The sequence below is a fragment of the Pristiophorus japonicus genome, chromosome 15, assembly GCF_044704955.1.
Source record: "Pristiophorus japonicus isolate sPriJap1 chromosome 15, sPriJap1.hap1, whole genome shotgun sequence".
NCBI classification, from domain to species: Eukaryota; Metazoa; Chordata; class Chondrichthyes; family Pristiophoridae; genus Pristiophorus; species Pristiophorus japonicus.
Window position 1 is genome coordinate 101,349,138 of NC_091991.1, and position 71,727 is coordinate 101,420,864.

General features: G+C 50.8%; 1 protein-coding gene and 1 long non-coding RNA gene across 2 annotated transcripts; one reads left to right on the plus strand and one right to left on the minus strand.

Moving 5' to 3' along the window:
- Positions 1 to 5,267: 5,267 nt before the first annotated feature.
- LOC139225823 (uncharacterized) lies at positions 5,268 to 35,345 on the minus strand. Its single transcript, XR_011587164.1, has 3 exons — positions 35,265 to 35,345; positions 6,395 to 6,556; positions 5,268 to 6,108 (listed from the first exon to the last, which is right to left on the minus strand). It is a non-coding gene; the product is annotated as an uncharacterized lncRNA (long non-coding RNA).
- Positions 35,346 to 35,651: 306 nt separating this feature from the next.
- Positions 35,652 to 36,126, plus strand: LOC139225824 (histone H2A type 1-like). Its single transcript, XM_070856671.1, has one exon. The coding sequence runs from the start codon at positions 35,660 to 35,662 to the stop codon at positions 36,032 to 36,034; it is 375 nt and encodes a 124-aa protein (XP_070712772.1). The 5' UTR covers positions 35,652 to 35,659; the 3' UTR covers positions 36,035 to 36,126.
- The last annotated feature ends 35,601 nt before the right edge of the window (positions 36,127 to 71,727 follow it).

Genomic DNA, 71,727 nt, shown 5'->3' on the forward strand with positions numbered 1-71,727 from the left:
AGAGCATGCAGAAAAGAAGCGCAGGCAGCAGAAGGAGCGTGCAGCAAACCAGACTCCCCACCCACCCTTTCCTTCAATGACTGTTTGTCCCACCCGAGAGAGACTGTAATTCCTGTATTTGAATGTACAGTCACCTGAGAACTCACTTTGAGTGGAAGCAAGTCTTCCTCAATTTCGAGGGACTGCCTATGATGATGATGTGCTGGAAAAAGGTGCAGTGCTGCCCTGATGCTGTGTAGCTAAGCAAAGTAGCCTAAACAGTCTAATAAACAGACTAATCTAAGGTAAGCTCAGTTTACATATAACAGCTCAATAAAACATAGAAATGTACTTTTAAGATTCTAGCATCAGCTTTCCTCAGCTGATTGTTCTAAGTTCCATTACCCTTCTTTTATAATGGCTTAAGTTCGATGGACAGTTCTTAGGGCAGAAATCACTATTAAGGACAGAAGCTGTCATTCTGGTCTAAACCCATTATTTACATAGCTACTTAATAGCTAGTGTAGGTGCATCTTGCACCCTTTCTCATATCCTGCATAATTTGGGGCAGAATTTAAATGATATGTAGCACCAACTGATCATCTCCCCTGGCCAAATTCTGACTTCCCAAATTTTACCCATGATCTTTCATTCTAGTTGGAGCTGCCACCTTGCCGCCTCATCCAATGCCTGTGAGGCTTGGTATTAATTGACAACATTGTGCCCTTAGCACCCTGCAGAGTTAGGAATTCCTGACTTGGTGTGGTTGGATTTCCTGGGGTGAATTTCCACCAGGCTTCTTTGCCCTGTCTGCAGTTATCTTCGATGGAAGAGTCACAGAAACTGCTGGAAACTCACCAATGTGAGAGACGTGAAACCACAGGGAAGTCCACCTCCTTAGGTCTATTGTGGTCTTCTATGCAGGTGTGTTTTATCAACCCTAAGCAAATGTGGCTAATCACAGTGTCATGCTTTAGGTAAAAGCATCTAATTTGGTGGCTGTCGGAACAGACTTGCTGCACCTCTATGGAGGCACCGTTTTTTTTTTAAATGCAGATAATGGGCTCAATTTTCCCCAATGCCATTTTTTGGCATATTGCCAGAGTTACACCCATTTATCTTTGGCACCGACTACTCCAAACAAATAAGTAGCAAGTGTCCCGGTAGCCTGTCCTTTAGCTTTGGGGGCTGGAGCCTAATGTCTGTGCCAAAAAAACGATGCCCCCACCTTCTGCGCATGTGCTGGAAAAAAATGAGGTTTTTGACATGACTGCTGTGGACACGCATGCCTAGTACAGATCCCGGTCTGCATTCGGCCATTTTTAAAGAGCCAGTTGTTTGTGAGAACTTTCATTCTCATTGGAAAAATCAGAGCTGCAATACAATATGCAACGCGGCTCAAGGACCAAGAATTTCTTACAGGATGAAATGGAAGCACTGGTTACTGTGATTGAAGCGAGATGGCATGAGCTAGACACCAGCAGAGGTCACATAAAAGTTTCACCAAAAGAAATGAAGAACTGCTGGAATCAACTTGCAGAAAATTACTGTGCAATGGTGACCACCCCGAGGTCTGGAGGCCAGTGCAAAAAGTGGCAGGACCTTGGTCAAGTAGTTAGTGTAAGAAATATTTTCATTTATTTCATTGCAATTTTAAATGTGGCCAGCTGTATGTCCCACCCAAAAGAAAAACACCATCTCTAAAAAGTTATATTTTCATCTTTGTAGAGGAAGGTGTCACATAAGAGAGAACTCGAACAGGAGGCCTGGCAAATCTGCACCCACCGACACCCTTGGAAGAGAGGGTCGCTGATTTGATGGGTCCTGCCTGGAGAAAAGCAACCACCACTGCACAAGCTGGGCCCACACTCGAGGGAGAGGATAAATCCTGCAAATTCCACATTCTGGCTTTGCTAAAAGTTAAGTATTGCACTGCGTAGCCACGCTTTGGTTCATGGGGATGTCTCCATCAGCTAAGCTTTGGTTGATGCAATGTGCTATCATTCATTGTGTTCCATCAAATCAGCCTGCTGCCTGCACTATATGAGCCTACTCATTCCACCCATCCTACCCCCTCCTCTGCTGCTAACCATTTATCTGTTCTGTTATATTTTGCAGAACTTGAGGCCAATCCTGATGATGCAGAAGTTCCAGATGCAGATGAGTCTGAACAGAACATCTTCCAATCCCACCTTCCGGACCAAGAGCATGGGGGTGAGGGGCTGGGGGAGGTGATGGATGAAGCCCTCACTGTTGTACTCACTCTGGAGGAGGTGCAGTTGCCGCCCATTGAGGTGCACAGCCCCTTTCCTGAGTGGTATGAGTGTTGCTGGGAGATTCCATGGTTTCCCACAGTCAGAGACTGGGGATTCCAGTGGAATACAGGTTTAACTCCATTCACATTCTCAATACACTGACGCTATCTGTCCATTCACATTCCCAATACAGTGATGGTCTTGCAGGCCGGGACCGTCTGTTCCATCAGCAGGGAGCAGCGTGCGGCGGCATACCACTGCAGGTACCAGAGTGCGCTGCTGCTGGAGAGTGGAGGCTGCAAAGCCAGGTCGCTGATTGCAGTGTGGGTAGGCACAGCAGGAGGGGGTGAAGGAGTGGCAAGAGTTTGTAGAGGGAAGTGTGACCGGGGCCCAGGAGAGGCGAGAGTTTGGGGCCCAAGAGAGACGAGGGCCCAGGAGCAGTATGGGCCAGCCCACACTGCGACATGTGTGCGCTAGATCCGAGCAGCAGAGCTGGTCTCCAGTCGTCTTGGGTATTCCTTGCCACTGGACCAAGATGCAACTCTGTCAAGCCCTTGTGATGGTTGATGTGCCAAGGCCACCACACATTAAAAACAATCCACGCACAGGCATCTTCCATCCTTCAAGACATACTTCAGGATCTGGATTATTAGGTCCTTCATTGAAATACCTGTGAACTCATCTCTTTTTGGCGTGAAAGCAAGTCATCCTCACTTCAAGGCACTGCCCATGATGATGATATTGAAGGTCCTGTCCATTCACTTTCCCAATACATTGACGGTTTAATTCCATTGATGGTTGCTGTCCATTCACTTTTCCAATACATTGGGCTAGATTTTCTATGTTTTTTTGCCCGCTTAACGTCCATTTTACTGCTGAAATGAATTTTACCCATCTATCACCTATTTAGCCACAAAATGGAAACTGACAGGCATTTTTCAGAAACTTATCGGCGAGCGTTACTTTCCCCATGTGCGTAATGCCAGGAAAAAATAATACCGCCTGCCCACTTTTTTTGGGCGCAATCATCAGAATGGACGAAATCAACACCCATAATATCGCCCAGCGTTACTTTCTGCCGGAATTATCGCCGAGATTCAATAATACAGCCTGCCCAATGTTTTGTCGTAAAGAGCACATTTGGCGAAACTAACACCCTGGAGATCGCCCACCATCACTTTCACCACCTCGCCCACATATCGCCCACAATATCGCTCGCCCAAAATACCGCCCCCAAAAAGTGGAACTGTTTTGAACAAAAGTCAGCGGTGAGGCTGCCATTTTTAAAATCGCAAGTCGTTTCATTCAAAAGGCCGCTTCAACTTTGGGGGAAGTTTGGATTGACTCGAGTTCTTCTCAGGTGAAGTGACCATCTCAACAGACATCTTTTCAGACTCTGGACTATTGGAGGTTTTCTCAAGGTGTATTTTAGTGAGGAAATTATTGCTTCTGATCAATCGCAATTATACTTTCATTGCAATGGGGCCAGCCATTTCTCAGCCTGCATCAATTAATATGCAGATGCTGCAGAGTGCAGCTGGCCCAATGTGTGATGCACATGATTATGTGCCCAATTTAAGATGTGCAAGAATGAAGAGGTGGGCCAGACCATACACACTCCGCACGTACAGGGATAAAGAGGTTTTACCTCAACGTGTCCGACTACACCTGCCTTCGGAGACTGCATTTCCACAAGGTGGTGATCAATGAAATATGTGAGCTCATCAGGTTAGATATGTAGCCTGCAATCAGGACATCAGTGTCGGTCGAGGTCAAGGTCACCGCGGCACTGTCTTTCTATGCGTCCGGTTCCTTTCGGGCATCCGCAGTCGAGATTTCCCCTCTGTCTCACCATGCCACCCATCACTGCATTGGACAGGTCACAGAGGCACTGTATGCACGAAGGATGGACTTTATCAGCTTCCCCATGACCACGGAGGCTCAGATTGACAGGGCTGGAGCATTCTACCGCATTGCTAAGTTCCCCAGGGTGCAGGGAGAAATACAGTGCACTCACATCGCCTTCTCAGGACCTGAAGCTTTTTCGTAACAGAAAAGGATTTCACTCCCTGAAGGTCCAACTAGTTGTCGACCACAACCAGATCATACTGGCAGTGAATTCCAAATGTCGGGGCAGCTTCGATGAGGCTCACATCCTGCGTGAGAGCGCTGTCTCTGACATCTTTTAGAGTCAGCCACAAGGACAATGCTGGATGCTTGGTGATAACTGATATGGCCTAGCCACCTGGCTGATGGCCTCCCTGCGTTACACCCACACTGAGGCCGAGAAGAGATACAACCAGAGCCACAGAGACACACGCAATGTGGTCCACAAAACAATAACTGTGCTTAAGCAGCGTTTCAGATGTTTGAACCACTCAGGAGGGGAGCTACAATAAAACCCAGAGCAAATTGGTAAATTCGTGATTGTGTGCTCCATGCTGCATAACCTGGCTATCAGGAGGGGTCAAGAATTGCCAGAACAGACTGATACTCCACCTCAGGAGAGAGAGGAAGAGGAAGAGGACGACAAGGGGCAGGATGCTGACCTAGGGCCAGACAATCAGGCTGGCTATGCAACCTTGCCCACAACCCCCTCCAGACCACAGGAAAAGGCCAATGGTGGCTACATAGCTGCAAGACTCTTACGTCAGGAGCTGCTATCTGAACGATTTGCCTGAAAGAATGTTGCTGTGAGTGACAACGCTGACACACTGCTGTGTGTGTGCAGCTCAGACATCAATGGTGCCGATCACTTTGGTGCCAGTTAAAGTTTACATTTTATTTAACGCTTTCATGTTAAGGAATCACCAGTTTGCAATGGAACAGCTATGTGAGACAATGCACAACAAGGTTATGTACAATAAAAAAAAATTATATCAACATTGATTTGAAATCATAAGTATAACAGGCATAAACACCAAACCCCTGCCCACACCCCACTTTTTCCACAATTGACACAAATCAAATGTTCAACATGTCCAGCAACACAGAATACAAATGCAAAGCAGGAGGGTGCTCCCTCCCCCCATATATTACAACAAATTGCATACACCCAGATGGAGATATAACACAGCCATCACCTGCGGACATGCACCTCACTTTCCTTCCCCCCTCCTCGCCCCACGGCGTCTGGCCGAGGAGCTCCTCAGGTGGTGCCTCATTGGTGGGGGGGGGGGGGGAGGCGGGGGGGATGAAGACAGAGCCCGTGGTTGCATGGGTACGGGAGCAGGGAGTGCCGAGAGAGGAACATTCTCTGATGCAGAAGCAGGATCTTGGTCCTTCCTCTCATCTGTCATTCGCAGTGATGGTGCGGAACCTAGGAGTGGAGTGCCCCGCTCTGGGACCACTGAGAGGCCTGTGCCAGCAGTGTTCCTGGCTACTGCATCCAGGGCCTCTGTCATCTGCGGAACATACTCGGTCATGGTGGCCAGCTGTCGGGATATGCCCCCCTAAACTTCGATGAGCTGGTCACCAATGTCTACAGTCCTCCTGGACAAATGTACCATCTGTCTGCTCTCATGAGGCGCTCGTGGACCAGACCTGCTGTGCCTATGAAGCCTCCGTGGGGTCAGCACCATCCTGGGGACAAATGCGGCGCCCTGTGACGAGGAGCTTGGGGACGGTACCTCCAGAGTGGAGGCGGGAATGACCAGAGGAGCACTAAATGGCCTTGGAATGGAATGGCTTCTGGAGCAGGTTTATCGAAGTCCGTGCTCTCATCTGTAGAGAACGGACACAACTGGATCTGTAGAGAATTGACGGGCGAGAATCGGAGCTCCTCAGCACCAGATGTAGGATCGTCTAGAGTCGGGCCCTGCGCCCCCACCTTCTGGCCTCTGTGATCTTGCCTGGGGCCGCACTGCTGGCTGAGCTGCAAAACACAAATGAGGTTATTAGAGGAGAAGGGTGTGCTAGGGTCACAAGGCGAGTCCAGCACTACACACAGCATATGCACAACAAAAGCACCACCGCTATTAAAATCATCACAGACATCACATTTCATGACCATCAACATATTTGCATTACAATGATTTTCATTAGGCCACCATTATTTTTAGGACAATTTTAGAAATCATCTATCATATATGATTGTTCGGGTATGAGTGGGTGTGACATCTATTGACTTTACATCACGCAATGGTGTAAACTTTACTCACATGGCATCACTTCAGGGTCTGCAGATGCTTCCTTGGCTGTCCGGGGGTGCTTCCCCATGATTGCGAGCACCCGCTCCTCCATCTCAGTGATGTCGCTGTGGACTGGTGCCCCCCACCCCCACCCGCTCACCTCTGCACGGACCTCATCGTCGATAGCTTCTTCTGTAAAAGGTGATAGGACGACATGGCATGAGATCATTGCGTGATATCATTGCTAGGTACTGTCACAGAAACTGATAGAACAGATAACTGACAGATGTAATCATGATTATTATGATAATTATCATTCTTTACCTAAAGACATACACCATGACCGCAGGCTTTGAGTACAACATTCCCGGTAAAAGTGAAAGACCTCACATCTGCTGATAGTCACTCATGACTCTTACGTATTTATATAATTTGATTCGTAAGTACATATAAATAAATGTAATACTTACACTTGTGGATCCCACAAGGTCATTCCATCGTTTGCGGCATTGGTTGCCCCCACACACCTCGTTGGTCACCAACGAGACCGTCTCTGCTATCTCAGTCCATATCGTCTGGTAGGCCTTTGGAGTGGGCTTCCCACGCCCTCCGTGTCAAATCACCCCAGTGTAACTCAACCTCCTGCAGGAGGGAGGCATTTACCTCGTCCGAGAACTTCCTTGCTCTTTTGCGCCCTCCAACGTGCTCCTCTCCCAGCTCACTGCTCTCGAGCTTTTAAATCCTGTGTTTCTTGAACTAATTCCGTTTCTGTAGCTCCTAATTTCCCTGTTTCTATAGCTCCCAATCCCCCTGTTTCTATAGCTCCCAATCCCCCTGTTTCTGGAGATCCCAATCCCCCTGTTTCTGGAGATCTTAATTCTCCCTTTTCAAGGGTTAGCTCCCCGGTTTATGGAGCGAAGTTGCCTGTTTCTGGAGGTAATTCCCCAGTTTCTGGAACTCCTAATTAACTATTTCTGGGGCTTTACATCTCATGTTTCTGAAGGTAATTCCTATGTTTGTGGAACTAATACCCCTGTTTCTGGATATAATTCACATGTTTGTGGAGATAAAATTCTCCTCTGTCTACACTCTTAATTCCACTGTTTCTCAAGGTCCCAATTCTCCAGCTTCTGGAGCTCCTAATTGCCCATTCTAGACCTAGTTCCACTGTTTCTGGAGGTAATCTCCCCATTTCTGGAGCTCCTAATTCCTCCTGTTTCCAGAGCTAATTCCTCTGTTTCTGGAGTTCCTATTCCCCAGTTTCTGGGACTATAAATTCCCCTTTTTCTGCACGAATTTCACTGTTTCTGGAGCTCTGAATTCAATTGTTTTTGGAGGCCCTAAATGCACTATTTCTGGACTAATTCTCCTGTTTCTGGAGCTAATTTCCCTATTTCTGGAGCTCTCACTTCTTTTGTTTTGTTTCTGGAGCTCTGAATTCTCCTATTACTGGGACTAATTCTCCAGTTTCTGGAGGTAATCCCTGTGTTTCTGGAGCGCCTACTTTTCCTGTTTCAGGAGCTCCTTATTCCTCTATTTTTGGAGCTCATAATTCTATTGTTTCTGGAGTTAATTCGTTCATTTCTGAATATCCTAATTCCACTGTTCCTGGTGCCCCTATCTTCAGTGTAACTGGATCAAATACCACTATTTCAGAAGCTTTTGGTTTTCCTGTTTCTTCAGTTCCTAATTCTCCTTTCTCAGGTGATAGTTCCCTAGTTTCTGGAGCGAATCTTCAGTTTCTGGTGCTAATTCCCATGAGTTCCTAATTCCCCTTTTGCTGGAGCTAATTCCCCAGTTTCTGGACCAAATTCCTCTGTTTCTGGAGCTCCTAATTCCCCAGTTTCTGGACCAAATTCCTCTGTTTCTGGAGCTCCTAATTCCCCTGTTGCTGGAGCTAATTCCCCAGTTTCTGGACCAAATTCCTCTGTTTCTGGAGCTCCTAATTCCCCTGTTGCTGGAGCTAATTCCCCAGTTTCTGGACCAAATTCCTCTGTTTCTGGTGTTCCTAATTCCCCTGTTGCTGGAGCTAATTCCCCAGTTTCTGGACCAAATTCCTCTGTTTCTGGAGCTCCTAATTCCCGTTGCTGGAGCTGGTTGCTCGGTTTCTGGAGCACCAAATTCCTCAGTTTTTGTGACACAAAATTCCCGTGTTTCTGGAGCTAATGTCCCTGTTTCTAGAACCCTTAATTTTATTGTTTCTGGAGCTCCTAATTCCTCTGCTTCTGGAGCTTTCTCTTAACTCCACTATTCCGGGTGATCTCTCCTAATTCCTGAATTTGGAGCTCCTAATTCTCGTGTTTTTGGCGATCCCTAATTCCCCTGCTTCTGGAGCTCTCTCTCAATTCCACCGATTCTGGAAATCTGGGGTCAGCGGTAAGAGAGGGGACAGGGAATGGAGTCAGTGAGTGGCATCAGAGAGTGGGGTCAGGGGTCAGAGAGGGGGATCAGTGGCCAGCGATTAGGATCAGTGACTGGGTTCAGTGAGTTGGGTCAGGGGTCAGAGAGTGGGGTCAGAGTTGTGTAAGGGTTCAATTACAGGGTTAGGTGTCAGTGAGTGGGGTAAAGGATCAGGGAAAGGGGTCAGGGATCCATGAGTGGGGTCCAGGGTCAGACAGTAGTTCAGTGAGTGGGACAGGTGTCAGGGATCGGGATCAGGACTCAGTGAGGCGGTTCATGGGTCAGTGAGGTTAATGAAGTGATATCAGGAGTCAGTGAGTGGGGTCAATGATCGGTTCATGGGTCAGTGAGTGGAGTTAATGAGCGACATCAGGGGTCAGTTAGTGGGGTCAATGACCGGTTCAGGGGTCAGTGAGTGGGGTTAATGAGTGACATCAGGGGTCAGTGAGTGGGGTCAATGACCGGTTCAGGGGTCAGTGAGTGGGGTCAGAAAGTAGTCCACGTTCATTTTTCCCTCTAGTTTCTAGAGCTCCTAATTCCCCTAATTCTGGTGCCAATGCCCCTGTTTCTGGAGCTCCTAATTCTTCAGTTCCTGGAATTCCTAATTCCCCAGTTCCTCGAATGCCAATTTAGCTGTTTCTGGAGCTAATTTCCTGTTTCAAGTGCTCTTAATTCCATTGTTTCTGGAGCTCTTAATTTCCCTGTTTCTGGAGCTCGAAATTCTCCTATTTCTGGATCTTATAATTCTGTTGTTTCTGGAAATAATGTCCCTGTTTCTGGAAATCCTAATTTCCCTGAGTCTTGAACTAATTTCCCTGCTTCTAAAGTTAATTACCCTGTTGCTGGAGCCCTACTTCCGTTTCTGGATATGCTGATTCCTGTTTCTGGGGAGCTCATAATGCCCATGTTTCTGGAGCTAATTCGAGTGTTTCCAGAGCTCCTAATTCCACTGTTTCAGGAGCTGCAGTACAGAGGGACCTGGGGGTCCTTGTCCATGAAACACAAAAAGTACAGCAATTAATCCCGAAGATAATGGAAATGTTGGCCTTTATTGCAAGGGGGATGGAGTAGAAAAGCAGGGAAGTCCTGCTACAACTGTACAGGAAATTGGTGAGACCACACCTAGAGTACTGCATACAGTTTTAATCTACGTATTTAAGGAGGGATATCTTGCATTGGAGGAAGTTCAGAGAGGCTTCACTAGTTTGATTCCTGAGATGAAGGGGCTGACTTATGAAGATAGGTTGAGCAGGTTGGGCCTAAACTCATGGAAGTTTAGAAGAATGAGAGGTTGTCTTATTGAAACATATGATACTGAGGGAACTTGACAAGGTAGATGCAGGGAGGATGATTCCACTCGTGGTTGAAACTAGAACTAGAGTGCATAGTTTAACAATAAGGGGTCGCCGAATTAAAACTGAGATGAGGAGAAATTTCTTCTCAGAGTGTCGTAAATCTGTGGAATTCTCTTCCCCAGAGGCTGGGTCATTGAATATATTTAAGGTGGAGATAGCCAGATTTTTAAACGATAAGGGAGTGAAGGGTTATGGGGAGCGGGCAGGGAAGTGGAGCCTTGCCCAAGGTCTGATCAGCCATGATCTTATTTAATAGCAGAGCAGATTTGAGCGGCAAATGCTTACTCCTGCTATTTCTTATGTCAGCATAGCTTAATATTGGTATATGCTTGTTTGAACCGTGAATGGTTCGTGAAGGGAGAATGATTTTCTGTAATCCGACTGAGAGAAAATGAAGGGTGAAGTATGGATGCATAATCAGCATTATTTTTACAACTCGCCCTTTTCCTGTTGACTAATTGGTCAAATATCCAGAATATTAAACCAGTTATAGGGGTAATCAATATCAGCAGAAAGAAACCCCAACTTGTCAGAATGGACACGATTCAGTCTGGGGTAACAGCAGAATCCAAATCCTGCAGTCACTTGTGAACTCGCTGGTGTTTCAGGATGGTGAATGACCAAGTGAATCCCTTCCCACACTCAGAGCAGCTGAATGGTCTCTCCCCAGTGTGAACTCGCTGGTGAGTTAGAAGGCTGGATAAGAGTAGGTGAAACAGCGCCGATGAACTTCCAGCGCAGACGGGTAATTGAATCCCCTCCCACAGTCCCCACATTCCCACGGTTTGTCCGTGGTGCGGGTGTCCTTGTGTCTCTCCAGATTTCACGATGAGTTGAAGCCTGGTCCACACACAGAACACACGTACGGTTTCTCCCCGCTGTCAATTCTGCGATGTTTTGTCAGGCTGCATAACTGGTTAAAGCTCTTTCCACAGTCAGTGCACTGGAACACTCTCACTCGGGTGTGTGTGTCTCGGTGCTTTTCCAGTCACACTGATATTTTAAATCTATCCCCACAGGCACAACAGACAAACATTTCCTCCTGCTACATTAAAAGGCCGATAATATTCTGGCTGGGTTCAGTTCTACACTCACTAGTTCCCCTTCCCTGAAAGTGCTGACTCTGGCTGGGTTCAGTTCTACACTCACTGGTTCCCCTCCCCTGAAGGTCTGACTCTGGCTGCGTTCAGTTCTACACTCACTGGTTCCCCTCCCCTGAAGGTGCTGACTCTGGCTGGGTTCAGTTCTACATCCACTAATTCCCATGTTTCTCCTAAGTCTAAAGTTCCTTATTCAATTGTTCCCGGAGCTCCTAATTCATGTCTTTGTGGTGCTCTCATTTCCTGGTTTATGGAACTGCCAGTTCCCCTCTCTATTGTGTTCAAAATTCACCTGTTTAAGGAGCTCATAATTCCTCTGATTCTTGAGCTAACACCACAGTTTCGGGTGATCTCTCCGAATTCCTGATTTTGATGCTCCTAATTCACTTGTTTTTTTTGGTGATCCTTATTCCCCCATTGTCACAACTCCTAATTCCCCTGCTTCTGGAGGTCTCTCCTAATTCTGCCAATTCTGGAGATCTGGGGTCAAGGGTAAGAGTGTGGGGTCAGGGGTCAGGGAGATGGATGAGTGAGGGGCGTCAGGGGTAAATGATTGAGGTAAGTAAGTGGGGTCAGTGAGTGGATTCAGAGGACAGTGAGTGGGGTCAGTCCATTGGTTCAGGGATCAGTGAGTGGGATCAAGGGTCAGAACGTGGGTTAGAGAATGGGGTCAGGATTCAATGAATGGGGTCAGGGGTCAGACAGTGCAGGTCGAGGTCAGAGAGTGGGGTCAGGGGTCAGTGAATAGGGTCAGAGTGGGGTCATGGGTCAGAGTCAGTGAATTAGGTCAGAGTTTGGGGTCGGGATCAGTAATTGCGGTCAGGTGTCAGAGAGTGGATTCAGTGGTCAGTGAGTTGGCCCTCACATTCCATCACACGTTGCTCCACTCCCTCCATCAATTCCCCCAGCACACACTGCCCCTTCCCCTCCAACAATCTTCCACAACATACACCTCCCATCCCCCTCCAAAAATATCCATCGCTCACTGCCCCTCCCGCTCCATCAATCCAGCAATCACACTGCCCCTCCCCCTCCCCTCCATCAACCGCTAATGTATGTAAACACGCTTATACACTCGCTTACATTGGACTAGTAAGAAGGGAATAGCGAAGCCTGATGGGTAATGAACCATCCGTGGTGTGAACCTTAGTACAGATTTAAATTCTGAATAAGCAAATCCACCAAGGGCAACAGTCTGGAACATAGACTGTAAATAGTATCTGATTCTCATGAAAAACTGTATTAGACTAGTTCTCTCGGGAAGAGATAAGGAAGCCAGTATTTTGGAACAGTTACTTCACACATCATAGGGACTATGGCAAAGTTCATATCACTGAACAACATGATTGACATGTGATGAGAGATGGACAGGTAGGAACGAACCACTCTGAGCTAGTCTGATGAGAATCAACAAATCAATGTAACCTTCGCTGATAGCAGTAGACCAATCGATCATTTTGTAGGAGGATAGCACCCCTCGAAAAACTGTATAATTGTAATTGAAACCTCTTGTACTTTGAAGTGTTCATTGGAACATTTCCCGAGCATGTTCGAATAATAATAAAACCGGTGAACCGAAGTTTTCGTCTGAATGAATCCGTGGTTGCTATACAGAGGACAGGTGTCGACTCCTTATATCAGGGAGTCCACCGCGAGGAAGAGAAGTCTTCCTTTTACCCCAACATGTGAGCAGGGTGCAGACACTCCGACCTGGAAGATGTGGCATCTGACAATGGCAGTGAGTATGTTTTTTGTACCACCTGCAGCATTGACGGGGAAGGAGGTAATCTGTACAAAGAACTAAGAGGAGTTAATCGGTATAACAAAGTTATAATGAACCACGGAAGGATGAAATCCAAGGCAGGGGGATAGGTGTACTGCCTGAACAAGAAGGAATACAACCAAAAGGGGGGGTGGGACCCCAGGATGTTTAGGAAAAACTGGCCAGTGGGATAAAAAGAAGACCAAGGGGGTTCTCTGCGAAATGGACCAAAAGGCTACCGGGTATAAATGCTAGCAGGAAAGACGAAAAATAAGTTGCTGAAAAAAAAATAGGATAAGCTGTATTGAATGAAAATTTGGTGTGAATGTCTGTCTTTAAGTGAAAGTGTTGTGTGGAAGCTTTCTTGACTGTTGAATAAGTTGCTGGAAAACCATAGTATAAGCTGTATTGAATTCACAAAGGATGACTTGTTTATCAAAAGATAAAACTTGTAACCTTGAAGCGAGAAAAAATAAACAATTGAACGTTTAATTGTTGAATTGCAAATTGCGAATTTACGTAGTTTAAATTAACAAATTCACGAAGACACAAGCCCTCTGTGTAAAATGTTTGTTAGATACAAAAACTAATTTGAAGAAAGGAGAAAATGGAAAAAGACGTAACTTACTGGAGGCGAAGAGATATTGGCCATGAAAAAGATATTGATTTAATTGGAGGGTCTGTCCACAGTGAAATTTCGTTTTTGTTTCAAAGTTGTATATTGGAAGAGAGATAAAAGACATTGTTGATAATGATTTTAAATTATGAGAAAGTTTCACTTCAGCAAGGAGATTTAAATTTCGGGTTTGAAAACTTTTAAAATGGATGCCGTATTCTGATATCAGGAAAGGTTTAAAAAAAAGAATTACGTAAAGTCATGTAATGATGTCAGGCCTTCTTACAAACCCTTCTTACAAACCTGCAAAGGAGTTAACCCTTCCCACTGACAGCTGTTTTATTTAGCTCACCAAACAACTTTAGCACCGTTGCATGGAATTTAATACTGGACTTTATTAATTTGGGTTTCTTAATTAGACGTGAATTTTTTCCCACATGCCAGAAGGAAAATAAAATTGTAACGGTTATAAAGAATTTAAAAAAAATGTGTAATCTTTAATATGGAAAGAGTGAAGTAATATATCTAGAATACATCATAACACAAGGGAAGAGGCAGATGCCTGAGGTCAGAAAGGAAGCAATTCGATCAATGCCCAGGCCAGGAACCATGAAAGGGGTCGGGCAGGTGCTAGGGCTATTCAACTACTGCAGAAATTTTATCCCCGAATATGCCGAGATGGCCCAACCTATACAGAACCTGGTCAAAGGGGGGAAACCCTCCCAAGATCAATAAACGGCATTTGTAAAGTTAAAACGAGCTCTCACAAGTGCTCCAGCCCTGAGATTACCCAACCAGAATCTATACCCACCACAGCAAAGATCATTACATGGGGACAGGCATAGGCCAGTGGCATTGTAATGCCAGGACACGTACCCAGCATATCTTAGTAGAAATGCTAAAAATGGTATCCGACTCGCGAAGGGCTAGGTGGGGACCAATGCTCTTACTCCCCATCGGGACGGTAACAATAAAGACAATTTAACAACCCTGCAGGGTGGATCATTACGCAGGGAGAGGAGCATCCGCGTAGCCCGACAGGAGAAGACGAGGGAAATAGTCAGGCTTGAGGAGGCAGACGTGGATCTATATGTAGATGGGTCTTGGTGCTGTATCAACGGGTCACCATGGACGGGATGGGCCGTGGTAGATAGCAGCGGACAGGTTAGAAGGGAAGGATGGCAAGAGGCTGAATTGGTGGCTCTCACCAAGGCTCCGAGGCTCGCAAAGGGAAAACGAGTAAACATCTATACAGTCGGTATGCTTTTGGAGTAGTGCATGATTATATGATAGCCTGGAGTAGACGGGGATACATGACATCAGGAGGAGGGCCAATTAAACGTGAGGCTTGTTAAGAAATTAGTGGAAGCCTCCCTCCTACCCCAGGAGTGTGCGATGAGCAGACAAGGGGTGGGGGGGAGCGATGGAGACTGGCCGGGGAAGCCCAGGTTGGAACATGTACAATCGGGCCCGAGGAAGTAAACATGCTTAAGGTACAGGGAGAAGCCGCTCCACAGGAAAAGGACAGGTGGAAACAGAGAGGGGCTTCAACAAGGGTTCGAAGGGATATGGAGGAAAGACGGGAATGTGATGGCCCTGAAATGCATCCGGGGAACCTACTAAATTTATACCACAGGTATTTCCATACAGGTAGAACCAACATGATAAGCTCGATGTCCAGATGCTGGTGGTGGAAGGTAATGGGTAGAGAAAATACACTGAAGAAGGTGCGTGATATGCGCAAAATACAACCCAGGGAGGAAAGTAAAGGTCAGAATGGGACATCAGCCCCGGCAAGAAGGACCCTGGGAAAACTTAAGATAGATTTTACTGGACCGTTACCCAGCAATAAGGGGAAGACATACTGCCTAGTTATAATACCCCGATGGGGAATGCCACTAGAGCTGGACTCAGATCAAAATACACACTTCACAGTGCAGGTGATGAAACAGGCTTGAGCTTTCCTAGGGATCGGGCAAAAATATCCCATATCATCCAGAATCATTAGGATTGGTGGAACGAATGAAAAGAACCCTAAAAGCGGCTCAAGCCAAGGCAATGAGACTGCCTAAAGTCTTGGTTACAGGAAGTGAAGACGTAGGAATATATAAAGACAGGATTCGGAGGTTTGTAATGGAACTAAAGGCACAGACTAGAGATCAGCAAGTAATCAAGGACTTCGAGAATGACACGAAGGAACAGAAGGTCCAAATATCACAAAGGGACTAGTCAGGTGATGGTGAGGATGGTAAGGGACATGTGCGCCGGCGTAGTTATAAAGGATATTGGCAAGTGGAAACACTGGACCCAGTTGAAAAAGCATGGTCACTAACTAACCAGTGATGACCAGGAAATATTGTTTCTTTGCAGGACTCTAGTGCACGTGGGAACAACATGGGGTAATGCAGCCTCATATCAAGGACAACAGGCTGAGGGATGGCGAGACCTGTATTCAGGGACTCGGGCGACATTAGTTGTGATAAAGAATCAAAAACGCTGATAGTGATGGACAGAGCAATAGTAGACTTAAATAACAGGCATAAAACAACGTAATGAGGAAGCGAAACAACATTGGGAATGGGCCAGTAATACGGGACCAATAATTAGTGGGAATAAGACCATGGTGTGTTTTATAATCAGGAGGGACAGAGATACTGCACCCGGGGGAAGTGGGTGCAGGTTTCACTCAACATCTATGAATGGTGGTGGAGAGATATCTCCAGAGATAGACCCACCATCACGGCCCCACCCACTACATTAGTAACAGTGAGCACTACCAGGGCTCCGACCACCACACCCCCAACGTGTCCAACTATGAACGCTGGGGCAAAAGGGGGATTGATAAGGCAGACCAAGGATAAGATACACTTCGGGGTATGTCAGCAAATAATCACTGTATTCCTAAATTTAACAGACTTAACCATCCCCAACTTCTGCGGGTCAAACACTATAAGCATGTTAAAAAAAAAACGTGACCCTGCGGGCACTTGAAGACCCTGAATCGAAAACCATGAAGTTTAATGTGGAAAGAGGGTCGGGTAAAAAACAGGACCGGGGAAAAAGAAATGGTAGGCGTGGGATATGCAGCGGGATATGCGATGGTAAACACTATCGACCTGCACACGATAGATGATGGGATCAACGCCCCAACATGAACCTGACCGGGATTGTTGGATAGGGATGAGGATAATGAAAGGGTACAGGCACAACTGGGGAATGGCACGGAAAGGAAATTATTACAAATGCCCACACATTGCGAGACCATGCCAGAACCATAAATCTGATAAATAGAGCGGAAAGAAACTTGAGCAGAATCATACAGACAGAAATCGTATGCGCAGGGTACGGAACATGGTTACTCAATGGTATACAACATAACCTGGAGCAACTCCAAAATGGAAAGGTGCCGGATTGGAGAACACTTAATGTATTTAAGCTGGACCTTGGACAAAAACATGACTCATGCCTGTGAGGTGTGGAGGAACAGTCATGCTTGGGTCCCAAAGAGCAGATGTGTAACTGGACATTTAAATAGAATAGGTTTTGTATTATCTATACCACAATATGATGTGACAAAGGGAGATCCTCTATACCAAACAAACAATCTAGGATATACGAAATCAAACTCGCGTGCGGTACCATGACAATCCAGATATGTAATTGAAGAAGAACAACAGTACTAAGAGCCTCAGCATAAATGACTTAAAAAAATAAACAAGTTGTTTTATGTCGAGATCCACGATGAATGATCAAAGATGACTGTCGAGATGACCAAGTGGACAGGTGCACCTTGAGTATCACCCCCCCCCCCCAGTACAGGACTACGAAACTACTGTTTAATGTGCAAAATTAAGGCACATGGCATTGGGGGTAATGTATTGACGTGGATAGAGAACTGGTTGGCAGACAGGAAGCAAAGAGTGGGAATAAGCCGGTCCTTTTCAGAATGGCAGGCAGTGACTAGTGGGGTACCGGAAGGTTTAGTGCTGGGACCCCAGCTATTTACAATATCTATTAATGATTTCGGCGAAGGAATTGAATGTAATTTCTTCGAGTTTGCAGATGACACTAAGCTGGGTGGCAGTGTGAGCTGTAAGGAGGATGCTAAGAGGCTGCAGGGTGATTGGACAGGTTAGGTGAGTGGGCAAATGCATGGCAGATGCAGTATAATGTGGATAAATGTGAGATTATTCACTTTGGTGGAAAAAACAGGAAAGCAGATTATTATCTGAATGGTGACAAATTAGTAAAAGGGGAGGTGCAACGAAACCTGGGTGTGATGGTACATCAGTCATTGAAAGTAGGCATGCAGGTACAGCAGGCAGTGAAGAAAGCAAATGGCATGTTGACCTTCATAGCAAGAGGATTAGGGAGTATAGGAACAGGGAGGTGTTACTGCAGCTATACAGGGCCTTGATGAGACCACACCTTGAGTATTGTGTGCAGTTTTGGTCTCCTAATCGGAGAAAGGACATTCTTGCTATGAAGGGAATGCAGCGAAGGTTCACCAGACTGATTCCTGGGATGGCAGGACTGATATATAAAGAAAGACTGGATCGACTAGGCTTATATTCACTGGAATTTAGAAGAATGAGGGGGGATCTCATAGAAGCATATAAAATTCTGACGGGATTGGACAGGTTAGATGCCGGAAAAATGTTCCCGATGTTGGGGAAGTCCAGAACAGGGGTCACTGTCTAAGGATAAGGGGTAAGCCATCTAAGACCGAGATGAGGAGAAACTTTTTCACCCAGAGAATAGCAAACCTGTGGAATTCTCTACCGAAGAAAGTTGTTGAGTCCAGTTCGTTCGATATATTCAAAAGAGAGTTAGATGTGGCCCTTATTGCTAAAGGGATCAGGGGATATGGAGAGAAGGCAGGAGTGGGGTACTGAAGTTGCTTAGTGGTGCAGGCTCGAAGGGCCGAATAGCCTGCTCCTGCACCTATTTTCTATGCTTCTATGTTTCCCGCTGCTCCACGAGGAAATGGGGAATGGTGTGTGAGCATCACGGCGATTGAGATGACGGTCATAAATACCTCATGCGCCATGAATACTGACTTCTGCTATACCACGCTTGACAAAACACACATAAATGGATACATTATAAACTCTGAACTGAAAGAAGAAACCATCAATGGGACAATGATAGACAATATCTCAGAAGGGTATGAGAAGGCCATCGGACCGCAAGGAAAACCGATACTCAAACTGAATGAGGAATAAACTCGATTGAATAGAAGAAACAGAGGATACTCCAGGTGGGGCAGAATTCGACAAGATAGAGAAGACCCCAGGTGGAGGAAAGATAGAGGAAACAGAGGATAGCCGAGGCAGGGCAGAATTCGAAGACTGAGAAAATGGAATGCTGGACCAATGTGCAAGTGCATCCGTGTATACGGATAGTTTCACATGTACTGGTTGTAGTCAAAGGGATCATCTTGGTCATATTACTATTGTTAGCCTGAAAAAAGTGTGACTTATGTAAGAGGCAGGCCCCAGCCCGTACAATAGTTAAAACATTAAATAAAGGGAATATAGACAGTCCGGCAGAAAGGACTTAACTAGTATAACCTTGATGAGAAAACAGGTGGGTCCTGCAGTTCAGAAAGTAGCGCTGCCCAAGCGAAAGGCCAACCCTGGAAGCTCACCCATGGGGAAGTAATTGGGAAATGGCTTATATTGGGCATATAGCCAAGGGCCATTAGTGGGGATTTAAAGGGGATAAAAAATGGTCACTAGAATGGAGATACTGAAGATAGTGAATTGATTTGATATATAAAATGGTCCAGATTAAGAGGGCTTATCAGTATTAGGAGGTTCTGAGGAATCAGGAGTTCCTCTGTCTTATGGTATGGATTGTAATATTGACCAGTTATGTATAACCCACTAATGTATGTAAACACACTTATACACTCGCTTACATTGGGCTAGTAAGAAGGGAATAGTGAAGCCTGATGGGTAATGAACCATCCGTGGTGTGAACCTTAGTATAGATTTACATTCTGAATAAGCAAATCCACCAAGGGCAACAGTCTGGAACATAGACTGTAAACAGTATCTGATTCTCATGAAAAACTGTATTAGACTAGTTCCCTCGGGAAGAGATAAGGAAGCCAGTATTTTGGAAGAGAGTTACTTCACACGTAATAGGGACTATGGCAAAGTTCATATCACTGAACAACATGATTGACATGTGATGAGAAATGGACAGGTAGGAACGAACCACTTTGAGCTAGTCTGATAAGAGTCAACAAATCAATGTAACTCTGCTGATAGCAGTAGACCAATCAATGGTTTTGTAGGAGGGTAGCACCCCTCAAAAAACTGTATAATTGTAATTGAAACCTCTTGTACTTTGAAGTGTTTATCGGAATATTTCCCGAGCATGTTCGGATAATAATAAAACCGGTGAACCGAAGTTTTCGTCTGAATGAATCCGTGGTTGCTATACAGAGGACAGGTGTCGACTCCTTATATCAGGGAGTCCATCACGAGGAAGAGAAGTGTTCCTTTTACCCCAAAACCCACCCTCTATCCATGCTAATATGTTACCCCTAACCCCGTAAGCTTTTATCTTGTGCAGTCAGCTGTTGTGTGGCACCTTATCGAATGCCTTCAGGAAATCCAAATACACAACATCTACTGGTTCCCCCTTATCCACTCTGCTCGTTACATCCTCAAAGAACTCCAGAAAATTTGTCAAACATGATTTCCCTTTCATAAAACCATGCTGACTTTGCTTCTCTGTATTATTCTTTTCCAAATGTCCCACTACTGCTTCCTTAATAATGGACTCCAGCTTTTTCCCAACAGATGTTAGGCTAACTACTCTATAGTTTCCTCTTTTCTGTCTCCTTCCTTTTTTAAATAGGGATGTAACATTTGTGGTTTTCCAAACAGCTGTGATCTCTCCACAATCCAAGGAGTTTTGGTACATCTCAACCAATGCATCCACTATCTCTGCAGCTACTTCTTTTAAGACCCTCGGATGCAGGCCATCAGGTCCAGGGCAATGTCCACCTTTGGTCACATTATTTTACTGAATACTTTTTCTTTAATTCCCCCTTCCCGAGAGCCCCTAGGTTATCTATTATTGCGATGTATTTAGTATCTTCTACTGTGAAGACAGATACAAAATATCAGAATGGTTTTATTCAAATACTGAAAGCTGCAACAAATGGAGCTAAAGTTTGTTAAATAATTGATGATAAAATGAATTGAATCTGCAGGTTGGTTTTGGATTTCTCTGGGACATGATGTACTTTGAAATACCGCTGGTGCCCAGTAGATGACGCTGTCCCTACAATTAATTCGGACTGATTGGAGCGTGACTGCCCCCGGAACAGGAAGAATGAGGGTAGCTCAGGGTCAGACTCTGAACTTACGGCACCCCACAGGGGCATCACACACTGCCCCCTCCCTTAGGCAGCTCAGGAACATCACACACTGCCCCCTCCCTGGGGCAGCTCAGGGTCAGACACTGAACATACTGCATACTATAGGGGATGCACGAACTGCCTTGTCTCTGGGGGAGTCACTGCTGGAGGGTCCGCAGAGAGAAAGGGAACTTCCCCAAACAGCCCGAGAAGTCACAGAGACCACGTGGGACCTCACGGATCCTGGAGAAGCCCCCAGACCCCAGAGCTTTGGCCCACAGACCTGGGACACTGGGTCACTGGGTCTCCGCACGGGGGGAGCGATCCGTCTGCCCCCCAGACCCCCCATGTTAGCTCCACTGTCACTGTGAGCTGCAGGGAGTTACATTTACCCACAGCAGCTCTCCTCCCCTGAAGATGCTGACTCTGGCTAGGTGCAGAAATACAGAGCAATCGTCTTCAATTCCCAGCACACACTCAGGAAACATGCCCCACTTACCGGGCACTGTACAGGACTGGAGCAGACAACACTTCCCTCAATTGTCCTGGTCCCAGACTGACCCAGAACCAGACCCCCCCCCTCACCCTCCCCTGTCCCAGACTGAACCAGAACCCCCTCACTCTCCCCTGTCCCGACTTCCTATAAGTTTGTGGTATGGTGCCGCACAAGGGGCTGCTCTATCAGCTCAAAGCCTAGAACATGAGAACATAAGAATTTGGAGCAGGAGTCGGCCATTTGGTCCCTCGAGCCTTGCTCCGCCGTTCAATAAGATCATGACTGATCTGATCATGGACTCAGCTCCACTTCCTGCCCGCTCCCCATAACCGTTTACTCCCTTATCGCTCAAAAATCTGTCCATCTCCACCTTAAATATATTCAATGACCCAGCCTCCACAACTCTCTAGGGCAGAGAATTCCACAGATTTATAACCCTCCGAGAGAGGAAATTCCTCCTCATCTGTTTTAAATGGGCGGCCTTTATTCTGACACTATGTTCCCTAGTTCTAGTTTCCTCTATGAGTGGAAATATCCTCTCTGCATCCACCTTGTCGAGACCCCCTCATTACCTTATATGTTTCGATAAAATCACCTCTCATCCTTCTGAACTCCAATGGGTACACACCCAACCTACTCAACCTATCTTCATAAGTCAATCCCCTCATCTCCGCAATCAACCTCGTAAACCTTCTCTGAACTGCCTCCAAAGCAAGTATATCCTTCCTTAAATATGGAAACCAAAACTGCATGCAGTACTCTAGCTGTGGCCTCACCAATACCCTGTACAGTTGTAGCAGGACTTCTCTGATTTTATACTCCATCCCCCTTGCAATAAAGGCCAACATTCCATTTACCTTCCTGATCACTTGCTGTATCTGCATACTAACCTTTTATGTTTCATGCTCAAGGACCCCCAGGTTCCTCTGTACTGCAGCATTTTGCAATTTTTCTCCATTTAAATAATAATTTGCTTTACTACTTTTTCTGCCAAAGTGGATAACCTCATATTTTCCCACATTATACTCCATTTGCCAAAAATTTTGCCCACTCACTTAGCCTGTCTATATTCCTTTGCAAATTTCTTGTGTCCTCCTCACAATTTGCTTTTTCACCCATCTTTGTATCATCAGCAAACTTGGCTACATTACACTCGGTCCCTTCATCCAAGTCATTAATATAGATTGTAAATAGTTCAGGCCCCAGGACCGATCCCTGCGGCACCCCACTAGTTACTGTTTGCCAACCGGAAAATTACCCATTTATCCAGACTCTCTGTTTTGGGTGAGTTAGCCAATCATCTATCCATGCTAATATGTTACCCAAACCCCGTGAGCATTTATCTTGTGCAGCCTCTTATGTGGCACCTTATCGAATGCCTTCTGGAAATTCTGCTCCACAATTCAATAGGATCATGGCCGAACAGCCAAAAATCCAGATGGTGCTACTGACAAAGAAATCCAATGCTGGGCTCAGCAAGAACAAGTAAAATGGACAAGATTCAAAGAGCAAGTTTTTATTTAAATGGAGAAAGATTGCAAAGTGCTGCAGTACAGCGGAACCTGGGGGTACTTGTGCATGAAACACAAAAGGTTAGTATACAAGTACAGCAAGTGAACAGGAAGGCCAATGGAATCTTGGCCTTTATTGCAAAGGGGATGGAGTATAAAAGTAGGGAAGTTGTACAGGGTATTTGGTGAGGCCACACCTGAAATACTGCATGCAGTTTTGGTTTCCATATTTACGAAAGGACATACTTGCTTTGGAGGCAGTTGAGAGAAGGTTCACTAGATTGATTCCGGGGATGAGGAGGTTGACTTATGAGGAAAGGTTGATTGGTTGGGCCTCTACTCATTGGAATTCAGAAGAATGAGAGGTGATCTTATCAAGACGTACAAGATTATGAGGGGGATTGAGAAGGTGGATGCAGAGAGGATGTTTCCACTGATGGGGGAGACTAGAACTAGAGGGCATGATCTTTGAATAAGGGGCTGCCCATTTAAAACTGAGATGAGGAGAAATTTCTTCTCTGAGGGTTGTAAATCTGTGGAATTCTCTGCCTCAGAGAGCTGTGGAAGCCAGGACTTAAGACAGAAATAGACTGTTTCTTAAACGATAAGGGGATAAGGGGTTATGGGGAACAGGCGGGGAAGTGGAGCTGAGTCCATGATCAGATCAGCCATGATCTTATTGAATGACGGAGCAGGCTTGAGGAGCCGTATGGCCTACTCCTGTTCCTAGTTCTTATGTTCTTATAAATCCAAGTCTCTATTTCTTTACTTAATATTAAATCCCTACAGTTGATAAGCTGGGAGTTTCCTGACACTCAGTCGATCTCAGTTATAAACAGGTCAATGTCTGTTGAACATGTAGAAATCTAGATCGACAAACAGAGCAGCGAGTTTGCTGTTCACATTATTGAATATATATTAAAACATTAATGAACTTTCCACCTAAGATTTTTTGTCTGTTAGTAGATTAGAAACACAAAGAACAGAGTATAAATCAGGAGATGTTGTAACTGATGACCTCATCAAGAATTTGTGATTTTGGCGAGCAACGTGATTGGTCTCTTTAAACATCCAATATCCAATGGATATTGACAAGGCAGCTAATGAACTAATGGTTCAATCAGAATCATGGACTTCACCGATCCCTCATTAGCATAGGGCTGTGGGCGGAGTGTGGGGCTGCCCATATAATGCTGGCTCGGAGCAGAGTTTCCTCAAACCTGCGCCTCACTGAATAGGACGATAGCTGAAGAAAAGTAAACAGTTACCGTCAAGAAAGTAATCAAGAAAACACCACCGAAGAGCGGAAGGAAGCGCAGAAAGTCAAAGAAGGAGAGTTACTCCATCTGCATCTACAAAGTGATGAAGCAGGTTCACCCCGACACCGGCATCTCCTCCAAGGCCATGAGCATCATGAACTCGTTTGTGAATGATATTTTCGAGCGCATCGCGGGTGAGGCTTCCCGCCAAGCCCATAACAACAAGCGCCGCACAAGGGAGATCCAGACCGCCATGCGCCTGCTGCTGCCCGGGGAGCTGGCCAAGCACGCCATTTCGGAAGGGACAAAGGCGGTGACCAAGTACACCAGCTCCAAGTAAAACTGCACGTTGTCCTGAGAGAACAAACCCCAAACACAATGGCTCTTTTAAGAGCCACCCACAACCTCTTTGAAAGAGCTGCATAAACGTATCACCCTTTGGACTCAAATCACTAATTATTTCCTGAGCAAGTGTGAGAACCTTTGCAGTTCCAGCTGTAGATTTAGTTTTAGAAACATAGAAAATAGGTGCAGGAGTAGGCCATTCGGTCCTTCATGCCTGCACCACCATTCAATATGATCATGGCTGATCATGCAACTTCAGTACCCCACTCCCGCCTTCTCTCCATACCCCCTAATCCCTTTAGCCGTAAGGGTCACATCTAACTCCCTTTTGAATATGTCAATCAATGAACTGGACTCAACAATTTTCTGTGGTAGAGAATTCCACAGGTTCACAATTCTCTGGGCGAAAAAGTTTCTCCTCGTCTCGGTCCTATATGGCTTACCCCTTATCCTTAGACTGTGACCCCTGGTTCTTGACTTCCCCAACACCGGGAACATTCTTCCTGCATCTAATCCTGTCCAATTGTGTCAGAGTTTTACATGCTTCTATGAGATCCCCTCTCATTCTTCTAAATTCCAGTGAATATAAGCCTAGTCGATCCAGTCTTTCATATATGCCATCCTGGGAATCAGTCTGGTGAACCTTCGCTGCACTCCCTCAATAGCAAGAATGTCCTTCCTCAGATTAGGAGACCAAAACTGCACACAATACTCAAGGTGTGGTCTCACCAAGGCCCTGTACAACTGCAGCAAGACCTCCCTGCTCCTATACTCAAATCCTCTCGCTATGAAGGCCAACATGCCATTTGCCTTCTTCACTGCCTGCTGTACCTGCATGCCAACTTTCAATGACTCATGTACCATGACACCAGGTCTCGTTGCACCTCCCCTTTTACTAACCTATCACCATTCAGATAATAATCTGCCTTCCGGTTTTTGGAACCTCACACTTATCCACATTATACTGCAACTGCCATGCATTTGCCCACTCACCTAACCTGTCCAATTCACCCTGCAGTCTCTTAGCATCCTCCTCACAGCTCACACTGCCACCCAGCTTAGTGTCATCTGCAAACTTGGAGATATTACATTCAACTCCTTCGTCTAAATCACTAATATATTCTAAATAGCTGGGGTCCCAGCACTGAACCTTGCGATACCTCACTAGTCACTGCCTGCCATTCTGAAAAGGACCCGTTTATTCCCACTCTTCGCTTCCCGTCTGCCAACCAGTTCTCTATCCACGTCAATACATTACCCACAATCCCATGTGCCTTAATTTTGCACACTAATCTCTTTCGTGGGACCTTGTCAAAAGCCTTTTGAAAGTTCAAATACACCACATCCACTGGTTCTCCCTTGTCCACTCTACTGGTTACATCCTCAAAAAATTCTAGATTTGTCAAGCATGCTGACTTTCATAAATCCATGCTGACTTGGACCGATCCTGTCACTGCTTTCCAAATGCGCTATTACATCTTTAATAATTGATTCCAGCATTTTCCCCACTACCAATGTCAGGCTAACCGGTCTATAATTCACTGTTTTCTCTCTCCCCCCTTTTTTTAAAAAGTGGGGTTACATTAGATACCCTCCAATACATAGGAACTGATCCAGAGTCCGTGGAATTATCAGACAAGCAGCTTCACTGTCCAGTTCGACCTTAGCATCTCCGGAATTTTCCGCCCTGACAAACTACAAACACGGTCCCTGGTGGCTCTTTCCCTTTGCTTTCAGCCCGTTCGTTTATGTCAACTGCCAAATTAAGAGTTTGTTTCGGGGCTGAGACTCTGATTTCAGTCACACATTCTCTCTCACAAGCACTTTTCAATTTATTTTTTAATTCTTGTTGCGGGTCAGTCCGTTTATTAACCCGACATTCCCCACAGTGTAACAACCCTGAATTGGAGTTCTTAGAGACCAGAACCGGGGCAGTTTGAACACACTGTCCCTCTTCTCTTTTCACAGGACTCCCAGTTCTGGTCTCACTCCCGCTTTTGCGGGGGGATCGATCGATAATCTATGAATCCCCAGTTTTACATTGATTGAGCTGGAATGTGTCCCATTACAGAATCAGTGGGGATTGAGTCCCGCCCATTAAAGACAGTTTGAAATAGAACCCGAATTTAATCCTCATTGCAACATAGAACATAGAAATCGACAGCGCAGAAGGAGGCCACCTTGGCCCATCATGTCCGAGCCAGCCGACAAAGAGCCGCACGGCCCTTGGTCAGCAGCCCTGATGGTTACATATAAACCTATGAACAATGAACAAGGACGAAAAGACAAAGAGCACCCAGCCCAACCAGTCCACCTCACACAACTGCGACACCCCTTACACAAACATTCTACACTCCACCCCAACCGGAGCCATGTGATCTCCTGGGAGAGGCAAAAACCAGATAAAAACCCAGGCCAATTCAGGGAGTATAAATCTGGGAAAATTCCTCTCTAACCCATCCAGGCGATCGAAACTAGTCCAGGAGATCATCCTGGCCGTATTCTATTCCCATTATATCTGCGCCGTCCAACAAAAGGTCATCCACTCTAATCCAAATTACCAGCTCTTGGTCCATAACTCTGCAGGTTACTGCACATTAAGTGCTCATCCAACCATCTCTTAAAAGTGGTGAGTGTTTCTGCTTCCACCACTCTTCCAGGCAGTGAGTTCCAGATCCCTACAACCCTCTGCGTAAAGAAGCTCCCCCTCAAATCCCCTCTGAACCTTCCACCTACCACCTTAACACTATGCCCTCTCATAATAGACCCCTCCACCAATGGAAATAGACCCTTACTATCCACGATGTTCAGTCCCCTCAACATTTTGTATACCTCAATGAGGTCTCCTCTCAACCTCCTCTGTTTCAATGAGAACAAACCTAACCTATCCAATCTGTCCTCATAATTAAGATTTTGGAGGATGTGGTGTATTTGGACTTTCAAAAGGCTTTTGACAAGGTCCCACACAAGAGATTAGTGTGCAAAATTAAAGCACATGGTATTGGGGGTAATGTATTGATGTGGATAGAGAACTGGTTGGCAGACAGAAAGCAAAGAGTAGGAATAAACGGGTCCTTTTCAGAAGGACAGGCAGTGGCAAGGTTCAGTGCTGGGACCCCAGCTATTTACAATATACATTCATGATTTAGATGAAGGAATTGAATGTAATATCTCCAAGTTTTCAGATGACACTAAGCTGGGTGGCAGTGTGAGCCATGAGGAGGATGCTAAGAGGCTACAGAGTGACTTGGACAGGGATATAAGTAAGGTTATCCACTTTGGTGGCAAAATTAGGAAGGCAGAATATTATCTGAATGGTGACAGATTAGGAAAAGGGGAGGTGCAATGAGACCTGGGTGTCATAGAAATATAGAAAATAGGTGCAGAAGTAGGCCATTCGGCCCTTCTAGCCTGTATCGCCATTCAATGAGTTCATGGCTGAACATGCAACTTCAGTAACCCATTCCTGCTTTCTCGCCATACCCCTTGATCCCCCTAGTAGTAAGGACTTCATCTAACTCCTTTTTGAATATATTTAGTGAATTGGCCTCAAAAACTTTCTGTGGTAGAGAATTCCACAGGTTCACCACTCTCTGGGTGAAGAAGTTTCTCCTCATCTCGGTCCTAAATGGCAAAACCCTTATCCTTAGACTGTGACCCCTGGTTCTGAACTTCCCTAACATTGGGAACATTCTTCCTGCATCTAACCCATCAGAATTTTAAACGATTCTATGAGGTCCCCTCTCATTCTTCTGAACTCCAGTGAATACAAGCCCAGTTGATCCAGTCTTTCTTGATAGGTCAGTCCCGCCATCCCGGGAATCAGTCTGATGAACCTTCGCTGCACTCCCTCAATAGCAAGAATGTCCTTCCTCAAGTTAGGAGACCAAAACTGTAAACAATACTCCAGGTGTGGCCTCACCAAGGCTCTGTAGCAACACCTCCCTGCCCCTGTACTCAAATCCCCTCGCTATGAAGGCCAACATGCCATTTGCTTTCTTAACCGCCTGCTGTACCTGCATGCCAACCTTCAATGACTGATGTACCATGACACCCAGGTCTCGTTGCACCTCCCCTTTTCCTAATCTGTCACCATTCAGATAATAGTCTGTCTCTCTGTTTTTACCACCAAAGTGGATAACCTCACATGTATCCACATTATACGTCATCTGCCATGCATTTGCCCACTCACCTAACCTATCCAAGTCACTCTGCAGCCTCAAAGCATCCTCCTCGCAGCTCACACTGCCACCCAACTTAGTGTCATCCGCAAATTTGGAGATACTACATTTAATCCCCTCGTCTAAATCATTAATGTACAGTGTAAACAGCTGGGGTCCCAGCAAAGAACCTTGCGGTACCCCACTAGTCACTGCCTGCCATTCTGAAAAGTACCCATTTACTCCTACTCTTTGCTTCCTGTCTGACAACCAGTTCTCAATCCATGTCAGCACACTACCCCCAATCCTATGTGCTTTAACTTTGCACATTAATCTCTTGTGTGGGACCTTGTCGAAAGCCTTCTGAAAGTCCAAATATACCACATCAACTGGTTCTCCCTTGTCCACTCTACTGGAAACATCCTCAAAAAATTCCAGAAGATTTGTCAAGCATGATTTCCCTTTCACAAATCCATGCTGACTTGGACCTATCATGTCACCTCTTTCCAAATGTGCTGCTATGTCATCCTTAATAATTGATTCCATCATTTTACCCACTACTGAGGTCAGGCTGACCGGTCTATAATTCCCCATTTTCTCTCTCCCTCCTTTTTTAAAAAGTGGGGTTACATTGACTACCCTCCACTCGATAGGAACTGATCCAGAGTCAATGGAATGTTGGAAAATGACTGTCAATGCATCCGCTATTTCCAAGGCCACCTTCCTTAAGTACTCTGGGATGCCGTCCATCAGGCCCTGGGGATTTATCGGCCTTCAATCCCATCAATTTTCCCAACACAATTTCCTGACTAATAAGGATTTCCCTCAGTTCCTCCTGCTTACTAGACCTCTGACCCCTTTTATATCTGGAAGGTTGTTTGTGTCCTCCTTAGTGAATACCGAACCAAAGTACTTGTTCAATTGGTCTGCCATTTCTTTGTTCCCCGTTATGACTTACCCTGATTCTGACTGCAGGGGACCTACGTTTGTCTTTAGTAACCTTTTTCTCTTTACATATCTATAGAAACTTTTGCAATCCTTCTTAATGTTCCCTGCAAGCTTCTTGTCGTACTCCAGTCATTGAAAGTTGGCATGCAGGTGCAGCAGGCGGTGAAGAAGGCAAATGGCATGTTGGCCTTCATAGCGAGAGGATTTGAGTATAGGAGCAGGGAGGTCTTACTGCAGTTGCGCAGGGCCTTGGTGAGGCCACATCTTAAATAGTGTGTACAGTTTTGGTCTCCTAATCTGAGGAAGAACATTCTTGCTATGGAGGGAATGCAGCGAAGGTTCACCAAGGCTGGATCGACTAGGCTTATATTCACTGGAATTTAAAAGAATGGGAGGGGATCTCATAGAAACATATAAAATTCTGACGGGATTGGACAGGTTAGATGCAGGAAGAATGTTCCTGATGTTGGGGAAGTCCAGAACCAGGGGTCACAGTCTAAGGGTAAGGGGTAAGCCATTTAGGACTGAGATGAGAAGAAGCTTCTTAACTCAGAATTGTGAACCTGTAGAATTCTTTACCATAGAAAGTAGTTGAGGCCAGTTCGTTAGATATATTTAAAACGGAGTTAGATGCGGCCCTTATAGCTAAAGGGATCAAGGGGTGTGGAGAGAAAGAAAGAAAGGGGTACTAAAGTTGCAAAAATGATCAGCCATGATCATATTGAAAGGTGGTGCAGGCTCGAAGGACTGAATGGCCTACTCCTGCACCTATTTTCTATGTTTCGCCATTCCAGGCAGCATTCTAGCAAATCTCCTCTGCACCCTCTCTAGTGCAATCACGTCCTTCCTATAATACAGCAACCAGAACTGCACGCAGTACTCCAGCTGTGGCCTAACCAAAGTATTATACAATTTAAGCATAACCTCCCTGCTCTTTTATTCTATGCCTCGGCCAATAAAGGCAAGCATTCCGTATGCCTTCTTAAGCATCTTAGCCACTTGGCCTGCCACTTTCAGGGATCTGTGGACAAGGTTCCTTTGTTCATCTACATTATTAAGTGGCCGACTGCTTAATGTGTATACCCTTTTCATATTAGCTCTCTCAAAGTGCATCACCTCACACTTCTCTGAATTAAATTTCATTTGCCACTGCTTTGCCCACCTGACCAGTAGATTGATATCCTCCTGCAGCCCATGATTTTCCTCTTCATTATCAACCACATAGCCAATTTTAGTGTCGTCTGCAAACTTCTTAATCATACTCCCTATATTCAAATCTAAGTTGTTGATATATACCACAAAAAGCAAGTACTAAGCCCTGTGGAACCCCACTTGAAACATTCTTCCAGTCACAAAAACATCCATCAACCATTACCTTTTACTTCTGCCTCCAAGCCAATTTTGGATCCTTGCCCTGTATCCCATGGGCTTTAACCTTCATGACCAGTCTACCATGTGGGACCTTATCAAAAGCCTCGCTAAAGGTCATATATACTACATCATACGCACTACCCTCATCGACCCTCTTGGTTACCACCTCAAAAAATTCAATCAGGTTAGTCAAACACTATCTTCCCTTAACAAATCCGTGCTGATTGTCCCTAATTAATCCTTGCCTTTCCACATGCAGATCTCGCCTGTCTTTCAGAATTTTTTTCCAATAATTTTCCCACCACTGAGGTTAGGCTGACAGGCCTGTAATTACTCGGCCTATCCCTTTCTCCCTTCTTAAACAAGAGTACTGCATTAGCAGTCCTCCAATCCTCCGGCACCATGCCCAAATCCAAAGAGGACTGGAAAATGATGGTCAAGGCCTCTGCTATTTCCTTTTTTACTTCGCTCAACAACCTGGGATGCATTTCATCCGTCCTGGGGACTCATCTACTTTCAAAGCTACTGAACCCCTTAGTACTTCCTCTCTCACTATATTCATTTCATCCAGAATATCACACTCCTCCTCAATAGCAGTATCTGCATTGCCCCTTTCCTTTGTGAAAACAGATGCAATGTATTCGTTAAGAACCCTATCAACATCTTACGCCTCCACAAAGATTGCCCTCATGGTCTCTAATAGGCCCTACCCTTTCTTTAGTAACCCTCTTATTCTTAATATATTTATAGAACATCTTAGAGTTTTCCATAATTTTACTGGCTAAGAATTTCTCGTGCTCTCACTTAGCATTCCTAATATCCTTTTTAATTTTGCCTCTTAACTTTTTATATTCCTCTAAACATTCTATAGTATTTAGCCGTTGGTATATGTTATCAGCGTCTCTTTTTTCTTAATCCTCCCCTGCAAGTCCCCAGCCATCCAGGGGGCTCTAGAATTATTTTTCCCAGCCTTTTTCTTTAAGGGCATATGTTTGGCCTGAGCCTTCCAGATCTCTTCCTTGAATGCTTCCCACTGTTCCGACACTGATTTACCCACAAGTAGCTGTTTCCAGTCCACTATGGCCAAATCACTCCTTAACATAGCAAAATTAGCTTTTCCCCAATTCGGAACTTTTATTCCAGGCCAATTCTTGTCCTTATCTATAACCAACTTGAATCTGACTGAATTATGGTCACTGGCACCCAAGTGCTCTCCCTGTAATACCCCTTCAACCTGCCCAGCTTCAATCCCCAAAACTAAATCTAAGACCGCCCCCTGTCGTGTTGGGCTCGTTACATACTGACTAAATAAGTTCTCGAATGCATTTCAAGAATTCCGCACGCTCTATAACCTTCACACTAAATTTGTCCCAATCAATATTTGGATAGTTAAAATCCCCTATTACAAATATATGGCTTTTGGACTTCACAGCAATTTGCTTACATAATTGCTCCTCCATCTCCCTTCTACTGTGTGGGGGTCTATAATCATCCTCATCATAGGCAGTCCCTCGTAATCGAGGAAGACTTGCTTCTACTCTTAGCATGAGTTCTTAGGTGGCTGTACAGTCCAATAGGAGAACCACAGTCTCTGTCACAGGTGGGACAGATAGTCATTGAGGGAAAGGGTGGGCAGGGAGTCTGGTTTGCCGCATGCTCCTTCCACTGCCTGTGCTTGATTTCTGCATGCACTCGGTGGCGATACTCGAGGAGCTCAGCGCCCTCCCGAATGCATTTCCTCCACTTAGGGTGGTCTATGCCCAGGGACTCCCAGGTGTCAGTGGGGATGTCGCACTTTGTCAGGGAGGCTTTGAGGATGTCCTTGTAACGTTTCCTCTGCCCGCCTTTGGCTCGTTTGCCATGGACGGGTTCCGAGTACAGTGCTTGCTTTGGGATCTCGTGTCTGGCATGCGAACTACGTGGCCGGCATGCGAACTACGTGGCCTGCCCAGCGGAGCTGATCAAGTGTGGTCAGTGCTTCAATGCTGGGGATGTTGGCCTGGACGAGGACGCTAACATTTGTGCATCTGTCCTCCCAGGGGATATGCAGAATCTTGCGGAGACATCGTTGGGGGTATTTCTCCAGCAATATGAGGTGTCTACTGTACATGGTCCACGTCTCCGAGCCATACAGGACGGGTATTACTGCGGCCCTGTAGACCATCAGCTTGGTGACAGTTTTGAGGGACTGGTCTTCAAACACTCTTTCCCTCAGGCAGCCGAAGGTTGCACTGGAGACGGTGTTAGATTTCATCGTCGATGCCTGCTCTTGTTGATAGGAGGCACTCGAGATAGGGGAAGTGGTCCACGTTGTCCAGGGCGACGCCGTGGATCTTGATGTCTGCGGGGGGGCAGTGCTGTGCGGCGAGGACAGGTTGGTGGAGGACCTTTGTCTTACTAACATTTAGCGTAAGGCCCATGCTTTCATATGCCTTGGTAAAGACATCGACTATGTCCTGGAGTTCAGCCTCTGTGTGTGCACAGACGCAGGCATCGTCCGCGTACTATAGCTGGATGACAGAGGTTGGGTGGTCTTGGAACTGGTCTGGAGATGGCAAAGGTTGAACTGCTTCCCACTGGTTCTGTAGTTTAGTTCCACTCCAACTGTGAGATGGAGCATGGCAGCGAGGAAGATTGAGAAGAGGTTTACACGTCCAGCAGTGTGATTGCTCCTTTTTTATTTTTCAATTCGACCCATATGGCCTCATTTGATGATCCCTCGAAGATATCATCCCTCCACACCGCTGTAATAGTTTCTTTAATCAGTACCACAATTCCCCCGCCCCTCCCTTTTTACCCCCCTCTCTATCTTGTCTAAAAATCCTGTAGCCAGGAATATTGATCTGCCCCTCTTTCAGCCATGTTTCTGTAATGGTTATAATGTCATACTCCGAAGTGTTTACCTGTGCTCTTAGCTCATCCGCCTTATTCGCTATACACCTTGCATTAAAGTATATACCATTCAGCACAGGAAGACCTCCTTGTTTACTACATACTAAGCCCCGTTTCCTCTGTCTTACAGATTCGCTTTCTAGATTCTTGCTATCCAATTTCCGCTTTACTTCCTTCCCTTCTGAATTTGTTCTCAGGTTCCCATCCCCCTGCCAAGCCAGTTTAAACTCTCCTTAACAGCACGAGCAAAACTCCCCGCGAGGATATTGGTCCCGGCGCTGTTGAGGTGCAACCTGTCCGGTTTGTACAGGTCCCATCTCCCCCAGAAGCGGTCCCAATGCCTCAAGAATTTAAAGCCCTCCCTCCTACACCAACTTTCCAGCCACGTGTTCTCTATCCTTCTATTCTTATACTCATTAGCACGTGGCACCGGTAGTAACCCGGAGATTACTACCTTTGAGGTCCTACCCTTTAATTTTCTTCCTAGCTCCCAGAATTCTTCTTGTAGGACCTCATCCCTCATTTTACCTATGTCATTGGTCCCGATATGGACAACGACCTCCAGCTGTTTATCCCTCCCCCGCCCCCCCAGGATGCCCTGCCACTCTGTGACATCCTTAACCCTGGCACCAGGGAGGCACAAAACCGTTTGCAAGTCACGTCTAGGGGCCATAGAAACGCCTGTCTGTTCCCCTAACTATAGAATCCATTATCAGTAGGGCTCTTTTGTTCTTCGTCCCTCCCCCCGTGCAGCTGAGCCAGACGTGGTGCCTTGGAAATGGCTCTCGCTGCAGTCCCGAGAGACACCATCGTCCTTACCAATACTCAGATGTGAATATCGATTTGAAAGCGAGATGGACTTAGAGGGGGACTCCTGTGCTACCTGCCTAGCTCACTTACTACGTCTGGTGGTCACCTATTTCCCCTCTACCTGCACGCCTTTAAGCTGCGGGATGACCACCTCCTGAAACATGTTATCCACGTAGCTCTCAGCCTCGCGGATGCACCTTATTGACTCCACCCACTGCTCCAGCTCCGAAATGCGGAACTCGAGCAGTTGAAGCTGGAGACACCTCCTGCACACATGGTTGTCTAGGCTGCGCGAAGTGTCCAGAACTTCCCACATGGTGCAGGATGTGTACGCCACAGGACTGAGCTGCGCTGCCATCCCTCGAGATAGCCTAATATAGTTTAAAATCTACTTAAAAAGAAAGAGAGAAAGCAAGTTACCAACTCACCTCACCGACCTCTCGGCCTCCGAACTCCCGACCTACTTAAAAAGAAAGAGAGAAAAGAGAGCTACTTACCAACTCAGCTCATCGACCTGAGGCCTCCGAACTCCGGACTCGCCGACCTCAGAGGGACTACTGACTCGCCGACAGCCTGGAATGTGCAAGCGAAATATGAAATGAGACAAAAGGAATTAAAACATGTTCAGAAATCTTTGACTAATGGTGAATTTATTACAATAATCCGCTATTTTAAAAATTCTTGGCGGAATTTAAAAAAATCATTATTCTGACATATGGAGACAGTAATTTCCGCCCTACTTTCATTGGTGGGCTAAACAGACTGTGACCAATGAAATTTACCACAGAGCGACCAATCACAAGTTCGTTCCCTGCATTCCTCCAGAAGGTATAAGAAAGGGAGATGGGGGCAGGGGTTTCTCATTCTTTCTCTAAACCTGTGGATTGTGGAAATGTCTGGAAGAGGAGAAAGCGGCGGCGGCAAAGCTCAGGCCAAGGCCAAGTCTCGCTCCTCCCAGGCTGGACTGCAGTTCCCTGTGGACCGTGTTCACAGGCTCCTGCGGAAGGGAAATATGCCGAGCGGAGCCCCGGTCTACTTGGCTGCTGTGCTCGAGTATCTGACCGCTGAAATCCTGGAGCTGGACAGCAACTCGGCTCGCGACAAGCAGACCCGTATCATCCCCAGACACCTGCAGCTGGCCATCCGCAACGACCAGGAGCTCAACAAGCTGCTGGGAAAGGTGACCATCGCTCAGTGCAGGGTGCTGCCTAATATCCAGGCTGTGCTGCTGCCCAAGAAAACCACCAGTACGTCCAAAAGCAAGTAAAGCGGACATGATTTAATCTAATAACCCAAAGGCTCTTTTCAGAGCCACCCACAGTATCTGTGAAAGAGCTGCTTCTGTTCTACGAAGCTCAGTTGTCAGAGTTCGAATTTAATATTAAATCTCTGCAATTAAGCTGCGAGTTTGCTGATCAGAAAGGAGTCTCAGACATTCTAGAAACATCGAAAATAGGTGCAGGAGTAGGCCATTCGAGCCTGCACCACCATTCAATAAGATCATGGCTGATCATTCCCTCAGTAGCCCTTTCCTGCTTTCTCTCCATATCCCTTGATCCCTTTAGCTGTAAGGGCCATATCTAACTCCCTCTGAATATATCCAATGAATTGGCATCACAACTCTCTGCGGCAGGGAATTCCACAGGTTAACAACACTGAGTGAAGAAGTTTCTCCTCATCTCAGTCCTAAATGGCCTACCCCTTATCCTAAGACTGTGTCCACTGGTTCTGGACTTCCCCAATATCGGGAACATTCTACCCGCATCTAACCTGTCCCATCCCGTCAGAATCTTATATGTTTCTAGGAGATCCCCTCTCATCCTTCTAAACTTCAATGTAGAAAGACCCAGTTGATCCAGTCTCTCCTCATATGTCAGTCCAGCCATCCCAGGAATCAGTCTGGTGAACCTTCGCTGCACTCCCTCAATAGCAAGAACGTTCTTCCACAGATTAGGAGACCTAAACTGAACACAATATTCCAGGTGAGGCTTCACCAAGGCCCTGTACAACTGCAGTAAAGCCTCCCTGCACCTATACTCAAATCCCCTAGCTATGAAGGCAAACATACCATTTGCCGCCTTCACCGCCTGCTGTACCTGTATGCCAACTTTCAATGACTGATGAACCATGACACCCAGGTCTCGTTGCACCTCCCCTTTTCCTAATCTGCCGCCATTCAGATAATATTCTGTCTTCACGTTTTTGCCCCCAAAGTGGATAACCTCACACTTATCCACATTATACTGCATCTGCCATGCATTTGCCCACTCACCTAACCTGTCCAAGTCACCCTGCAGCCTCTTAACGTCCCCTCACAGCTCACACAGCCATCCAGTTTAGTGTCATCTGCAAACTTGGAGATATTACACTCAATTCCTTCATCTAAATCATTGATGTATATTGTAAAGAGTTTGGGGTCCCAGCATTGAGCCCTGCGGCACTCCACTAGTTACTGCCTGCCATTCTGAAAAGGACCCGTTTATCCCGACTCTCTGCTTCCTGTCTGCCAACCAGTTTTCTATCCATGTCAGTATATTACCCCCATTACCACGTGCTTTGATTTTGCACACCAATCTCTTGTGTGGGACCTTGTCAAAAGCCTTTTGGAAGTCCAAATACACCACATCCACTGGTTCTTCCTTTTCCACTCTACTAGTTACATCCTCAAAAAATTCCAGAAGATTTGTCAAGCATGATTTCCCCTTCAGAAAACCATGCTGACTTGGACCGATCCTGTCACTGCTTTCCAAATGCGCTGCTATTTCATCCTTAATAATTGATTCCAACATTTTCCCCACTACTGGTGTCAGGCTAACCGGTCTATGATTACCCGCTTTCTCTCTCCCTCCCTTTTTAAAAAGTGATGTTACATTTGCTATCCTCTCATGCATAGGAACTGATCCAGAATCCACTATTTCTAGGGCCACTTCCTTAAGTATTCTGGGATGCAGGCAATCAGGCCCCGGGGATTTATCGGCCTTCAATCCCATCAATTTCCCTAACACAATTTCCCGCCTAATAAGGATATCCTTCAGTTCCTCATTCTCACTAGACCCTCGGTCCCCTAGTACTTCCGGAAGGTTACTTGTGTCTTCCTTCATGAATTCAGAACCAAAGAATTTGTTCAATTAGGCTGCCATTTCTTTGTTCCCCATTATAAATTCACCTGAATCCGGCTGCAAGGGACTTACGTTTGTCTTCACTCATCTTTTTCTCTTCACATATCTATTGAAGCTTTTACAGTAAGGTTTTATGTTCCCGGCAAGCTTTTTCTCGCACTCTATTTTCCCCCTCTTAATTAAACCCTTTGTCCTCCTCTGCTGAATCCTAAATGTCTCCCAGTCCTCAGGTTTGCTGCTTTCTCTGGCCAATTTTTTGCCTCTTTCTTGGAATTAACACTATTCTTAATTTCCCTTGTTAGCCACGGTTGAGCCAACTTCCCCGTTTTATTTTTACTCCAGACAGGGATGTACAATTGCTGATGTTCATCCATGTGATCTTTAAATGTTTGCCATTGCCTATCCACCGTCAACCCTTTAAGTATCATTTGCCAGTCTATTCTAGCTAATTCACGCCTCAAACCATCAAAGTTACCTTTCCTTAAGTTCAGGACCCAAGTTTCTGAATTAACTGTGTCACTCTCCATCTTAGTAAAGAATTCTACCATGTTATGGTCACTCTTCCCCAAGGGGCCTTGCACAACAAGATTGCAAATTAGTCCTTTCTCATTACACATCACCCAGTCTAGGATGGCCAGCTCCCTAGTTGGTTCCTCGACATATTGATCTAGAAAACCATCCCTCATACACTCCAGGAAATGCTCCTCCACCACATTGCTACCATTTTGATTAGCCCAATCAATATGTAGATTAAAGTCTCCCATGATAACGGCTGTACCTTTATTGCATGCATCCCTAATTTCTTGTTTGATGCTGTTTGGTGGTCTGTACACAACTCCCACTAGCGTTTTCTGGCCCTTGGTATTCCGTAGCTCCACCTATACCGATGCCACATCATCCAAGCTAATGTCCTTTCTTACTGTTGCATTAATTTCCTCTTTAACCAGCAATGCCACCCCGCCTCCTTTTCCTCTCTGTCTATCCTTCCTAAATGTTGAATACCCCTGGATGTTGAGTTCCCAACCTTGGTCACCCTGGAGCCATGCCTCCGTGATGCCAATTGCATCATACCCGTTAACTGCTATCTGCGCAGTTAATTCTTCCACCTTATTCCGAATACTCCTCGCATTGAGGCACAGAGCGTTCAGGCCTGTCTTTCTAACTCACTTTGTCCCTTTAGAATTTTGCTGCAATGTGTCCCTTTTTGCTTTGTGCCTTAGGTTTCTCTGCCTTCCACTTTTACTTTTCTTCTTTCTATCTTTTGCTTCTGCCCCCATTCTACTTCCCTCTGTCTCCCTGCATAGATTCCCATCCCCCTGCCATATTAGTTTAACTCCTCCCCAACAGCACGAGCATACACTCCCCCTAAGACATTGTTTCCGGTCCTGCCCAGGTGCAGACCGTCCAGTTTGTACTGGTCCCACCTCCCCCAGAACTGGTTCCAATGTCCCAGGAATTTGAATCCCTCTCTTCTGCACCACTCCTGGAGCCATGTATTCAACTGAGCTATCCTGCGATTCCTACTCTGACTAGCACATGGCACTGGTGGCAATCCTGAGATTACTACTTTTGAGGTCCTACTTTTTAAATTTAGCTCCTAGCTCCCTAAATTTGTCTTGTAGGACCTCATCCCGTTTTTTACCTATATCGTTGGTACCTATATGCACCACGACAACTGGCTGTTCACCCTCCCTTTTCAGAATGCCCCGCACCCACTCTAAGACATCCTTGACCCTTGCACCAGGGAGGCAACATACCATCCTGGAGTCTCGGTTGCAGCCGCAGAAACGTCAATCTATTCCCCTTACAATTGAATCCACTATCACTATAGTTCTCCCACTTTTTTTCGTGCCCTCCTGAGCAGCAGAGCCACTCACGGTGCTATGAACTTGGCTGCTGCTGCCCTCCCCTGATAAGTGATCCCCCCGCAACAGTACCAAAAGTGGTATATCTGTTTTGCAGGGGGATGACTGCAGGGGACCCCTGCCCTACCTTCCTTGCACTGCTCTTCCTGTTGGTCATCCATTTCCTATCTGGCTGCGTAACCTTTACCTGCAGTAAGACCAACTCACTAAACGTGCTGTTCACGTCATTCGCAGCATCGTGGATGCTCCAGAGTGAATCCACCCGCAGCTCCAGCGCAGCAGTTATAAGCATTAACATCTATTGGTCTAGATCACCAAATAGTGCCGCGTGTTTGCTGTTGGCCGATATTCAGATCAAGGAATCAATATAGAGGGGGTCTGGCTTCAGAGAAACACAAAACAGACGGAACCTGAACGTTAGACCGCCCAGCATTGAACCCGATGTTGGGAGAGCCGAATATAAAGGGAATGCGCAGTTGATGGGCTCACCGTCTCTTATTGGGGCAATAATTCCACAGGGAGAAGTATATACATCCTGAACACATTGATCCATGCAGACTTGTACCTTGTCCCTGCATTAAGAGCTGGGTTAAAGGGGAGATTCAGAATTCAGGCACCTCGTCCTACGTGCAGTGGGGTAATTCACCAAGACATCTGCCACTTATAGTTACAGGTATTGGAACAGGTTCTGGGGGAGGTGGGATCAGTACAAACTGGACGGTCTGCACTTCGGCAGGACCGGAACCAATGTCCTAGGGGGAGTGTTTGCTAGTGCTGTTGGTGAGGAGTTTAACTAATATGGCAGGGGGATGGGAACCAATACAGGGAGACAGAGGGAAACAAAAAAAAGAGACAAAAATAAAAGACAGAAAAGAGATGAGTAAAAGTGGAGGGCAGAGAAACCAAAGGCAAGAAAGAAAAAGGGCCACTGAATATAAAAGGGCTGTAGGAGGGGTCAAAACTAAAAATCATGGTTTAAAAACTAGGATGAAAACACTCTACCTAAAGGCACGCAGCATTCGAAATAAAGTAAATGAGTTGACGGCACAAATCATTACAAATGGGTATGATTTGGTGGCCATTACAGAAACATGGTTGCAAGGTGGCCAAGACTGGGAATTAAACATACAGGGGTATCTGACGATTCAGAAAGATAGGCGAGAAGGGAAAGGAGGTGGGGTAGCTCTGTTAATAAAATATGATATCAGGGCAGTTGTGAGGGATGATATTGGCTCCAATGAACAAAATGTTGAATCATTGTGGGTGGAGATTAGAGATAGTAAGGGGAAAAAGTCACTGGTCGGCGTAGTTTATAGGCCCCCAAATAATAACTTCATGGTGGGGCGGGCAATAATCAAGGGAATAATGGAGGCATGTGAAAAAGGAACGGCAGTAGTCATGGGGGATTTTAACCTACATATCGATTGGTCAAATCAAATCGCACGGGGTATCCTGGAGGAGGAATTCATAGAATGCATACGGGATTGTTTCTTAGAACAGTATGTAACAGAACCTACAAGGGAGCAAGCTATCTTAGATCTGGTCCTGTGTAATGAGACAGGAAAATTGAACGATCTCCTCATAAAAGATCCTCTCGGAATGAGTGATCACAATATGGTTGAATTTGTAATAGATTGAGGATGAGGAAGTTGTGTCAGAAACGAGCGTACTATGCTTAAACAAAGGGGACTACAGTGGCATGAGGGCAGAGTTGGCTAAAGTAGACTGGAAACAAGAACTAAACGGTGGCACAATTGAGGAACAGTGGAGGACTTTTAAGGAGCTCTTTCATAGTGCACAACAAAAATATATTCCAGTGAAAAAGAAGGGCGGCAAGAGAAGAGATAACCAGCCGTGGATAACCAAGGAAATCAAGGAAAGTATCAAATCAAAGACCAATGCGTATAAGGTGGCCAAGGTTAGTGGGAAACTAGAGGATTGGGAAAATTTTAAGCAACAGCAAAGAATGACTAAAAAAGCAATAAAGGGAAGATAGATTACGAAGGTAAACTTGCGCAAAACATAAAAACAGATAGTAAAAGCTTTTACAGATATATAAAACGGAAAAGTGTGACTAAAGTAAATGTTGGTCCCTTAGAAGATGAAAAGGGGGATTTAATAATGGGAAATGTGGAAATGGCTGAGACCTTAAACAATTATTTTGCTTCCGTCTTCACAGTGGAAGACACAAAAACCATACCAAAATTTGCAGGCCACAGGAATGTGGGAAGGAAAAACCTTGAGACAATCACTATCACTAGGGGGGTAGTGCTGGACAGGCTAATGGGACTGAAGGTAGACAAGTCCCCTGGTCCTGATGAAATGCATCCCAGGGTATTAAAAAAGAGATGGCGGAAGTTATAGCAGATGCATTCGTTATAATCTACCAAAATTCTCTGGACTCTGGGGAGGTACCAGCGGATTGGAAAGCAGCTAATGTAACACCTCTGTTTAAAAAAGGGGGCAGGCAAAAGGCAGGTAACTATAGGCCGGTTAGTTTAACATCTGTAGTGGGGAAAATGCTTGAAACTACCATTATGGAAGAAATAGCGGGACATCTAGATAGGAACTGTGCAATCAAGCAGACGCAGCATGGATTCATGAAAGGGAAATCATGTTTAACTAACTTACTGGAATTCTTTGAGGATATAACGAGTATGGTGGATAGAGGTGTACCGATGGATGTGGTGTATTTAGATTTCCAAAAGGCATTCGATAAGGTGCCACACAAAAGGTTACTGCAGAAGATAAAGGTACGCGGAGTCAAAGGAAATGTATTAGCATGGATAGAGAATTGTCTGGCGAACAGAAAGCAGAGAGTCGGGATAAATGGGTTATTTTCCAGTTGGAAATCAGTGGTTAGTGGTGTGCCACAGGGATCAGTGCTGGGACCACAACTGTTTACAATATACATCGATGACCTAGAAGAGGGGACAGAGTGTAGTGCAACAAAATTTGCAGATTACACTAAGATTAGTGGGAAAGCGGATTGTGTAGAGGACTCAGGCTGCAAGGAGATTTGGATAGGTTAAGCGAATGGGCTAAGGTTTGGCAGATGGAATACAATGTCGGAAAGTGTGAGGCCATCCACCTTGGGAAAAAAAAACAGTAAAAGGGAATATTATTTGAATGGGGAGAAATTACAACATGCTGTGGTGCAGAGGGACCTGGGGGTCCTTGTGCATGAAACTCTTTTTAGAGCAAACAAAAAACATTAAACCATGCCCCCCGATCTGGTGGAAACACCAAACATTTACAGGCCCTTTTATTTTTTGTGGTATTTTTTGGGGGTTTTGTTTTGGGCACAAAAACATATTTTTTCTCCAAGTGCACCCTATAAAAGGGGAGGGGGACACTAACAGCACTGGCAATTACAACAAATTAACTTAAAAAACATAAAATCAAATTAAAATTTGGTTGCCGGGCGTGATGATGCACTCCAGTCCCTCCGGTGCCCACCTCTCGCGGAAGGCCGCGAGCGTACTGATGGACACCGCGTGCTCCATCTCCAAGGACACCTTGGACCGGATGTATGCGCGGAAGAGAGGCAGGCAGTCCGGCTCCCCTCGACCGCCCGCTGCCTGGACCGGCTGATTGCCCCCTTGGCCGTGCCCAGGAGCAGTCCTACGTGGAGGCCCTCGGACCTACCCGCTCCCCTCCGCACAGGGTGCCCGAAGATCAGGAGTGTGGGACTGAAGTGCAGCCAGAATTTCAGGAGCAGCCCCTTTAAATAACAAAACAGGGGCTGCAACCTCGTGCACTCAATAAAAACATGGAACACGGACTCTTCCAGACCGCAGAAATTGCAGGTGGCCTGGGACCCCGTGAACCGGCTTAAAAATTTATTGCACGGCACTGCTCTGTGCACCACTCTCCTTGTGCATGAAACTCTTTTGGAGTTTTTTTTAAAGATTTTTATTTACAGCAGCCATGGTAGGATTTGAACTCATGTCTCCAGATCATTAATCCAGGCCACTGGATTACTAGCCCAGGAGCATTACCATTGTGCTACGGTACCCTGCTCCTTGTGCATGAAACTCTTTTTGGAGTTTATCTGCAAAACAAAAAAACATTAAACCGTACCACCCACCCTGGATGACACAGCAGACATTTACAAGGCCCTTTTTTTTTCCTTTTTGTGTTTTTTTTTTGTGTTTTTCATATTTTTGGGTTTTTTTTGGGGCGCTAAAATCACATTTTTCCAAGTGCCCCCTATAAAAGGGGAGGGGGACACTGAAAGCACCGGCAATTAAAACAAATTAAACTTTAAAACGTAAAATCAAATTAAAATTTGGTTGCCGGGCGTGATGATGCACTCCAGTCCCTCCGGTGCCCACCTCTCGCGGAAAGCCGCGAGCGTACCGGTGGACATTGCGTGCTCCATCTCCAAGGACACCCTGGACCAGATGTAAGAGCGGAAGAGAGGCAGGCAGTCAGGTTGAACGACCCCCTCGACCGCCCGCTGCCTGGACCGGCTGATGGCACCCTTGGCCGTGCCCTGGAGCAGTCCTACGAGGAGGCCTTCGGACCTACCCGCTCCCCTCCGCAGAGGGTGCCCAAAGATCAGGAGTGTAGGACTGAAGTGCAGCCAGAATTTCAGGAGCAGCCCCTTCAGATAATGGAACAGGGGCTGCAACTTTGTGCACTCAGTAAAAACATGGAACACGGACTCCTCCAGACCGCAGAAATTGCAGGCGGCCTGGGAGTCCGTGAACCGGCTTAAAAATTTGTTGCACGGCACTGCTCCGTGCACCACCCTCCAGGCCAAGTCCCCGATGAGTAGTGGGAGGACCCCCGCATAGAGTGCCCTCCATCGGGGACCCCGCCTCCTCCGGATGGCAAGATGGTACGCCATGGCGTGTCCGGACGGCCGGCGAGGATGGCAAAGTTGAGAGTGTGCAGGAGCAGCCCGTACAGGAAACCCCTCCGCGCGGAACTGAAAGGCACGGAGGGGATTTCCCCGAGGTGGCTCAAGTTGTGAGGCGCCGGCCCCCGAGGGAGGTTCCAGGATTTGGCGCCAATGAGGAATTCCGTCCGGACGGGGGTCAATTCGGACGGGATCTCCCCACGTGCTTGAGCCTCCTCGATGCACCTAACAGAGTCAGGGCCCAAAGCTGTTTTTAGCGACTCGATGGCTTCGGACGCGTGGCGGACGTCGGCTGAATTTAGGCACCGCGCCAGCATGCCTGGCGCCATCCAGCCCGCTCCTCCGCCATCGAGCAGGTCCCTGACCCTGGTCACCTCACCAGCCACAGCCCTCTCTTCCGACCGCCACATAAAACCTCGGTCGTGGAGGTACGGATTCCCGAGCAGCGGCTCCTGCAGGACAGCCGCCACTCCAGCCGGCGGAGAGCTGCGCTTGGTGGAGACTTTGTTCCAGACCCTGATGAGGTCCCTGTAAAAGACTCAAGACCGCAGCAGAGACCCACTGCTTCCTGTTGTTCCAGAAGAAGTCCACCAGCTTCTTCTGTATCTTGGCGACAAACGCAGGGGGAGGGGTCAAAGTGACCAGCCGGTACCAAAGCATTGTGGCCTCCAGCTGGTTTATGACTAGCGCTCGACCCCTGTAGGACAGCACTCGGAGCAGTCCTGTCCAGCGCCCTAGGCGAGCAGCGACCTTGGCCTCCAGCTCCTGCCAATTCGCCAGCCAGGCTCCCTCGTCGGGGCTAAGGTAGACTCCCAGATAGAGGAGATGGGTCGTGCTCCAGGCAAAAGGCCTGAGCTCCTCCGGCAGGGAGTCCACCCGCCACTGACCCACCAGGAGTCCGGAACATTTCTCCCAGTTGATTCTGGCGGAGGATGCGGCCGAGTAAATCTCTTGGCACTCACGCATCCTCCGCAGGTCAGCGGGATCCTCTACCGCGAGGAGCACGTCATCAGCGTAAGCCGAGAGGACGACCTCCACGCCCGGCCCTTGCAGAGCCAGTCCCGTCAACCTCGTCCGCAAGAGGCGCAGGAAAGGCTCCACGCAGACGGCATATAACTGGCCGGACATGGGGCATCCCTGGCGCACCCCTCTCCTAAACGAAGGGGCGCCGTCAAGGACCCGTTAACCTTAATCAGACACTCCGCGGCGGCGTACAAAAGTCGGATCCGGGCGACGAAATGCGTCCCGAACCCGAAAGCGCGCAGAGTTCCGAACAGATAGTCGTGATCCACCCTGTCGAACGCCTTCTCTTGGTCGAGAGATAAGAAGGCGACCGACAGACCAGCCTCCTGGGAATGATGGATGAGGTCCCGGACCAGATGGATGTTGTCGTGGATTGTCCGGCCCGGGACCGTGTAGGACTGGTCGGGGTGGATCATGTGGTCCAGCACGGCACCAAGGCGAGCAGACATCGCCCTGGCGAAGATTTTGTAGTCCGTTCTGAGGAGGGAGACCGGGCGCCAGTTCTTAAGGAGGCGGAGATCGCCCTTCTTAGGCAGCAGGACGATGACTGCCCTGCGCCAAGAGAGGGGCATCTCCCCGGTCGCCAGACTTTCCCCCAGGACCCGCGCATAGTCGCTCCCTAGGACGTCCCAGAATGTCCTGTGGAACTCCACGGTCAGCCCGTCCAGCCCCCGGGTTTTTCCCCTCGAGAGCCGGTCGAGGGCGCCGGTCAGCTCCGCCAGGCTTAGCGGAGCTTCCAAATTTTCGGCGCCCTCCGGGCTGACTTTCAGCAGGTTCTCCCACAAAACTCTACGCGCTTCCTCGCTGGACGGATCCGGAGAGAACAGAGCCCCGTAATATTCACGGGCCCTGTTGTTGATGCCCTCCGGATCCGAGACGAGAGAGCCGTCGTCGGCCAGCAGCGTCAAGAGCTGCTTACGGACACTCTGCCTTTTTTCCAGCGAGTAGAAGAATGGGAGCCGCGATCCAGATCCCGCAGGAACCGGATCCGCGACCTCACGAACGCGCCTCGGGACCCGACGAGCTGCAGGTCCTTCAGCGCGGCCTTCTTCGCTTCGTACACCGTCCGCAGGGCCGGGTCCTCGACGACTTGACCGAGACAGGACTCTTTTTCTAGGCGCCCGACTCTGGCCGCCCGCCTCTTGGTCGACCCCCTCGCGTACTCTTGACAGAAGACGCGGACGTGAGCCTTGCCCACATCCCACCATAGCCTCAAGGAGGGGAAGCCCCCCTGCTTCCTTCTCCAGTCGGACCAGAAACGACGGAACGAGTCCTGGAACCGCACGTCCTCCAGCAGCAGGTTGTTAAAATGCCAGTACACGGACCCCGTCCTCGCGCGGAGCGATGCAAGCTCCGCCCACACCAGGTGGTGGTCCGAACACGGCACCGGCCGAATGGAGACCGGCGGGACGCAGGAAACGTACGCCCGAGACACGTAAAGGTGGTCGACTCTGGACCATCCTACTCCAGGCCTCACCCAAGTAAAGGCGCTGGAGTCGGGGTGGAGATTTCGCCAGACGTCCACCAAGTCGAAGGACCCGACCAGGTCCCTCAACTTCTCCATCGCCGTCATGCTCTGCGGGGCACCGGAGCGGTCCCTTGCCTCGAGGGTGCAGTTAAAATCCCCCCCGAGGACAATGCAGTCGCCGACGTCGACGGAGCCAAGAAGAGCAGACACCTCTTCGAAGAAGCGCGTTTGCTGCGGGCCGGGCTGAGGGGCGTACACGTTCACGAGATGGAGCTGCACGTCCCCCAGGCGAACCGTTACGTGCAGCAAGCGGCCAGGCACGGTCTCCTCGACCCCCAAGATCTCCGGCTGAAAATGCGGGCCCAGCAAGATGGCCACCCCACTAGAAATGGCGGTGAGGTGGCTCATGCGGACCTCTCCTTGCCATTCCAGGAGCCACGTGGCTTCGTCTCCCGGAACGGTGTGGGTTTCTTGCAGGAAGCACACCGCATATTTCCCCTCCCGCAGGAGCGAAAAATTGTCAAATCTACGGCGTGCCCCTCTGCCGCCGTTGATGTTGAGGCTGGCTATGGTTATCTTCATGGCAAAAGCATAGTGCAACCTCTACCTTAACCTATTGTGGGGGAGGGAGCAGAGTCTTTTGTTGAACTCCGCTCCCTCCGCAGCCCAGCGAGGAGTCCCTCGAGCTCGCGCTGCTCAAGGTGTTGCGCCTTTGTCAAGGACTCGCCCGCGGCCAAGGTTTTAGCGGCGGCGCGGACGGACCCCTTGATCAGCTCTGGCTCGGACCATTTTTCCAGGGCCAGTCGGGCTTGGTCGCAGCGACCCCGGCTCTGGGCCAAAAAGTCCCGGAGTTCCATTGCAGGAATGAGGAGGGCCTCAGCGGCGGCTGCGAGCAGATCCACCGCCTCGCTGGCGGTGGTCTCTAGATTTTCTCCCGCGTCCCCCACCGAGTCCCCGTCCTCCTCCGGGAGGTGGCCGCCAGCAGCCGGTCCATCGACTGCACAAGGTACGGCAAATGACCCGGCCGCTCCAACCGGCCCTGGCTCTGCCCCGATCCCACCCCCAGGATCGTCGGCAGAGGAGTCCCCACTGGGCTCTTTTAAAAATGATGCAGGGCCGGGAAATGACAGCGGAAGGGGTTCCCCCTCCGCCCCAGGAACCGGAGAACAAGGAGAGACCCGGCCATAGGAAATCCCCAGGCTCCCCAAGTGCTCCAGCTCCAAAGTAGGGGGCGAGGGTGGGTGTTCTTCCCCCTCCCCGCTGCCACCCCCCGGCCCAGCATCTACAGTGTCATAATTATTAATTTCAGTTTCTGCCGGGTCGAGCGACTCCCGGGGGAAGTTGGATAATTGCTGGGCGGGCTCAGGTTCGGCCTTTTCGGCCCCGCCCGCCTCAGTTACCAGGACGCCCGGCCCAGCGGCAAAGCATTCCTCCGCTAACCCCACGCCCCCCACGACGGGCAGATCCTCCACGCCATCCCCGGGAGGCAGAGGCTGGGCAGCCTCGACCGGCTCACCCTCCCCGGGGACAGACTCCTCCCGCCTACGGCGCAATTTGGGGGCGCTGGTGGGGGACGTGGGACACGCGGCGGGCACCGACTCCTCCGTGGAGGGATGTTGTTCCCCCTCCGCCTCAACGGAGCGGCGCCTCCTTTTGTTGCTGGGGGTGCGCTGAGGCGGGGAGACCTCCATGTCTGCCGAGGCCTCCCGCTCCACCCCCCTTTTTCTTTTCTTGCCCGCGCCCGAGCCCCTCTGCCGTATTGGTCAAGGGCTCGGGCACGGGCTCAGGGCACCCTGCGCTCGCCGGTGACGGGGTTGGGCTGAGCGCGGTAAACAAATCGTCTGGCGCACAGAGGGGACCCGCCTCTGGATGTTTTGCCTTCTCCCGCGCCTTCCTTCCGATCGGACGCTCTTCCACCCCCCCGCCGGAGGCCGTGAAAGCAAGGGCCCCCGCCGGTGCCCGCGCACCTACGGCTCCCGGCATGCGGACGCAACTAGGGGGAGGGGTGGCGGCGGCGCCAGCCTTGGCCGCCTTCGGTGGTTTGGCGGCCTTGGAGGCGGGGCAACTCTTGCGAACGTGCCCCACCTCCCTGCAGGCATGGCACCGCATGCCGTCCGACGTCCAAAAGACGCGGTAGGCAGTCCCCTCGTGCACCACATTAAAGTGCCCTTCCGTCGTGTCCTCCCACGCCAGCCGGACAAAGAGCTAGCGGCGGAAGGAGAACACGTGGTGCAGGCTGCTCTCCCTGAGGCCGAGCAGTATGGGGTTGATCCCCGACCTTACCTCCCCCAGTTGGTGTAGGTGAGGGAGGAGGAGCTCAGCGGGAACAAAGGGCGGGACGTTTGAAACGATGACCCTCTGCGCGGTGGCCTCGAGAGGGTCCACCGGCAGGAACGTCCCGCCCGCCGTGAGCCCCTTTTCGAGGGCCAGGGACACCGCCCGCTCCGACGCCAGGAAGAACACGGCCTTCCCAGACATCTTGGAGGCTGCGACAATGGCCGAGGGTCCGACTACCCCAGCCATCGCCCGCACGCACTCCTCGATGCTCATTGTGGGGTGAGTGTAGCTAATTGACCCTGTGTTTCTTCGTTATAAGTCTGAATGGTGGCAGGGCAGCGGGTGGCGCAGGAGGTGCCGTGGAAGCGGTTGCCACCTGCGCATATTTCTTCACCTGCCCTGCCACCGGCATGGATGGGGTCGCCATCACGGGGTCCCTTTAAGGGCTACACCCACCCCAATGTCACAGGCCTTAATGGTCTTAATTTGCCTCGTATAATAAGACTGAGCAGAGGAGCTCTTAACGAGGCACACCTCTCCCCTAGTTGGCAATTGGGGAGGGGCCTTGCTCCCTCTGCTCAGTTGTTTTTTTTTGTTTGTTTTTTAAAATTAGGAGGAAGGGCTCTCAGAGAGAGAGGGGAGAGACAGAGAGAGAGAGATCGAGCAAGGCGGTGCGGGAAAGAGGGAGGCTGCGAGGGCAGGTCTCCCCTCACAGCAATGGGTGGGTGCAATCCCCAGATGGCAAAACAAAAACAAAACAATCTTTGGGTTGGTCTTCGGGTGGGGGGAGAAGATGTCTTCACCTGGGGCAGCTCGAGCCACCAGGCACACATATCTAATGATGTTCAATAGGTGATTAAATAAATCTTCAGCCTGGTAGCTCCAGCTATCCCAGGCTAGGCAATGGGGGGGGGGGGGGTTCAATTGTGTGTGGGGCCTAGTTGTAAGCAAGGCCCCCGCACACACTTCCACACACACACACCCCCCGCGATGTTCTGACCCTCAGTGGTCTTCTTTGCTCCCCCCACCAATACAACAAAGTCTTTACGGGGAAATGCACCAACACCCACCTGTAGAATGTTGTAGACTCTCCCTCCTTCCACACAGATTGTTGTTTTTTTTCCCCTCTCTCCAACTCTCTGTAGTTGTAATGAATGATAATTGTTTCTGCGCTCCTCCTCTCCCTCCGGATGTTGAATTGGTAGCAAGCTAGCCCTTTCCTCCTCTTCCTGGGCTGGTCTCAGGGCTCACGCCAGGCCTTCCAAGGCAGGAGCTAAAGTTGGTAGCTCCTTCTCTCACTGCAGCTCAGCTCCTACTGATTAGGCCACGCCTCCACTGCTCCACCATTGGTGCATGAAACTCTTTTTGAGTTTCTGTAAAACAAAACATTAAACCGTGCCACCCGACCTGGATGACACAGCAGACATTTACAAGGCCCCTTTTTTTTCTTTTTTTCGGTTTTTTTTTTGGGCGCTAAAATCACATTTTTTCCAGTGCCCCCGAAAAAGGGGAGGGGCACACTAAAAGCACCGGCAATTAAAACAAATTAAACTTTAAAACGTAAAATCAAATTAAAATTTGGTTGCCGGGCATGATGATGCACTCCAGTCCCTCCGGTGCCCACCTCTCGCGGAAGGCCGCGAGCGTACCGGTGGACACCGCGTGCTCCATCTCCAAGGACACCCTGGACTGGATGTAAGAGCGGAAGAGAGGCAGGCAGTCAGGTTGAACGACCCCCTCGACCGCCCGCTGCCTGGACTGGCTGATGGCACCCTTGGCCGTGCCCAGGAGCAGTCCTACGAGGAGGCCTTCGGACCTACCCGCTCCCCTCCACACAGGGTGCCCAAAGATCAGGAGAGTGGGACTGAAGTGCAGCCAGAATTTCAGGAGCAGCCCCTTTAAATAATAAAACAGGGGCTGCAACCTTGTGCACTCAATAAAAACATGGAACACGGACTCCTCCAGACCGCAGAAATTGCAGGCGGCCTGGGAGTCCGTGAACCGGCTTAAAAATTTATTGCACGGCACTGCTCCGTGCACCACCCTCCAGGCCAAGTCCCCGATGAATATTGGGAGGACTCCCGCATAGAGTGCCCTCCATCGGGGACCTCCGCCTCCTCTGGATGGCAAGATGGTACGCCATGGCGTGTCCGGACGGCAGGCGAGGATGGCAAAGTTGAGAGTGTGTAGGAGCAGCCCGTACAGGAAACCCCTCCGCGCGGAACTGAAAGGCACGGAGGGGATTTCCCCGAGGCGGCTCAAGTTGTGAGGCGCCGGCCCCCGAGGGAGGTTCCGGGATTTGGCGCCGATGAGGAATTCCGTCCGGACGGGGGTCAGTTCGGACGGGATCTCCCCACGTGCTTGAGCCTCCTCGATGCACCTAACAGAGTCAAGGCCCAAAGCTGTTTTTAGCGACTCGATGGCATCGGGCGCGCGGCGGACGTCGGCCGTATTTAGGCGCCGCGCCAGCGTGTCTGGCGCCATCCAGCCCGCTCCTCCGCCATCGAGCAGGTCCCTGACCCTGGTCACCTCACCAGCCACAGCCCTCTCTTCCGACCGCCACATGAAACCTCGGCCGTGGAGGTACGGATTCCCGAGCAGCGGCTCCTGCAGGACAGCCGCCACTCCAGCCGGTGGAGAGCTGCGCTTGGTGGAGACTTTGTTCCAGACCCTGATGAGTTCCTTGTAAAAGACAGGCAGCTCCCGGAGGGCGATCCTGACGCCCGCCACACTCACACACAGGAGCTGCGTGTCGTAGTTGAGGCCGTGCTGCTGGCGGAAGAAATACGTCGCCAGAGCACGCCACCTAGGAGGGGGCTCGACGTAAAGGTATCTCTGCAGGGTCTGAAGACGGAAAGTCGCGAGCTGGGTGCTGACGCACACCAACGACTGACCGCCCTCCCCAAGGGGGAGCCTCAAGACCGCGGCAGAGACCCAGTGCTTCCTGTTGTTCCAGAAGAAGTCCACCAGCTTCTTCTGTATCTTGGCGACAAACGCAGGGGGAGGGGTCAAAGTGACCAGCCGGTACCACAACATGGCGGCCACCAGCTGGTTTATGACTAGCGCTCGGCCCCTGTAGGATAGCATTCGGAGCAGTCCTGTCCAGCGGCCTAGGCGAGCGGCGACCTTGGCCTCCAGCTCCTGCCAGTTCACCGACCAGGCTTCCTCGTCGGGGCTAAGGTAGACTCCCAGATAGAGGAGATGGGTCATGCTCCAGGCAAAAGGCCTGAGCTCCTCCAGCAGGGAGTCCACCCGCCACTGACCCATCAGGAGTCCGGAACATTTTTCCCAGTTGATCCTGGCGGAGGACGCGGCCGAGTAAATCTCCTGGCACTCACGCATCCTCCACATGTCAGCGGGATCCTCTACCGCGAGGAGCACGTCATCGGCGTAAGCCGAGAGGACGACCTCCACGCCCGGCCCTTGCAGAGCCAATCCCGTCAACCTCGTCCGCAGGAGGCGCAGGAAAGGCTCCACGCAAACGGCGTATAACTGGCCGGACATGGGGCATCCCTGGCGCACCCCTCTCCCAAAGCGAAGGGGCGCCATCAAGGACCCGTTAACCTTAATCAGACACTCCACGGCGGCGTACAAAAGTCGGATCCGGGCGACGAAATGTGTCCCGAACCCGAAAACGCGCAGAGTTCCGAGCAGATAGTCGTGATCCACCCTGTCGAACGCCTTCTCTTGGTCGAGGGATAGGAAGGCGACCGACAGACCAGCCTCCTGGGAATGATGGATGAGGTACCGGACCAGATGGATGTTATCGTGGATTGTCCGGCCCGGGACCGTGTAGGACTGGTCGGGGTGGATCATGTGGTCCAGCACGGCACCAAGGCGAGCAGACATCGCCCTGGCGAAGATTTTGTAGTCCGTGCTGAGGAGGGAGACCGGGCGCCAGTTCTTAAGGAGGCGGAGATCGCCCTTCTTAGGCAGCAGGACGATGACTGCCCTGCGCCAAGAGAGGGGCATCTCCCCGGTCGCCAGACTTTCCACCAGGACCTGTGCGTAGTCGCTCCCCAGGACGTCCCAGAACGCCCTGTGGAACTCCACGGTCAGCCCGTCCAGCCCCGGGGATTTTCCCCTCGAGAGCCGGTCGAGGGCACCGGTCAGCTCCGCCAGGCTTAGCGGAGCTTCCAAATTTTCACCGCCCTCCGGGCTGACTTTCGGCAGGTCCTCCCACAAAACTCTACGCGCTTCCTCGCTGGACGGCTCCGGAGAGAACAGGGCCCCGTAATATTCTCGGGCCCTGTTGTTGACGCCCTCCGGACCCGAGACGAGAGAGCAGTCATCGGCCAGCAGCGTCAAGAGCTGCTTACGGACACTCTGTCTTTTTTCCAGCGAGTAGAAGAAGGGGGAGCCGCGGTCCAGATCCCGCAGGAACCGGATCCGCGACCTCACGAACGTGCCTCGGGACCCGACGAGCTGCAGGTCCTTCAGCGCGGCCTTCTTCGCTTCGTACACCGTCCGCAGGGCCGGGTCCTGGACGACTTGACCGAGACGGGCTTCCAGGTCGAGCACCTCTTTTTCTAGGCGCCCAACCCTGGCCGCCCGCCTCTTGGTCGACCCCCTCGCGTACTCTTGACAGAAGACGCGGACGTGAGCCTTGCCCACGTCCCACCATAGCCTCAAGGAGGGGAAGCCCCCCTGCTTCCTTCTCCAGTCGGACCAGAATCGACGGAACGAGTCTTGGAACCGCACGTCCTCCAGCAGCCGGTTGTTAAAGTGCCAGTATGCGGACCCAGCCCAGCGAGGAGTCCCTCAAGCTCGCGCAGCTCAAGGTGTTGCGCCTTTGTCAACGGCCCGCCCGCGGCCAAGGTTTTAGCGGCGGCGCGGACGGACCCCTTGATCAGCTCCGGCTCGGACCATTTTTCCAGGGCCAGTTGGGCTTGGTCGCAGCGACCCCGGCTCTGGGCCAAAAAGTCCCGGAGTTCCTTTGCAGGAATGAGGAGGGCCTCAGCGGCGGCCGCGAGCAGATCCACCGCCTCCCTGGCGGTGGTCTCTAGTTCTTCTCCTGCGTCCCCCACCGAGTCCCCGTCCTCCTCCGGGAGGTGGCCGCCAGCAGCCGGCCCATCGACCGCACAAGGTACGGCAAATGACCCGGCCGCTCCAACCGGCCCTGGCTCTGCCCCGATCCCACCCCCAGGATCGTCGGCAGAGGAGTCCCCACTGGGCTCTTTTAAAAATGGTGCTGGGTCGGGAAACGACAGCGGAAGGGGTTCCCCCTCCGCCCCAGGAACCGGGGAACAAGGAGAGACCCAGCCATAGGAAATCCCCAGGCTCTCCAAGTGCCCCAGCTCCAAAGTAGGGGGCGAGGGTGGGTGTTCCTCCCCCTCCCCGCTGCCACCCCCCGGCCCAGCATCTACAGTTTCATTAAAATTCTTAATTTCGGTTTCTGCCGGGTCGAGCAAATCCCGGGGTAAGTTGGGTATTGGCTGGGCGGGCTCAGGTTCGGCCTTTTCACCTCAGTCCCTGGGACGCCCGGCCCGGCGGCAATGCATTCCTCCGCGATCCCCACGCCCCCCACGACAGGCAGATCTTTCACGCCATCCCCGGGAGGCAGAGGCTGGGCAGCCTCGACTGTCTCACCCTCCCCAGGGACAGACTCCTCCCCCCAAGACGCTGCTTGGGGGCGCTGGTGGGGGACGCGGGACACGCGGCGGGCACCGACTCCTCCGCGGAGGGATGTTGTTCCCTCTCCGCCTCAACGGAGCGGCGCCTCCTTTTGTTGCTGGGGATGCGCTGAGGCAGGGAGACCTCCATGTCTGCCGAGACCTCCCGCTCCGCCCCCCCCTTTTCCTTTTCTTGCCCGCGCCCGGGCCCCTCTGTGGTGTTGTTTAAGGGCTCGGGCACGGGCTCAGGGCACCACGCGCTCGCCGGTGACTGGGTTGGGCCGAGCGCGGTGGTCAAACTTTCTGGCGCACTGAGGGGACCCGCCTCTAGATGTTTCGCCTTGTTCCGCGCCTTCTTTCCGGTCGGACGCTCTCCCTCCCCCCCGCCGGAGGCCCTGAAAACAAAGGCCTCTGACGATGCCCGCGCACCTACGGCTCCCGGCACGCGGACGCAACTAGGGGGAGGGGTGGCGGTGGCGCCAGCCTTGGCCGCCTTCGGTGGTTTGGCGGCCTTGGAGGCGGTGCAGTTCTTACGAACATGCCCCACCTCCCTACAGGCATGGCACCGCACGCCATCCGACATCCAGAAGACGCGGTAGGCAGTCCCCTCGTGCACCACATTAAAATGCCCTTCCGTCGTGTCCTCCCGTGCCATCCGGACAAAGAGTTAGCGGCGGAAGGAGAACACGTGGCGCAGGCTGTTCTCCGAGACCGAGCGGTATGGGGTTAATCCCCGACCTTACCTCCCCCAGTTGGTGTAGGTGAGGGAGGAGGAGCTCAGCGGGAACAAAGGGCGGGACGTTAGACACGATGACCCTCTGCGCGGTGGCCTCGAGAGGGTCCACTGGCAGGAACGTCCCGCCCACCGTGAGCCCCTTTTCGAGGGCCAGGGACACCGCCCGCTCCGACCCCAGGAAGAACACGGCCTTCCCAGACATCTTGGAGGCTGCGACAATGGCCGAGGGGCCGACTACCCCAGCCATCGCCCGCACACACTCCTCGATGCTCATTGTGGGGTGAGTGTAGCTCTTGACCACGTGTTTTTTTGTGATGAGTCTGAATGGTGGCAGGGCAGCAGGTGGCGCAGGAGTCACTGTGGATGTGGATGCCGCCTGCGCATAAGTCCTAGCTGGTCCTGCCACCGGCGTGGATGGGGTCGCCATCACGGGGTCCCTTTAAGGGCTACACCCACCCCAAAGTCACAGGCCTTAATGGTCTTAATTGGCCTCTTATCTAAAGACTGAGCAGAGGAGCTCTTAACGAGGCACACCTCTCCCCTAGTTGGCAATTGGGGAGGGGCCTTGCTCCCTCTGCTCAGTTGTTTTAATTGTTTTTTAAAAAATTAGGAGGAAGGGCTCTCAGAGAGAGAGGGGAGAGACAGAGAGAGAGATAGAGTAAGGGGGGTGCGGGAAAGAGGGAGGCTGCGAGGGCAGGTCTGCCCTCACAGCGATGGGTGGGTGTTTTTCTTGGGGTGCACTCCCCAGATGGCAAAAACAAAACAAAACACAGTCTTTGGGTTGGTCTTCGGGTCGGGGGAGAAGATGTCTTCACCTGGGGCAGCTAGAGCCAACCAGGCACACACTCCCAACGATGTTCAAAGGTGTGATTAAACAATCTTCAGCCTGGTAGCTCCAGCTATCCCAGGTTAGGCAATGGGGGGGGGGTTCAATTGTGTGTGCGGCCTAGTTGTAAGCAAGGCCCCCACACACACTTCCACACACACACACACCCCCCGCGATGTTCCGGCCGTCAGTGGTCTTCTTTCCTCCCTCCACCGATACAACAAAGTCTATTGGGGAATGCACCAAAACACACCCACCTGTAGAATGTTGTGGAAATGACTCTCCCTCCTTCCACACAGGTTGTTGTTTATTCCCCCCTCTCTCCAACTCTCTGTAGTTGTAATAAATGGTTAATTTTTTCTGTGCTCCTCCTCTCCCTCCGGATGTTGAATGGGTAGCAAGCTAGCCCTTTCCTCCTCTTCCTGGGCTGGTCTCAGGGCTCACTCCAGGCCTTCCAAGGCAGGAGCTAAAGTTGGTAGCTCCTTCTCACTGCAGCTCAGCTCCTACTGATTAGGCCACGCCTCCACTGCTCCACCATTGGTGCATGAAACTCTTTTTGAGTTTATCTGTAAAACAAAAAACATTAAACCGTGCCACCCGCCCTGGATGACACAGCAGATATTTACAAGGCCCTTTTTTTTCCCTTTTTTGTGGTTTTGTTTTGTGTTTTTCTTTTTTTTTGGTTTTCTTTTGGGCGCTAAAATCACATTTTTCCAAGTGCCCCCTATAAAAGGGGAGGGGGACACTAAAAGCACCGGCAATTAAAACAAATTAAACTTTAAAACGTAAAATCAAATTAAAATTTGGTTGCCGGGCGTGATGATGCACTCCAGTCCCTCCGGTGCCCAGCTCTCGCGGAAGGCCGCGAGCGTACCGGTGGACACCGCGTGCTCCATCTCCAAGGACACCCTGGACCAGACCATTGGTGCATGAAACTCTTTTTGAGTTTATCTGTGAACAAAAAAAACATTAAACCGTGCCACCCGCCCTGGATGACACAGCAGACATTTACAAGGCCCCTTTTTTTTTTTCTTTTTGTTTGGTTTTTTTTTTGGGCGCTAAAATCAATTTCCTTTTCCAGTGCCCCCTATAAAAGGGGAGGGGGACACTAAAAGCACTGGCAATTAAAACAAATTAAACTTTAAAACGTAAAATCAAATTAAAATTTGGTTGCCGGGCGTGATGATGCACTCCAGTCCCTCCGGTGCCCACCTCTCGCGGAAGGCCGCGAGCGTACCGGTGGACACCGCGTGCTCCATCTCCAAGGACACCCTGGACCGGATGCCATTGGTGCATGAAACTCTTTTTGAGTTTACCTGAAAAAAAACAAACATTAAACCATGCCACCCGCCTGGGTGACACAGCAGACATTTTCAAGGCCCCTTTTTTTTTTCCTTTTTTTGTGGTTTTTTTTTTGGTTTTTCTTTTTTTTTGTTTTTCTTGGGCGCTCAAATCACATTTTTCCAAGTGCCCCCTGTAAAAGGGGAGGGGGACACTAAAAGCACCGGCAATTAATACTAATTAAGCTTTAAAACGTAAAATCAAATTAAAATTTGGTTGCCGGGCGTGATTATGCACTCCAGTCCCTGCTCCGTGCACCACCCTCCAGGCCAAGTCCCCGACAAATAGTGGGAGGACCCCTGCGTAGAGTGCCCTCCATCGGGGACCCCCGCCTCCTCCGGACGGCAGGATGGTACGCCATGGCGTGTCCGGATGGCCGGCGAGGATGTCAAAGTTGAGAGTGTGCAGGTGCAGCCCGTACAGGAAACCCCTCCGCGCAGAACTGAAGGGCACGGAGGGGATTTCCCCGAGGCGGCTCAAGTTGTGAGGCGCCGGCCCCCGAGGGAGGTTCCGGGGTTTGGCGCCAATGAGGAATTCCGTCCGGACGGGGGTCAGTTCGGACGGGATCTCCCCACGTGCTTGAGCCTCCTCGATGCACCTAACAGAGTCAGGGCCCAGAGCTGTTTTTAGCGACTCGATGGCATCGGCCGTGTGGCGGACGTTGGCAGAATTTAGGCGCCGCGCCAGCGTGTCTGGCGCCATCCAGCCCGCTCCTCCGCCATCGAGCAGGTCCCTGACCCTGGTCACCTCACCAGCCACAGCCCTCTCTTCCGACCGCCACATAAAACCTCGGTCGTGGAGGTACGGATTCCCGAGCAGCGGCTCCTGCAGGACAGCCGCCACTCCAGCCGGCGGAGACCTGCGCTTGGTGGAGACTTTGTTCCAGAACCTGATGAGTTCCTTGTCAAAGACAGGCAGCTCCCGGAGGGCGGTCCTGACACCCCCCAAGTTCACAAACAGGAGCTGCGTGTCGTAATTGAGGTCGCGCTGCTGGCGGAAGAAATACGTCACCAGAGCACACCACCTAGGAGGGGGCTCGACGTAAAGGTATCTCTGCAGGGTCTGAAGACGGAAAGTCGTGAGCTGGGCGCTGACGCACACCAACGACTGACCGCCCTCCTCAAGCGGGAGACTCAAGACCGCAGCAGAGACCCAGTGCTTCCTGTTGTTCCAGAAGAAGTCCACCAGCTTCTTCTGTATCTTGGCGACAAACGCAGGGGGAGGGGTCAAAGTGACCAGTCGGTAACACAACATTGCGGCCACCAGCTGGTTTATGACTAGCGCTCGACCCCTGTAGGACAGCACTCGGAGCAGTCCTGTCCAGCGCCCTAGGCGAGCGGCGACCTTGGCCTCCAGCTCCTGCCAGTTCGCTGGCCAGGCTCCCTCGTCTGGGCTAAGGTAGACTCCCAGATAGAGGAGATGGGTCGTGCTCCAGGCAAAAGGCCTGAGCTCCTCCGGCAGGGAGTCCACCCGCCACTGACCCACCAGGAGTCCGGAACATTTCTCCCAGTTGATCCTGGCGGAGGACGCGGCCGAGTAAATCTCCTGGCACTCACACATCCTCCGCAGGTCAGCGGGATCCTCTACCGCGAGGAGCACGTCATCGGCGTAAGCCGAGAGGACGACCTCCACGCCCGGCCATTGCAGAGCCAGTCCCATCAACCTCGTCCGCAAGAGGCGCAGGAAAGGCTCCACGCAAATGGCGTATAACTGGCCGGACATGGGGCATCCCTGGCGCACCCCTCTCCTAAAGCGAAGGGGCGCCGTCAAGGACCCTTTAACCTTAATCAGACACTCCGCGGCGGCGTACAAAAGTCGGATCCGGGCGACGAAATGCGTCCCGAACCCGAAAGCGCGCAGAGTTCCGAGCAGATAGTCGTGATCCACCCTGTCGAACGCCTTTTCTTGGTCGAGGGACATGAAGGCGACCAACAGACCAGCCTCCTGGGAACAATGGATGAGGTCCCGGACCAGATGGGTGTTATCGTGGATTGTCCGGCCCGGGACCGTGTAGGAATGGTCGGGGTGGATCATGTGGTCCAGCACGGCACCAAGGCGAGCAGACATCGCCCTGGCGAAGATTTTGTAGTCCGTGCTGAGGAGGGAGACCGGGCGCCAGTTCTTAAGGAGGCGGAAATCGCCCTTCTTAGGCAGCAGGACGATGACTGCCTTGCGCCAAGAGAGGGGCATCTCCCCGGTCGCCAGACTTTCCCCCAGGACCCGCGCGTAGTCGCCCCCCAGGACGTCCCAGAACGCCCTGTGGAACTCCACGGTCAGCCCGACCAGCCCCGGGGATTTTCCCCTCGAGAGCCGGTCGAGGGCACCGGTCAGCTCCGCCAGACTTAGCGGAGCTTCCAAATTTTTGGCAGGTCCTCCCACAAAACTCTACGCGCTTCCTCGCTGGACTGATCCGGAGAGAACAGAGCCCCGTAATATTCACGGGCCCTGTTGTTGACGCCCTCCGGATCTGAGATGAGAGAGCCGTCGTCGGCCAGCAGCGTCAAGAGCTGCTTACGGACACTCTGCCTTTTTTCCAGCGAGTAGAAGAAGGGGGAGCCGCGGTCCAGATCCCGCAGGAACCGGATCCGCGACCTCATGAACGCGCCATCGGGACCCGATGAGCTGCAGGTCCTTCACCGCGGCCTTCTTCGCTTCGTACACTGTCCGCAGGGCCGGGTCCTGGACGACTTGACCGAGACGGGATTCCAGGTCGAGCACCTCTTTTTCTAGGCGCCCGACCCTGGCCGCCCGCCTCTTGGTCGACCCCCTCGCGTACTCTTGACAGAAGACGCGGACGTGAGCCTTGCCCACGTCCCACCATAGCCTCAAGGAGGGGAAGCCTCCCTGCTTCCTTCTCCAGTCGGACCAGAATCGACGGAACGAGTCCTGGAACCGCACGTCCTCCAGCAGCCGGTTGTGAAAGTGCCAGTACGCGGACCCCGTCCTCGCGCGGAGCGAAGCGAGCTCCGCCCACACCAGGTGGTAGTCCGAACACGGCACCGGCCGCATGGAGGCTGCCGGGACGCAGGAAACGTACGCCCGAGACACGTAAAGGCGGTCGACTCTGGAACATCCTACTCCAGGCCTCACCCAAGTAAAGGCGCTGGAGTCGGGGTGGAGATTTCGCCAGACGTCCACCAAGTCGAAGGACCCGACCAGGTCCCTCAACTTCTCCATCGCCGTCATGCTCTGCGGGGCACCGGAGTGGTCCCTCGCCTCGAGGGTGCAGTTAAAATCCCCCCCGAGGACAATGCAGTCGCCGACGTCGACGGAGCCAAGAAGAGCGGACACCTCTTCGAAGAAGCGCGTTTGCTGCGGGCCGGGCTGAGGGGCGTACACGTTCACGAGATGGAGCGGCACGTCCCCCAGGTGAACCGTTACGTGCAGCAAGCGGCCTGGCACGGGCTCCTCGACCCCCAAGATCTCCGGCTGAAAATGCGGGCCCAGCAAGATGGCCACCCCACTAGAAGTGGCGGTGAGGTGGCTCATGCGGACCTCTCCTTGCCATTCCAGGAGCCACGTGGCTTCGTCTCCCGGAACGGTGTGGGTTTCTTGCAGGAAGCACACCGCATATTTCCCCTCCCGCAGGAGCGAAAAATTGTCAAATCTACGGCGTGACCCTCTGCCGCCGTTGATGTTGAGGCTGGCTATGGTTATCTTCATGGCAAAAGCATAGTGCAACCTCTACCTTAACCTATTGTGGGGGGAGGGAGCGGAGTCTTTTGTTGAACTCCACTCCCTCCGCAGCCCAGCGAGGAGTCCCTCGAGCTCGCGCAGCTCAAGGTGTTGCGCCTTTGTCAAGGGCCCGCCCGCGGCCAAGGTTTTAGCGGCGGCGCGGACCATTTTTCCAGGGCCAGTCGGGCTTGGTCGCAGCGACCCCGGCTCTGGGCCAAAAAGTCCCGGAGTTCCTTTGCAGGAATGAGGAGGGCCTCAGCGGCGGCCGCGAACAGATCCACCGCCTCGCTGGCGGTGGTCTCTAGGTCTTCTCCCGCGTCCCCCACCGAGTCCCCGTCCTCCTCCGGGAGGTGGCCGCCAGCAGCCGGCCCATCGACCGCACAAGGTACGGCAAATGACCCGGCCGCTCCAACCGGCCCTGGCTCTGCCCAGATCCCACCCCCAGGATCGTCGGCAGAGGAGTCCCCACTGGGCTCTTTTAAAAATGGTGCTGGGTCGGGAAACGACAGCGGAAGGGGTTCCCCCTCCGCCCCAGGAACCGGGGAACAAGGAGAGACCCGGCCATAGGAAATCCCCAGGCTCTCCAAGTGCCCCAGCTCCAAAGTAGCGGGCGAGGGTGGGTGTTCCTCCCCCTCCCCGCTGCCACCCCCCGGCCCAGCATCTACAGTTTCATTAAAATTCTTAATTTCGGTTTCTGCCGGGTCGAGCAAATCTCGGGGTAAGTTGGGTATTGGCTGGGCGGGCTCAGGTTCGGCCTTTTCGCCTCAGTCCCCGGGACGCCCGGCCCGGCGGCAATGCATTCCTCCGCGATCCCCACGCCCCCCATGACAGGCTGACCTTCCACGCCATCCCCGGGAGGCAGAGGCTGGGCAGTCTCGACTGTCTCACCCTCCCTGGGGACAGACTCCTCCCGCCTACGGCGCTGCTTGGGGGGGACGCGGGACACGCGGCGGGCACCGACTCCTCCGCGGAGGGATGTTGTTCCCTCTCCGCCTCAACGGAGCGGCGCCTACTTTTGTTGCTGGGGGTGCACTGAGGTAGGGAGACCTCCATGTCTGCCGAGACCTCCCGCTCCGCCCCCCCCTTTTCCTTTTCTTGCCCGCGCCCGGGCCCCTCTGTGGTGTTGTTTAAGGGCTCGGGCACGGGCTCAGGGCACCCCGCGCTCGCCGGTGGCTGGGTTGGGCCGAGCGCGGTGGTCAAACTTTCTGGCGCAATGAGGGGACCCTCCTCTAGATGTTTTGCCTTGTTCCGCGCCTTCTTTCCGGTCGGACGCTCTCCCTCCCCCCCGCCGGAGGCCCTGAAAACAAAGGCCTCCGACGATGCCCGCGCACCCATGGCTCCCGGCACGCGGACGCAACTAGGGGGAGGGGTGGTGACGGCGCCAGCCTTGGCCGCCTTCGGTGATTTGGCGGCCTTGGAGGAGGGGCAGTTCTTACGAACATGCCCCACCTCCCTACAGGCATGGCACCGCACGCCGTCCGACGTCCAGAAGACGCGGTAGGCAGTCCCCTCGTGCACCACATTAAAATGCCATTCCGTCGGGTCCTCCCGCGCCATCCGGACAAAGAGCTGGCGGCGGAAGGAGAACACGTGGCGCAGGCTGTTCTCCCTGAGGCCGAACGGTATGGGGTTAATCCCCGACCTTACCTCCCCCAGTTGGTGTAGGTGAGGGAGGAGGAGCGAGGAGGAGCTCACCGGGAACAAAGGGCGGGACGTTTGACACGATGACCCTCTGCGCGGTGGCCTCGAGAGGGTCCACCGGCAGGAACGTTCCACCCACCGTGAGCCCCTTTTCGAGGGCCAGGGACACCGCCCGCTCCGACCCCAGGAAGAACACGGCCTTCCCAGACATCTTGGAGGCTGCGACAATGGCCGAGGGGCCGACTACCCCAGCCATCGCCCGCACGCACTCCTCGATGCTCATTGTGGGGTGAGTGTAGCTCTTGACCCCGTACTTTTTTGTGATGAGTCTGAATGATGGCAGGGCAGCAGGTGGCGCAGGAGGCGCTGTGGATGTGGATGCCGCCTGCGCATAAGTCCTAGCTGGCCCTGCCACCGGCGTGGATGGGGTCGCCATCACGGGGTCCCTTTAAGGGCTACACCCACCCCAAAGTCACAGGCCTTAATGGTCTTAATTGGCCTCTTATCTAAAGACTGAGCAGAGGAGCTCTTAACGAGGCACACCTCTCCCCTAGTTGGCAATTGGGGAGGGGCCTTGCTCCCTCTGCTCAGTTGTTTTAATTGTTTTTAAAAAAATTAGGAGGAAGGGCTCTCAGAGAGGGGAGAGACAGAGAGAGAGTGATAGAGTAAGGGGGGTGCGGGAAAGAGAGAGGCTGCCAGGGCAGGTATGCCCTCACAGCGATGGGTGGGTGTTTTTCTTGGGGTGCACTCCCCAGATGGCAAAAACAAAACAAAACACAGTCTTTGGGTTGGTCTTCGGGTGGGGGGAGAAGATGTCTTCACCTGGGGCAGCTAGAGCCAACCAGGCACACACTCCCAACGATGTTCAAAGGTGTGATTAATCAATCTTCAGCCTGGTAGCTCCAGCTATCCCAGGCTAGGCAATTGGGGGTGGGGGTTCAATTGTGTGTGGGGCCTAGTTGTAAGCAAGGCCCCCACACACACTTCCACACACACACACCCCCCGCGATGTTCCGGCCCTCAGTGGTCTTCTTTCCTCCCCCCACCGATACAACAAAGTCTATTGGGGAATGCACCAAAACACACACACCTGTAGAATGTTGTGGAAATGACTCTCCCTCCTTCCACACAGGTTGTTGTTTATTCCCCCCTCTCTCCAACTCTCTGTAGTTGTAATAAATGGTTAATTTTTTCTGTGCTCCTCCTCTCCCTCCGGATGTTGAATGGGTAGCAAGCTAGCCCTTTCCTCCTCTTCCTGGGCTGGTCTCAGGGCTCACTCCAGGCCTTCCAAGGCAGGAGCTAAAGTTGGTAGCTCCTTCTCACTGCAGCTCAGCTCCTACTGATTAGGCCACGCCTCCACTGCTCCACCATTGGTGCATGAAACTCTTTTTGAGTTTATCTGTAAAACAAAAAACATTAAACCGTGCCACCCGCCCTGGATGATACAGCAGACATTTACAAGGCCCCTTTTTTTTTTTCTTTTTGTTTGGTTTTTTTTTTGGGCGCTAAAATCAATTTCCTTTTCCAGTGCCCCCTATAAAAGGGGAGGGGGACACTAAAAGCACTGGCAATTAAAACAAATTAAACTTTAAAACGTAAAATCAAATTAAAATTTGGTTGCCGGGCGTGATGATGCACTCCAGTCCCTCCGGTGCCCACCTCTCGCGGAAGGCCGCGAGCGTACCGGTGGACACCGCGTGCTCCATCTCCAAGGACACCCTGGACCGGATGCCATTGGTGCATGAAACTCTTTTGAGTTTACCTGCGAAAACATAAAACATGTATCCGTGCCACCCGACCTGGATGACACACACAAGACATTTACAAGGTCCTTTTATGTTTTTTTTGGGGGTTTTTTTGTGGGTTTTTTTTTTGCCATTGGTGCATGAATCCCAAAAGGTTAGTTTGCAGGTGCAGCAGGTAATCAGGAAGGCAAATGGAATGTTGGCCTTCATTGCGAGAGGGATGGAGTACAAAAGCAGGGAGGTCTTGCTGCAACTGTATAAGGTATTGGTAAGGCCGCACCTGGAGTACTGCGTGCAGTTTTGGTCACCTTACTTAAGGAAGGATATACTAGCTTTGGAAGGGGTACAGAGACGATTCACGAGGCTGATTCCAGAAGTGAGGGGATTACCTTATGATGATAGATTGAGTAGACTGGGTCTTTACTCCTTGGAGTTCAGAAGGATGAGGGGTGATCTTATAGAAACATTTAACATCATGAAAGGGATAGACAAGATAGAGGCAGAGAGGTTGTTTCCACTGGTCGGGGAGACTAGAACTCAAAATACGGGGGAGCCAATTTAAAACCGAGTTGAGAAGGAATTTCTTCTCCCAGAGGGTTGTGAATCTGTGGAATTCTCTGCCCAAGGAAGCAGTTGAGGCTAGCTCATTGAATGTTTTCAAGTCAGATCGATTTTTTTAGATAGATTTTTAAGCAATAAGGGAATTAAAGGTTACGGGGAGAGGGCGGGTAAGTGGAGCTGAGTCCACGACCAGATTAGCCGTGATCTTGTTGGGTGGCGGAGCAGGCTCGAGGGGCTAGATGGCCTACTCCTGTTCCTAATTCTTATGTTCTTATGACCCACATTGGGCGGGTGCAGTCGGTGTACCGGGCATCTCACCGACATTGAAATTTGGATCAACCCCGCACCGTCAGATACTCACCGCTCTGCCGCCGCATGGACATATTCTCATTCTGTACAAAAGGGAGGCGAAAATGCCGCGCTGAGAGCGGGCACACAAACAGTGAGAGTCGGGCTGGCCCATCCGAAGCACCAGCCATTGTCCGCCTGGCCCGGCCTCGCCGTTGCTCCTGGCAACCCCCACTTCCGGTCGGCTGCTGCAGAGCCTGACGCGTCTTCCCTGGTAACTGGAGACAGAACTTTAGAAACCGCGACTAATCATCAGAGATTTGCAGCATTCGGTGCATTTTTTGGTGATGCGATTCTCGGCTGCATTAAAGAATTAAAAAAACAAAACAAATACCAGGTTGGGTTTTATTTTCAACAGCGCATGCACATTGTTTTTTTTAATTTCAAAATATACTTTATTCATAAAAAGAATCTGTACAGTACATTCAATGGCATTTCATTACATTTCGCTGCGGTCAGCAATCCCATACAATACATCTGGGTGCTGACGGCAGTTCCGTTCGTTACATTTCTCGTTTTTCTGTTCAACTGCGATTCAGTACAATAAACAGGGTACATTGTGGTACATTTACACAAATTACATTTCATGTGTTACAATACAGTGCCCGGAATGGGTGACGGTACATTTACATTTTGTCTTTTCAAACATGCATTTCATAACACACCTTGCATTGTACATGGCACGACATTGGTGTTTACAGATTTGGTGCTCTATGTACACAAAGTGTAAATTACAAATACCGCCCGAGGGAGTTTGGTGCTGATTTCTGCCCCCGGGTTTTCCGTGGCGGAAGGGCTTTAGACTGTGGCCCTACCCCACCGTGCCTTTGCGGCGACTGCACCAATTTTCAGTGCGTCCCTCAGCGCGTATTCCTGGATCTTGGATTGCGCCAGTCTGCAACATGCGGACGTGGTCATCTCCTTGTTCTGGAAGACCAGCAAGTTTCGGCAAGACCAAAGGGCGTCTTTGACCGAGTTGATGGCCCTCCAGCAGCAGGTGATGTCTGTCTCAGTGTGTGTCCCTGGGAACAGCCCGTAGAGCACAGAGTCCTGTGTTACGGAGCTGCTTGGGATGAACCTCGACAGCAACCACTGCATCTCTTTCCAGACCTGCGTTGCAAAGGGGCAATCCTGAAGGAGATGGGGGACAGTCTCGTCCGCCCCACAGCCGGCCCGGGGGCACCGTGCCGTGCTGCTGAGGCGTCGGCTGTGCATGAACGCTCTGACGGGTAGGGCCCTCCTCACCGCCAACCAAGCTACGTCTTGGTGCTTGTGTGTAAGCTCTGGCGATGAGATGTTCTGCCAAACAAGTTCGACAGTCTGCTCAGGGAACCACCCGACAGGGTCCACCCTCTCCTTCTTTCGGAGGGCGTCCAGGACCTTACGTGCTGACCACTGTTTGATGGCCTTGTGGTCAAAGGGGTTTCTTTTGAAGAACTTTTCCACAAAGGACAGGTGGACAGGCATGGTCCAACTGGTGGGGGCGTTTCGCGGCAGCGTGGCCAGACCCATCCTTCTCAACAATGGGGACAGGTAGAACCTCAGCACGTAGTGACACTTGGTGTTTGCGTACCAGGGGTCTGTGCACAGCTTGATGCAGCCGCACACAAAGGTGGCCATCAGGATCAGGGCCACGTTCGGAACGTCCTTTCCTCCACTGTCCAGAGATTTGTACATCGTGTCTCTGCGGACACGGTCCATTTTGGACCTCCAGACAAAGTGGAAGACGGCTCGGGTGACTGCCGCGGCGCTGCATCGTGAGATGGGCCAGACCTGCGCCACGTACAACAACACCGAGAGCACCTCACTCCTGATGACCAGGTTCTTGCCAGTGATGGAAAGGGAGCACTGCTCCCAAAATGACAGTTGCTGTCTGACCTTGGCAATGCGCTCGTCCCAGTTTTTGGCGCACGCCCCGTCCGCTCCGAACCATATTCCCAGCACCTTCAGGAAATCTGGCTTGACGGTGAAGGGAATGGAGGCTCGGTCGGTCCAGTGACCAAAGAGCATGGCCTCGCTTTTGGTGCGGTTGATCTTTGCTCCCGAGGCCAGTTCAACCGAGCAAAAGACGGCGACGTCGTCCATGTACAGGGAGGTTTTGACCTGGGCGCCTCCGCTGCCTGGGATCATCACCCCCCTGATGCCCGCATCCTTCCTGATGGACTCGGCAAAGGGCTCGATACAACACACAAACAAGACAGACGAGAGAGGACAGCCTTGCCTGACTCCAGATCTGATTGGAAAGCTTTGAGTTTCCCACCCGTTGATTAGAACTGCACTACTGATGTCTGTGTAGAGCAGTTTGACCCAATTTCGGATGCCCTCCCCAAACCCCATTTTGGAGAGCACGTCCATCAGGTACGTGTGCGATATCCTGTCAAAGGCTTTCTCCTGGTCTAAGCTGATTAAACAGGTGTCCACCCTCCTGTCCCGCACGTAGGCGATCGTATCTCTGAGTAGCGCGAGGCTATCAGAGATCTTCCTGCCGGGGACAGCGCAGGTCTGGTCCGGGTGAATCACCAGCTCAAGAGCAGACTTGACCCTGTTGGCGATGACCTTTGACAGGATCTTGTAGTCCACACTGAGCAGCGAAATGGGCCGCCAGTTTTTGATTTCCTCCCTCTCCCCCTTCTGCTTGTAGATGAGGGTGATGATGCCTTTCCTCATCGATTCTGACATGCTGCCGGCCAGAAGCATACCCCCGTACACTTCCAGCAGGTCCGGGCCTATCCAGTCCCACAGAGCCGAGTACAACTCGACCGGTAAGCCATCGCTTCCGGGAGTTTTATTCGTCTCGAAGGACCGGACGGTCTTTGTCAGCTCGTCCAGAGTTAGCGGGTGGTCCAGACTCTCTCGCTTGCCGTCGTCTAAGACCTCCGAAATAGACGACAGGAAAGACTGGGAGGCCGCACGGTCTGTGGGCTTGACGTCGTACAGCCTGACATAGAAGGATTTGCTGATCCTCTGCATGTCAGGCTGCGAAGACGTCACAGAACCGTCTTCTTCCTTTAGGCTGGTGATCACAGAGCTCCCCCTGTGTACCTTTTGGAAGAAGAAACGCGAACACGTCTCATCCTGCTCGACGGAGCGGACTCTGGATCGGAAGATGATCTTGGAGGACTCTGAGGCAAAGAGCGAGGCTTGCTGGCCCTTCACCTCTTCGAGTTCCTCCGCGACATCGACCCCCATCGACTGCAGCAGGAGCAGGTTTTGCATATTTGTCTGGAGTTGGGACAATTCCCTCTGTCTCCCTCTCGCCTCCTGAACACCTTTGAGGATGAAGAACCTCTTGATGTTCGTCTTGATTGTTTCCCACCAGTGCATCGGGGAATCGCAGAGGGGTTTTACGGTTCTCCAACCGTTGTAATCCCTCTTGAGTTCCTCAATGTTTTCCGGAGTCAACAGTTTCACGTTCAGCTTCCATATCCCTCTGCCAACTTTCTGGTTGTCCTGTGTGTGACAGTCAGCCAGCAGGAGGCAGTGGTCAGAGAAGAACACCGGCGTGACGTCGGTGGATCTGACCTTGAGCGTGTGGGACACAAACAGGAAGTCAATTCTGGAACGGACGGACCCGTCTGGTCTCGACCAGGTGTATCTGCGCGGTGCTCCGTCTGCAGGGTTGCTGAAGACGTCGCACAGCTTGGCATCTTTTACCGCATCCATCAGGAGTTTAGACGTGGCGTCCAGTTTGCTGTCGGCTCTGCTGGATCGTCCAGCCGCATCGATGATGCAGTTGAAGTCACCACCCAGAATGACCGGCCTGGACGTTGCCAGTAACAGTGGGAGCTGCTGGAAGAGGGCCACAGCTGGAGCGTAAACATTAATTAACCTGAGAGGGGAGTTTTTGTACATTACATCTGCTACGAGGAGGCGGCCGCCCACCACCTCCTTAACTTCGGTGATGGTGAAGTGGCCTCCCCGCAGCAGAATGCCCAAGCCGGAAGCTCGGCTGTCGTTGCCCCCTGACCAAATGGATGGTCCATGGGTCCACCATCGTGACCACTGCCGGTAACTGCTGAAGTGCGGCAGACCGCACTCCTGCAAGAACAGCAGGTCTGCTTTGACCTTGGCGAGGTACCCCAAGGTGGAAACACATCGCGTAGTTGATTTCACGCTACGCACGTTAATACTAGCAATTTTTAAATCCATTTTTAAGCTATGTTTTACATTTACATACATTGCAGTTCAGATACATCGTTTTCAATTTCAGGTAAATTGTTGTCAATTTCCCCATATTCCACAATGGCGATTTGCAGCATGTGTAAGTTATTACTATCCACATCAAGTTGAACATTTACTGCACCTGGGGTGGCGTGGTCATCGTCGTCCTCTGTTGTGGGGATGTTTTGACCAGGGGACTGCTGCGGTTCTGTGATTAAGTCCTCAATGTTCTCTGCACTGTCCTCGCCTGGTGTTGGTGGTTCCCCCTTTTCATCAGTCGCGGCGGTGTCGAGCTGGTGTGCGTCGATCGCTGCGTCGCTCCCGGTGTTCCGGAGGTGGGGTGTGCTGGGCACTTCGCTGCTCCCGTTATCCCGGGGCTGGTCTGCGTTGGTTGCTCCTTCGCTCCCGGTGTCCCAGAGGTGGGGTGTGCGCTGGGCCCTTCGTTGCTCTCGGGTTCCTGGGGCAGGGCTGTGTTGGTCGCTTCCCTGCTCCCGGTTTCCCGTGGCCGTGGGATGGCGCATTGCCTCTTCTTCAGGCGGTGGCACTTTTCTCGTCAGACAAGCTGCCGTCGCTGCTTTCTGCCGAGCTTGGTGGTCGCCTCTTGGCCTTGCGCCTTTTCCTCACTGTCTGCCATTCCGCTTCCTCGTCTGGTGTCAGCTGCTCTCTGGGTCCGGCGCTCTGGGGGCGCGGCTCGCACCGGCTGCCCTGCCGGCGGGAGACCATGTGCTGAGCCGGTGCCGTTACCACAGTGCGCAATGTGGCTCCAATCAGAGCTGGGCCGGGGCTGTGAGAGGCGAGGCTGAGGCTGAGGCCGGACTCGCCATTCGGAGCCAAAACGGAAGTAACGCACTCGGCGGGTAGGCTTCATAAACACCTGGTGTAGGTCGCACACCCGGACTCGCAAACTACAGGTCCCGAATCTGCCGCTCCGGGCCCAAGCTACCGGCCGCCAGCTTTGTAAAGGACAGCGACAGGTTTATGTGATTCATCGAGACACAGCGCAGGCGTCATGAGCGAGGGGTGGGCGGGGCTTCAGGGTCCCAGTGACTGAACCCAGACAGAGTCAGAGCTCCAGGGGAGGGGAACCAGTGAGTGTAGAACTGAACCCAGCCAGAGTCAGTCCTTCAGAGGAGGGGAACCAGTGAGTGTAGAACTGAACCCAGTCAGAGTCAGTCCTTCAGGGGAGGGGAACCAGTGAGTGTAGAACTGAACCCAGCCAGAGTCAGACCTTCAGGGGAGGGGAACCAGTGAGTGTAGAACTGAACCCAGCCAGAGTCAGTCCTTCAGGGGAGGGGAACCAGTGAGTGTAGAACTGAACCCAGCCAGAGTCAGTCCTTCAGGGGAGGGGGACCAGTGAGTGTAGAACTGAACCCAGTCAGAGTCAGACCTTCAGGGGAGGGGAACCAGTGAGTGTAGAACTGAACCCAGCCAGAGTCAGTCCTTCAGGGGAGGGGAACCAGTGAGTGTAGAACTGAACCCAGACAGAGTCAGTCCTTCAGGGGAGGGGAACCAGTGAGTGTAGAACTAAACCCAGCCAGAGTCAGTCCTTCAGGGGAGGGGAACCAGTGAGTGTAGAACTGAACCCAGACAGAGTCAGTCCTTCAGGGGAGGGGAACCAGTGAGTGTAGAACTGAACCCAGACAGAGTCAGTCCTTCAGGGGAGGGGAACCAGTGAGTGTAGAACTGAACCCAGAC

What these genes read in the sequence shown, in the direction of transcription:
- LOC139225824 (XM_070856671.1), top strand. Translation starts at nt 35,660, where the DNA reads ATGTCTGGAAGAGGAGAAAGCGGCGGCGGCAAAGCTCAGGCCAAGGCC.